The 72,089-nt window shown below is 39.0% G+C and overlaps 2 protein-coding genes across 2 annotated transcripts in view; one reads left to right on the top strand and one right to left on the bottom strand.

Annotated features, from left to right (window-relative positions):
* Positions 1-591, top strand: part of LOC311304458 (B2 bradykinin receptor) — a 2,337-nt gene extending 1,746 nt beyond the window's left edge. Inside the window, exon 2 of the mRNA XM_084431454.1 lies at positions 1-591. This exon is cut by the window's left edge and continues 1,072 nt beyond it. The gene's annotated coding sequence lies outside the window, so the exon portion shown is untranslated.
* Positions 592-31,324: 30,733 nt separating this feature from the next.
* kcnk10a (potassium channel, subfamily K, member 10a) lies at positions 31,325-56,165 on the bottom strand. The gene is made up of 7 exons (XM_084433354.1): positions 55,589-56,165; positions 53,141-53,523; positions 41,284-41,401; positions 39,791-39,951; positions 37,627-37,819; positions 35,512-35,654; positions 31,325-34,420 (listed from the first exon to the last, which is right to left on the bottom strand). Exons 1-7 carry the CDS (start codon positions 55,641-55,643, stop codon positions 33,764-33,766), a joined length of 1,710 nt encoding a protein of 569 aa, XP_084289480.1. The 5' UTR covers positions 55,644-56,165; the 3' UTR covers positions 31,325-33,763.
* Positions 56,166-72,089: the final 15,924 nt, after the last annotated feature.

The following is a 72,089-nucleotide window of genomic DNA, read 5'->3' as shown; positions in this document are numbered from 1 at the left end:
GTTGGTCACTATGAAGATACAAAGAAGCTCAAATAGAGGAGTGGGCAAGAAACATCATGCTCAAGGTTCGGATCCCAGGAGAAACATATTTACCTCTGATTTGTTTGATTGTGCAATCTCATTTACCTTTCCTCACATCCATTCTTTCCGACTTAGCTGAGGTGTGGAAAGAATGAGATGCGAGGATGGAGGAATTGGTGGAATATTCAAGTGTCACGTCAACAATGATTTTGCACTAAAATACTTTGAAAAAACTTTTGTAAAGGTATAACTGAACATCCGTGGACTAACGTATGTTTGGTTTTAATACTATTAGTAAACTGAAAGAGCGTATTTTATTGTTAATATTTTCCTGTTGCTTACTGTAACGTTTAATTTTCACTAAAGAAAATTTAATAACCACAAATGTTTATTTATTGTTTTTTAAAAGAAAACCAAGGAGTATATTCAAAGCCAAAGCTGCCTTTGAATATATAATGCATATATTTAATTATTATTTGTAATATCACTGTATTTGTGTTATAATAATACAAAAAAAAAATATTAAAATACTGAATTTAAATACTGTAATAAAACATTGTACTGCTTTAATATTTTGCTGTGCTGTTATGTTGATGTAGCTGGTTAAACAAGACATTTTGAATAAAGGAAGATGTACTGCTGATATGTGAAATTTATGGTTGATTAAAAATAAAAACTCAAATTAGAACGTTTATGTTCAGTAATCCAGAAGTGTAAAGAATGATTGGACACATAAAAAAAGACTCCAGGGAAGGATACACTTATGTTTCCTACTGTAGTTCTCTAGTCTCCTCTGGAAGCTTCCTCGCCTTATAGTGGGTTTAGTAAATTGATATATCCTTCATGATGGTGCTCGATCGATATCCGGCGGATATCATGGAGGACAGAGCAGTGAGGAACCAGGGAGTATTTAGAAGCACATCACTTTGGAAAAAGTGCCTGCCATATACCCTTTTCAGACATTTCTCTGATAAGAACATTCATTTCTTTTTCGGAATGCTGTACTTTGTATGGTTATGGTTATAAATTAATTGTATGTTTCACTTAGTACAGATACAGTATCAGATCAGAGACTTCTCTGTGTGGAGATCAAATCATTTTAGGCTGCATGACAGGCCTTCTTTCTTAAAATAAATAAATACACTACTACACTATACTATTTCCCATTTGTGGTACTGTGTTGGCTCACTTTTTAATAAATATTAACAAAATCAGTTGAGAATCACTGGTGGTCTTTACAGAAGTGAGTCAATTGTTTTAGTGAATCACATGAACTGAAGCACAAGGTTTCCTATCTCCTCATTTGTCTGACTAAGCTGACTCAACATTTAAATCTCTCATATCTATCTAGAGTCTAGACATATTAGACAGTTATCATGAATGTTGCAGTTACTCGCTTGTGACAAAGTAGTAGACTTTAGCATACTTTTAAAAGAATTCTCACAGAATTTTTATTTTATTTTAAAATAATATACTTAAGTGCAAATTAAATATGTTTTCAGACCTTAATTATGATTTATTTATAAATATAAGTATTTATTATAATAAACTTGTTATTTGCAATTAAAGGAAAATGTATTATATAGTTTACATTTATATTGAATGAAATTGAACTTCCGATGTTTTTTACATACTTAAGTATCTGTGTAATGTCATAATTACTCATACTGCCGGGTGTACTGACAAAGCATTTATGGTAAACTAAAATATAATTTAATGTCATTTCTATTGAAGCTTGTGTCATGTATTTAAATATGTTTGTAATTACACATTTGTAAAAGATGATGATTTACTGCAATATTGAATAACAGTTAAAATTCAAATCAAATGCTTTACATGTGCTTTAGTATATTAGTCAACACAAAATAAGTGTACTTTAAAGCATGTCCCAAAAAAAAAAAAAAAAAAAAAACCTTTTAATTTGACATTATTACAGAGTGTACTTTGTGCACTTTAGTGTGTTAAGAACTCACTTTGTGTGTTAACTCTTTAAGTACACTTAAGTGGCTTTTTTATTTAATTTATAGGGCTATATATTACGTGCAAGGACAGTTTTTTTTATATATATATATACTTTTAACAAGATTTGATATATACTTCAAGTGCACATTCAATACAATTAGGCACACATCTTTTTCTCAAGAGCAGCTCTGAGATCAGTCTTGTGTGATGCGGTCACAGCCACTGGGGAGTCTGTAGCCTTTTTCAGTTGAGTTTGTGCTGTGAGTTGTGTACACTGATTACAGTAGTCAATGTGATGAAAGATATCTAGCCTCCAGTATGGAAAGGTCACTGAGTAATTATAGAGGTCCTTTCTCCTCTGAATTCTAAGCTGAAAGGGCAACACTGTCCTTCTGCTTTCACCACAGAGAGAGTGCAGTGCTTTATTCACAGTAAAACAACAGTGCCCACTACATACTTATTAACAGTATTCAGGAAAATAATCACTGTTAAATTATCGGCATGCTTGTGTACTCCTTTGTGTTAGCTGTTACTTTTAAAAGTTTTAGAGATGACACAAGACAAAAGTTTGGATGATAAATAAATGTTTGGCTATAAGCTTAATGCAAAAAATCCATCTGTACAGTATCAACTATCAACAGGCCAAAAGGTCAGCAAACAAACCTGCAGATAGAGACTTTCTTTCTTCTGTATGATATGAATACATATGACACACATGAAGATGAGTATTCTAAACTGTGTTATATGACTTCCAGACTTCCTCATTAGCCGTTAGCATGTTAGACCTGCTGTTTTTCCCCCTGTCTGAAATCTCTTAGGACACTGAAGATACTTGATCAGTTGGCTAGATAATGTCTTTTCAACTGTGTTACACTATGTTTGGAGGGGTAAATGACATCTGGATGCTTCAGTAATCAAGTTGAAACCTCACTCTGTTGTTTGTCATTTACTGCATGCTAATTACATTGCATTAATGGGTTACATTTAAAAGACAAACTTCCCACAGATGCATACTCTAGAGTCTAGTATACCGATATGAGTATGATGTCATATTCACATTGTTGATTTTAAATGGCTTTAAACTGGAAAAAGAGGTGTGTGATGTTGACCACTAGAGGTCAGTGCAAGACAACACATTCTGTGTGACTTCTTCCTCTAGCAGGCCTATACATCTAAAACCACAAAAAAATCTAGAATTAAAATGTAAATGCAGATGAATAAATAATTAAGCAAATCTATAACTTTTCACTCAAATTGTTATTCTGATAATGTAATTTGTAATGAAATCAATGTATTTGGAAAATAGCAGTTTCAGACTTTTGAACTTGACTGTATAATTCAAAAGGACATACTGTACAGTGATAAAAAAAAAGTTGCAGTTATGATACAAACATTTTAAGGAAAAAAATGTACACAATGGCATTTACATAATCATTGATGCTTCTGTAGTTTGCAAAGTGACACATAAAAAAACAAACAAAAAAAAAAAAAATCTCTCTCTCCTCTGAGACTATTTAGAACAAAATACTAACAGAGTGACGTCTTTCAAAACCATTACAAAATCTTATATGAGATCTAGAATACAAAGAAAGATCACCACAGACAATAACAAACCTCATAGACACTACACTCTCAGCTTTTACTTATAAGAACAGGAGTCTGAAATACATCATAAAGCTAAATACATGAAATAGTTTTCAAAAGACCTCTAATGGGCAAGTTACCATTGTACATGTAAACAGGTAAGACAGTCTGACTTCAAAACATCTGTAATGGCAGCTCCAAGTACCCAAATACATTCAATTATATCCTGGTAAGGGAGGACAGAGCTCAAGCACAGGGCTTATTACTTGAATTTACGCAACAGCACTTTTATCATCCAGTCACTGGTGAAAATGAGTCATTCATTAATGTGTGTGTCCACTGTATTTGTTAGAGGAAATACACCACATAGAAATGTATCATGAACAATCAATCGTAATCCAATTTGTAAGTGAGTAAAAGAACAGCAGTTGGCCCAGAGAAAGCGGCAGGCCACATCTATCGTCATGAATCAGCCAAACGGTGTCAGATAATCTGTCCGACTCCAGTAGAGCTACTGACGTCATCCCATTTTCCTAGCATTCCTTTCCTTTCCCCTGTATCTTCGTAATCAAACACAGTCTGAGATTACAGCCTGATATATCGCCACCTATAGTGCTCATAAGGACTTTTTGCGCTATTGCATCACATTTAAATGGTCAAATTATACATGTTTTCTTGAATAATTTTAGCACTACTGCATTTATCAGTTAGTTATTGTGGCAATAAGAAACACAACAAATAATAATTAGATAATCAAATACAGTACGCACTTTCAATGTACTTACAGTTACCACAAAAGTAAGTAAGTTGTAAGGTAACTAAATGGGTTAAGTTAAGGTTTAGGAGTAGATTCAGGGTTAGTACCTGGTTAGTGTCATTACTACAATAAGTACATAGTATGTTCATGCGAAAAAAGACTGTAAGATAAGTGCTATTGGTAGTTAATTGCATTTTATAATTAGGCCTATTGCAAATTTAACTACTAGAAATGAACATTTTACATTTATGCAAGTTTAATAGACAACTAGATTAGGAAGAAAAGACATTAAAGCAGACATTTTGTTTTGCAAATGCAGACATTTTTTAAGAATTTCTTAATCTGTCTTGACGGTTTACTGATTTATACTGAGTAATAACACTGTAATAACACAATTGTGGCCAATGCATCATAGATGGTGGCCTAGATATTAAACTGAAAGACATTTTTGTTAAACCCAGAGAAGAAAATGTCTGTTCACCAAAAGTATCACACTGCAAAACCTCACATCTGTAGCAAGTGTTTTTTTTTTTTTTAAATCACAGCCAATATAGGCCAAGAAAAGGTGTACATTTAATAAACTTTCATTAACCAGGCAGTATCACAATGAAAGCATCCAACTTGCTAAATCCAGTAAGCCCAGCAGAAACTCCAGCACAAGCATATTTTTAAATGGTGATGACAAACCTGCACATGACAACGGTTGGCAGCCGCTTTCCGTTTTCCACTCCTCATTTACATAAAGTTGAGCATTTCTCAACTTTTGGACACACTCCAAAGCCAATGCATTCTCCAGTCCACTGTCAATCCCACAAGCCTCTGGGCGAGCGTGTTGCTCAGATCCCATAGGAATGAACCGAAAATGCCAGCTCTGCTCTGCATTTATATGCTGAAAATAATATATAAATGCACCTTTATATGACCACATCTTAAAAAACTAAAATTTGCCACCTCAAACAGAGTTACAAAAAAAAAAGTTATATATATAGGGCCCTATTTTAACGATCTGAAACGCAAGTGTCAAACCGCAAAGCGCAAGTAACTTTGTGGGCGGATCTTGGCGCTGTTGCTATTTTCCCGGCGGGATAAATGACTCTTGCGCCTGGCGCAAATCTAAAAGGGGTTGGTCTGAAGTAGCTTCATTATTCATAGGTGTGGTTTGGGTGTAACATGAAATAAACCAATCAGAGCGACATCTCACATTCCCTTTAAGAGCAGGCGCGCTTGTTCTAAAGCGGATTCCTATTATAACGGCGGATTTGCCAGGCGCATGCGAGGAGCGGTTCAAGGCCGAGGAGACCGACGTTCTCGTCAGGGACGTTGGGGATGGAGAAACACACCCAAATTAACTTCGGTTAAACAGGCGTATGATAATTTGGGTAAATGTGTAAGCTAGATGTATGCTTTTATAATAAAATGTCTATCTATCTATCTATCTATCTATCTATCTATCTATCTATCTATCTATCTATCTATCTATTGTAATAATGTATGATTTGCAAAAATAACTGCTGCGTCTGTGTGTAGATGAGAGAATCAAAGTGTATGTGCGTTGTGCACACGCTACAGCATGCACCCTTAAAATAGCATATGAATAACATGCGCAACGCGCCACTGACTTTAAACTGTTTTTTTTTCGGTCAGTGGCGCAATTGTTTTCTAAACCTGTAAAATAGCATGAGGGAACGTTTGCGCCGGAACACGCCTCCTCTTTGCGCTGAACCGCCCCGGGGAGCGCAAGTGTATTTCTTAGTTAACCGACGTGCATCTGTGGAGGGAAAAGTCGGCTTTGCGCGGGTGCAAAATAGGAATGATACATGCGTCCGTGTACAAAGTCAATTGCGCTGGGTGCAAGATAGGGCCCATATACTGTATATATATATGTATGCACACACTTAACAATAATGATGGTTATTATACTGCAGTTTGCAGAACACAAGTTTACTTTGAAGTTTATTTGATTCATTTGTGAATCATCCACTTTTGTTTGTTTGATTCATCCACATTTCACTTTTAGCATAACTGCCAAGGCTCATAACTGATCTAGACTCCAGCACGTTACCACGGTAACTACTGCCCAGACATTTATTGAATCAATGATGATAAACTGTATAATGTATTCCTCCATCTCTGAACATTTTGTCCAATTATTTATTTATTTTTCTCAAAAACTCAATCACAGATAAACAGCGTAAAACAATGTTCTTGATTTATATTTCTTTTCTCTTCACTTCCATTCTTTACTCTCCACTTGACTGAGATGTTGTAGATGTTCCCTGAACTCTTATTCTTCCCCCAGGTACTGCAGATCCATGCAAGGTTAATAATACTCATCCAATCAGCTCTCATTTCTGGCTTTTGTTTGTGTCACTGTCACTGTCGCTGTCGCTGAGCGTGAGTCACATTCGGGAACTCGTGGAGCCCCCAAGCGACAGAGGCAGCTGGGAACATAAGCCTCTGGATGGAGCAAGATTAAGCAGAAAGAGAGAACAACTCATAACCTCACAGCACTCACAGGGTAAATGGCTCTTAATCTTCCAGTAATAGGAATCATGCATCACAAACAGGGTGACAACAACAGCGCTAATGCAACATCCTGTTTTCCAAAAGCCTAATCAACACTGTGGATGTTCCTCTACAGAGGCAGCAGGGAATGTACAAGCTTGTTGATGTAACACATTGAATGTGTGTTTAAGACAACAGCAACACCTTGTATCTGAAGGGAGGGTTTAAATGAAACCTGAACAATGTATTCACATGACCGCTTGCTCTTACAAAACGTTTATGTCAAACAGTCCATCGCATCTGAAATCGCAAACTTTACATTTGCTTTGAGACTTGAGTAGCTTTTCATTTCTCAAACAACCATGTAGAGAAGACACATCATGGCCATATTCCAGGATGACAATGTCAAGATTCATCAGGCTCAAATTGTGAAATAGTGGTTGGGAGGGAGCATGAAGAATCATTTTCACATTTTCATCATTGGCACAGAGCTTAAATTCATTGAAAGTCTTTGGGATGTGCTGGAGGAGACAGAGTTCTGGACTCTTGCATTGCCAATATAGGATCTTGAACAAAATGTGATGCATCTGGCTACTTTTCGCTTATTGTTTTGGATATAGGCCTATTCGGATATCTATCCTACCTACTAGTTGGCATACTGTTTTTCACATACTATATAGTAGGGAGGTATTCGATTTCGGATGCTGTGCATGGGATTCACAAATGCGATAAATTAAAGGAATTGTTCACCCAAAAATCTAATTTCTGTCATAATTTACTTGTAAGGGATGTTCTGTGTTTGTGTCTATTTTATCTATTGTATTTTCATCTGATTATGTTGGATGTTCTGTTCCAGGGTTCTATGCATTATATGCTTTTTTTGTTTTTAAATAAATACGAACTGCTTCATTTAAATCCAGCCTTTTTATTTGACCTTGCTTCAACCACACGCTGACATTACTCTGCCTCTTTCAAATGAGTATGAATTTTCGACACACTCTCATGACAACGTTTTTGGAGAATTGGCGACAACTTCATATGAGTTTGTACAATCTCATTCATAAGTTTTTATACAATCTGCTTACACCCCAGTGTAGTTGTGTAGTGTAGTTGAACCTTTTTTTTTAACAATAATAAATAGTAGCCTACCTCAAGGCACTGTTCCATTATTCCTGAAACATGCAGTAGTGAAACTTCAGATCCTTATATTTTGGATAACTCAGCCAATTTCAAAATTACCGAAAGTAATGAAAAAGGCTGTCTACTTTCTCTAAAAACTCCTTTTTATGGTGCTTTTTATGTTGTTTTTTGGGGTTGGCAGTCCTAGAGCTGTCTGGACATTCTGATAAATCTCTCCTTTTGTGTTCCACGGATGTGATAAAACGACTTGAGGATGATCAAATGACAATTTTTAAGTAAGTATTTTTAAGTTCATCCATTAATTCTGTCCCAAATCTTTGAACTTCAATTCTAATTGTATATGAAAATTATTACCCCAAACATAACTCTCCAACATGCATATATGATGTTTAAAATCCATCTGCAAACCTATGACAATCATATCAAGTTTCACAGAAAATACGGAATAATTCAACAGTTTTTCTTTAGTTGAGAAATGGATATGGACATTTTCCAAAATAATGATTTTAGGTTAAAATTTACATCTTTCTCTGTTTTTAGAAACTATGACTGGCCACATTTATTTTTGATTTTCCACCATTTCCAATGGAACTCTTTGTGACAATTTTTTATTTTTATTTTTTTTAAGTATAATATACTTCCTTATAGGACTGTATGCACAATAATTAGCCTATGATACAATGTGAAAATATTTATGCATTTGGCAAATGCTTTCATTCATTCATTCATGTTCATTCATGTACTGCCCACTAGCATGTTTCTATGATTTTCCACATTTGGCTCTGTCACTTTCATACAATCTACATCAAACTTGTGGCCAGAGAAGTTCTCCACATCTCTCCAGCAATAACTTGTTCACATAGACTATTCATACTCTAGAACCAATTGTACTCTCTGCTGGCTCTTCATCCCTCCTTCCCTCTTTCCTCCGTCATACACCCCATTGCGTTCGGGCACTTGGCTCATTAGCAAAGTCCTCAACCTCCGTCTGTTCATCCTGCTGATGACGGCACTCTCCCCTTTGAAGATTTTTTTCTCGTCTATCTTTTTTTTTTTTACTAGATTATCTCTTTAAAACACACTCACTTTCCCTTATTATTAAACCTACTGTATTTAGATCTTTTTTTAAATGCTGTTTATTTGTCTGATTAAAGCCAAAGAAAAATGAAATAAAACATCCACACGTTCACAGAATTGTTATAATGCAAATGAAAATTGTGGATATACTGTAACTTGTAAATAGATAACATTGACATTGGTGAGGATGTTTGATTGCTCTGGACTTCATTAATTGGTGCAAATCATGTAGGTGTGTATGATTCTAATATACAACAACACTTTATTAAATAAACAAAGAAATGGCCACATGAGGCTGTTCTGGAATCAGCTACACTAATGATGGAAGCCTTGAGTGTGATATAAGGAAAGAAGCAACTCTCTGATAAACATCTTTATCTTTCTGTTTGGTCCGTACAAGCTTAATTGGCTGGAGAACGAGCCAAGAAGTCTCATGACAAACTAGCAGACAGCTCTGCATGTGCTCGTAAATGTTTGCTAGATGACTAAATCACTTCTAGTGTGCTGTTCCATATTTAGACTCTTTTTAGAGTTGAATGCAACCCAAGCTGACCTGCGAGAACCAGTGAGGTCTGTTCTAGCTCGTCACATACACACATTCAAGCTTCTGTGTTTACCATATTTGATGTGCCCTTTTGTAAGGAAACACTCAAAAGTCATTTATTTACTATTTATTTTTTACTTCCTTGTAGGGGTGTAAATCGGACAGTTCATCACGATACGATACGATATCGATTCTCTCAGCCAGCGATACGATATTTGCCTTGTTCTTGTTCATTTTCATAAATCATGTTTTTTATTATTATTGTGCATTCCAAGTAATATCAATCAAACTGCAGCTGGGTTGTTTTGATTAATAATAATAATAACTTAAAAAATAATGTAAATTACAAAATTAAAGTTAATTGAAAGTATGCTTTAATATGTAAAAAAAAAAAAAAAAAAAAATTTAATTTTTTTTAGCAGAGCAGAGCAGAGCAGATGCATTCACATTTCATCTTTCTGAGTCAAACAAAACCAAGTAATTGCTATGATATACAATACAACACTCGGTTAATCTTTGTAACATTAATCTCCTCAGCTGACATAGACGCCTGACAAACTTTGTTGTTGTGATTAATGTACACGCAATACAGTGAGCTTTTCCCTCACCACTAAACGAGCTGCTTTAGTAAGGTTCTGTGAAAATGTTTCAGCTTTTATTTTCCTTTTATGCCCCAAATAAGATATCACGGGTTCATCAAGTTCATTGAAATTATCCATCCTCGATCACTTTTAGTAAGCTTTGACAAAACTCCTCTTAGCCAGCACGTCTTTTCAAAGTGACATCTGACCTGAATATTGCACGCTGAGTCCGTTTTAGCGACTAAACGGACTTATCGTGTTGTGTTCACCAACACGGGTGCGACTGCTTGTCTGTTTCTGCTGTAAAACATAAACTCGCGATGCCTTGGACAATACCGGCTTTTGTGAAAAAACTTGTTTAGGGTTTAGTCAGTCTTGTCAGGCGTCTATTTCAGATGAGGAGATTAACGTTATAAAGACACACCAGCAGACAGTATAGTTGGTGAGTAAACGAAAATGTGCGCTTTGGCGGAAGGATGTTACGTGAGAATGTGGAGAGTGTCAAATTAAAGGTGTTAATTTTATCTATATTTTACGTGTGGAATCGATGCATCGTATCGTTAGACGTTATATCGATGCATCGATCCATATCGATGTATCGTTACACCCCTACTTCCTTGCCATAACGCACTGCTGTGGGTTGCATCTTGATTCAGACTTGACTGACAGACTGGCATTCTGACACCGCAAGAGTCAAGCTTTCAAACCTTAAAGGGGATTGTGCTCATTTTTCCAAGATGTAAAACAAGTTTCTGATGTCCCTCAGAGTGTGCATGTGAAGTTTTAGCTCAAAATACCCCACAGATCATTTTTATAGCATGTTAAAATTGCTTTTTGTGTGTGTCCCTTTAAATGCAAATAAGCTAGTGCTCCCGGCCCCCTTTCAAGAAGAGGGTGGACCTTCAAGAGCTAAAGCTTTGGCATATCGGCAACAACAAAACAGGACAATCTCACACACTGAAAATGTCAGAAATTGTCAGTAGCAGTATTCAGTCTTATATGTTCATACATCTGTCATATGTGTAATGATAACCAGAAGATTCAATTGCAAATACAAATTCTCTTTATTGAGAGTAGATCAGATGCTGGGATCGTGGTGGTGTGTAAAGTCCAGTTAAGCCCTTGGCAGCACAGGGACGCTGAGGACAACCCGATCTCTCCGGAGAAGAGATGATGATGATGATGATGATGATGATGATGATGATGAAGGTTCAGGAGTGGAGATCCGTAAGACGGCGACGTGACGAACCAGGAGTGCAGAATGCGGAGATCACAAAGGACACAGGAGACAGGCAGGGAAACACAAGCGGGAACATCCACAACGATCTGACAAAGACAAGGCAACAACAGAGAGACTAAATAGGGTACGCTGATCAGTTGCAGCTGACGCGCTGATCAGAATCAGCTGGCGTGCGGATCAGCGGCCGCAAACAGCGACCACGCCCACATGAACACACACACATAAACACGAGACAAGAAAAGAGACATCGAATCTATAAACCGTGACAGTACCCCTCCCCCTAGGAGCACCTCCTGGCGCTCCCAGAGGAACTTACCTGTTGATTGTAATGATCGATAAGGGAGTGATCCAGAATGTCCCTAGCAGGAACCCAACTTCTCTCCTCCAGACCGTAATCTTCCCAGTCCACCAGGTACTGAAATCCGCGTCCCCTCCGCCTCGAGTCCAGAATACGATTGACCGAATACGTAGGTTCCCCGTCTACGAGTCGCGGCGGTGGGGGAACCGGGGCCGGCGGAGTAAGGTGAGAACGAAAAACAGGTTTCAATTTGGAGACATGAAAGGCGGGGTGAATTATCCTGTACACCGGAGGAAGTTTGAGGCGGACTGTCACCGGACTAATGATCTTGGTGATAGTGAATGGGCCGATGAATTTTATTAGACACGGAGCGGAGTGGAATGTTCTTGGTTGAAAGTCACACTTTTTGACCGACGACGTATAGGGGAGGCCTTGACCGGTGGCGATCGGCCTTGGCCTTGGTGCATGCCCCCACCTGGAGCAGAGTCTCGTGGGCTCTGGTCCACATGCGGTGGCACCTCTGGACAAAGGCGTGAGCAGAGGGGACCGCGACTTCGGATTCCAGACTCGAAAAAATTTGTGGCTGGTACCCTAGACTACACCCAAACGGAGAGAGGCCCGTGGATGACACTGGTAATGAGTTATGTGCGTACTCAACCATAGAAAGTTGTTGGCTCCAGGATGAAGGATTCTTGGACACCAAACATCGATTGGCTCGCTCGGTTTGACCATTGCTCTGGGGATGATAACCCGAAGACATACTGACTGTAGCTCCTAGCAATTTACACAAATTGGGGCCCCCTGTCGGAAACTACGGCCGTCGGGAGGCCATGTAAACGAAAGACATGATCCACGACAGTCACCGCTGTATCCTTGGCTGAGGGTAATTTGGGCAAGGGAATAAAATGTGCCAACTTCGAGAACCGGTCCACTATGGTTAAAACAACCGTCATGCCATTAGAGGGCGGGAGGGCGGTGACAAAATCTAGCGCAATGTGGGACCAGGGTCTCGAAGGGACAGACAGCGATTGGAGTAACCCATCAGGAGGTCGGTTAGACGTCTTACCAATGGCGCAAACCGAGCAAGCCAAAACAAAACTGTGAATGTCGCGAGCCATTAATGGCCACCAGAATCGTTGCTTTACTAAACAGCTGGTGTGGTTTACTCCTGGATGACAGGCCACGTTGGAGCAATGACCCCATCGTATAACTTCAGACCGTAACTCCTCCGGTACAAACAATCGACTCGGTGGGCAACCGGGCGGAGGCGTTACCCCTTCTAAGGACGTCTTGACCTTCGATTCGACCTACCATGTGAGTGTGGAGATAACTACTTTCTTGGGTAAAATGCACTCGGGAGTAACCGGGCGTTCGGATGGATCAAAAATGCGAGATAAAGTATCGGGTTTGATGTTCTTGGAACCTGGGTGGTACGAGAGAGAAAAGTCAAAACGTCCAAAAAAAAGTGCCCATCGAGCCTGCCTGGAGTTGAGTCTTTTAGCAGATCTAATATATTCAGGGTTCTTGTGATCAGTCCAAATGATAAAAGGTACCCCCGACCCTTCTAACCAATGACGCCACTCCTCCAATGCCAACTTGACTGCCAACAACTCTATGTTACCAATGTCATAGTTACGTTCGGCAGGTGATAAACAATGGGAGAAAAACACGCAAGGATGCATCTTGTCGTCTGAGGAAGCGCGTTGGGAAATAACTGCATCTACCCCCACCTCTGACGCGTCGACCTCCACCACGAACTGACGTGTGGGATCAGGGGCGACTAAGATGGGAGCCGAAACGAAGCGGCTCTTTAGGTTGGTGAATACAGCCTCGGCTGTATCGGACCACCTGAACTTCGTTCTGGGGGAGGTCAAGGCGGTCAGAGGTGCGGCTAGTTGGCTGAAGTTGCGAATGAAACGGCGATAGAAATTGGCGAACCCCAGAAACCGCTGTAGAGCCTTGCGGGAATCCAGACTCGGCCAATCTATCACAGCTTAACCTTGTCAGGATCCATACACACTCCCTCAGAAGAGACGATGTAACCTAGGAAAGGAACAGACTATGCATGAAAAGCACATTTCTCCGCCTTGACAAAAAGCCCATTCTCTAGCAACCTCTGAAGCACTCGTCTGACGTGTTGAACGTGTTCCTGGAGAGAAGAAGAAAAAATCATGTCTCACAACACGTCATTGACGAGTGCCTGGAAAACCGCTGGGGAGTTGGACAGCCCGAAGGGCATAACCAAATATTCAAAATGGCCCCTGGAATTGGCCCCAGTCTTACCGGAAGGAGAGTAGAGGATGAGGTCTTGCCCATGGAGATCCCACCCGACAGTAGCCTCCCGTTTACTTCCGAGCTCTTTCTTTTACCGGGCAGGTGTTCAAGAGGTGTCCCGCTCCGCCGCAGTACAGGCAAAGACCTCTTGATCTACGACGCTCTCTCTCCTCCCAGGAAAGCCGAGCTCTACCCACCTGCATGGGCTCGTGATCGAAAATAGGGCTGACCACATCACAGCCGCTGGCCTGAGGGGTCTCGATGCTACCAGGAAGCAGAGTTGTTCTGGTCCGCTGTTCCAATCGATGTAAGCGAGTATCCACTCTCAGCGCCAAATCAATGAGTCCGTCGAGTCGTTTAGGCAGGTCCAGGGTGAAGATCTCTTTCTGGATGCGGTCAGCCAACCCATGCAGAAACACCTCGTTCCAGTGGCACTCGGCAGCCAGGGTACGGAAGTCAATCGAGTAATCCGATACTGATCGATTACCTTGACGAAGGTCAGCGAGTTGACATGCTGCCTCCCTTCCTGCAACTGCTCGGTCGAACACTCGTCTCATTTCGTCGGAAAGTGCCTGGAACGAGGAACAGCATTGATGTTGGTTCTCCCACACCGCCGTTCCCCACAAAGCCGCCCGTCCTGAAAGTAAGGTCAGCACGAAGGCCACCTTAGATTCCTCCGTGCAGAAAGTCTGTGGTTGAAGGGAGAAAAACATTGAACATTTCGTCAAAAATGCCCTACAATAGTTTGGCTCACCGGAATATAATTCAGGAGTCGGTAAGCGTTGTTCAGGTGTGAAATCAGAAATTTCATAATTCCCACTTCTGAAGTTGTGATTACGAGCTCGTCGCATTCAAGTGGGCGACTTCAAAGGGGGTTCATGTGCAATTTTTATCTAAGAAACTCGTTATCACGATAAATTTGATAGCACGTGAGGGCAGCATCAGGCAGCTTTAGCAACATTAGCCATACAGAGTGCCAACAAGCTCTTTCAGAAAGTCAATTTGGAAGGACTCAACACAATGACGTGTGATACTTTGTCTGGATCTGAAGTCTGCACACAAAGCGATGGTATTGACCCATCTATCAGAATCAACCTTTTTGAAAATTCAGCGATGAAAAGACCCTCGTTTGTTAAGCAGTCCGGCGCAAAATGATTGACGCAAACGTATAAGACTTTAGCGATTTTCTTCGGGACATTTCCTTGGAAAATGGAATTTAACCATGTCCTCAGTGACTCAGATGGAGGGAGTCTATGGAGTCTCGTATGTGCATTATTACATCCCAAAACAGAACACTTAAATGTAATGTATCTTTGGCACAGACACTGTACAACTCCAGCTGCTACAGTGAGGATAGAGAAATGACTATTGCAGTTGATGTAAGTGGCAATGTAGTACAAAATTAAATCTTAAAAAAACATATTTGTATTAAATGCAATTGTAAATGAAAAATCCAATCAGAAAGCTGAAAAAGGGCACAGCCATACTACAGTATGCTACGTTACCTAGCACCTTTTGTATTGCCCAGTTTCACTCTAGGAAACATGCATTACATGCTTAGAAGTGTATAAAATGAGAAGCAATCCAAAAGGCCCCCTGAAATCAAAATTTTAGTTTTTAGCTCTTAGGATGAATATGTTAGCCTTAAGGTTATAAATAAGCTGGTGTGTTCCAAAACAACGACAAAACTTGCATTTAGGAGATATAAGCATTCAAAACTTACAGGCTCTCACTTCCGCTAAAATGGAGTTCGATTTGGTGAACTGGTTCGACCGGTTCACAAAAAAAGAACCGGCTAAAAAGAACGATTCGTTCACGAACCGGACATCACTACCGTTGTCACGTTACAGAGCAATATGGGTTGGAGATGTGTGTTCCATTGCTCAAACACTCAAGTTTTATTCCGTTTTCTGAATGAAATGGCGAGAATTTATTCACACCTCTAACGTTACTATTGAATCCAGCGTATCAGCGCTCGGATTCATTTCCATGGTGCTGTCAAGTACAACTCGCAGTCTGTGCGGTAAACTAAACGCTATTGGCTATTTGAAGAGGCAGAGGAGCCATTCAATATGTCCCGCCTTAGCTTCTTGTTTCAGTGGAAATTATGTCAACGCATTATACAAAGCTGCACGTTTCAAGGCACTTCAGTGGGCCTTTAAAGGCACAATATGTAACTTTTTTGCTTTAAAAATAGCAAAAATCACTATATCTATGATTTTTTTTGTTGTGTACTTACATTATCCCAACTGTTTCCAACAACTTTCAAACCAGGAGAAATTTGTAATTTAATTCGAAGACACGTCCCGTTTCTTTATTTCTGTTTTGTCGCCGCCAGTGGCGTCATATCCGCGTTGTCCCTGGTTTCCGCTCGTACTGCCATAGTAACCAGAGCCCTCTGATAGTAACCAAGGCGACTGACGTGGACAACTGTGTAGTTCGCAATGTCTATTTGCACGCTGTTGTTGTTTCGTTCAAACATTATGGACCATGGCAAGCAGACTTTGGATAAAAAAGGAGAACTAAAACGAGAATCAATATCAGCGCGGTGTTTTCGAGATGCCTAGAGCTCCCATAGACAATATATAAACGAGCTAGAGCTCCACGTCCGAGACTTCGACCGCTCCTACATGTACTTTATTAAACAGGTGAGCACATTTACATAAAACTAATCAATGTTATATAGTTCAACAATGATAAAATGTTAGAATATGATCTGTATGTTATTCTAATGTTGATCTAGCTTACTGCTAGTCTCATACAGACAAACTAACACATACATTTCAACACATTCAAATGCAGTTTAGTGTGCTGGTGTAATGTTAGACCAAGTGAAACAGCGCTGCGTTACCTCACAAGTTTAATTTGTCTAATAAACTGACCTGTGAGTTGTAATTCTGCACTTGCGTGTAGTTCGGTAGAATGAAATGTCCTTATTCCTTTTATATCCGCGGGACTCGCGTCGCGTGTGGAGCTGATAGCTGTCTCTTAGCAATCCCGACATGCTTCATATCACACACACTGTTAGACTTTTCTGTAATTTCTACAGTTATTTACTTTAAATCCCCCAGTATTATACTGCTATTTCTCTTTACAGTAAATAACAGTGATTCCCATTGCATCATGGGAATTTTCTGTGACGTCTAACACCACATACAGAGACTTACTGTATTTTTTAAATTTGCTGTATACTACTGTATTTGTCTAACACCACATACAGAGACTTACTGTATTTTTTTAATTTGCTGTATACTACTGTATTTGACGTAACAGCTTCTCTGGCTGGCACCATTCCATCGTGCTTTTTATTTCCTAATTTTTGCCTTACACCGCGTGTCTACAACGCTATAACAGTCAGAGGCTGTCTATATTGGACACATTGAAGCGACCGGGCCAGACCATTAATGCAAAATGTAAACCTGTTTGTCCCTTGCCAGAAATAGCGCGAGCGCTTGGACTCGGAGTAACGTTACCGTCCGTACGTCAGAAATATAACGGCGCATCACTATACACTGTCTGGGATTTGTCGTGTCTCGCCGGAGCATCCAGTGTAATATCACTGGGACTGTCTTTTGCTGGACCGCGCCGTTCGTGTCTGGCCCAGTGAAGAGACGGAATTCACTTCACTGAGAGAGAGACCAGCAAGCAAGGTAAAAAAAAAACATTCTGTGTGTGTTGACAGGAATATGCCCAGTTTAACCTGTTATACTCGTCAACATGGCGGTAACGAACTTTACCACAGTAAACTGCGCTAACGTTTCATTTTACAGACTTTGTTGTCGAGTTAAAATACGCCAACAAGCAACGCTTAGTTTACATTAACAATAAATTAACTATGTGAAATTCTGTTTTGGTTGCAGATAATGTTGGCCTACTGATGAGAAAAAAAACATTGTACGTTAGCTAACGTTAAGTTTTATTTGGCTAGCTGCCACCTTTCTAGTTTTAGCATTAGTTTGCAAACTATAACATATTATAGTTTTTTTTTAATGGAATTTAATATTTACTTCCATTTTTATATGTGTTTAAAGGCAACTGCAACAAAGCGCCAATTCGTGCCAGTGACTTCTAGCAAGATTCCGGAGATAAGTTAACGTTAGGCCATTTGTGATATATTTTGACATAAGTTTGCTGAAATGATTAGCAATATGTGATAAGTGATTTGGAGCCACTGGTGCAGACTAGGTAGCATACAATATCTTATAAAATCTCTATAAAATTGGCTAACTTTATATCAAATAAGTGACCTTTGCATCATGTCTAACTTTATATTTATTACACAGCAAATGAACCAATCAGAAGATGGACCATTTTCTATGTTCAGTCTCACCAGATTAAATGTATTCAGGTAAGCACTGCACTAAACTCTCACTAATGCATTCATACCAAATCTAGCATCGTAAACAACTTAAGTTTATATTTTTGCATTATTTTGATATTTTATTAGGCAGAAGACTCTCTACCATTGCAGTCCCACCTGAACAGGAAGGTCCTAATGTCAGCGCACAGGTGGGTTAACTACTGTAGGAAGGAGAACGGTCATCACTCAGTGATTTCTTGCATGTGTCTTACTGTGTATTTGTCTCAGACAGGAACCCCTTCACTGCAGATGAGCTGAAATGGGCTAAATCATCGATGTCAGTCTTTCTCTCTATGGATCTCAGCATTTTTGGACAGAATTTAGGATTTGTAAGTATTAAAATTTAATCTGGAATCATTTAATTTAGTTCAGTTGATTATGCATGTTTGAATATGCTATTGCCAAAGCTGTTTACAAATATATATTCTTAAGTTATTGTAAACATAATAATAAAAATGTAAAAAAAGGAGGTTAAAAATATTTTGACACTAATAATTATGTATTTCTCTCTCTCTCTCTCTCTCTTACAGTATATAGTGTTGGAACCGGGCGCTCCTCTGAAGGACTGAGTACATTTGTGTTTGTGGACACGCATACAGACCAGGGAACATTCTGATGTTGTCAGTCAAGTTCTGAACAGGAACCAATCTTTGGAGAAGTTAATTTATTCGCAAAGGTGGACAAAAACATTGTGTTGAATTTTTAAAGATTATTTTGATGATGATTTTTACTCGTAGAAGTAGAAGTAGACTGAGGGGTAGACAGTCAGACATTGATAATAATAAGAAATGTTTCTTGACAATCAAATAGACTAGACTTCAAAAACATTAAGACACTTAAATACTTCTTTTGGCCACCAGTGTACATGAATCCAACACATTTTTGTAAATAAGTGAAATTATTTTGAAGGTGGGGTTATGTGTCATGTATTGTGAAAAGAACTGTGTTATGTCCTGTGTTGGACATTTCCTTTTTGACTGCTTAAAAATGTATTTATATTCTGCAGTTTTATGAATGTAATGGTTGATATTTCATTATAATACTTGTATAAGCTAAACAACCAATGACTCTACATTCATTTTGTCAAATGCTCAACGTTTTGTTTATGATTTTATGTATGATTTTAACAATGTGTGCAGTGAAGGACATCACATAATGTGTTATTTAACACGTTTACACATCTTTGTGCTAACCTTTCTGACATATTTACTTTGTTAAAATCATTAACACAATGAATGAGTTAAAATTAACACAAAAAATGTTGTCCCTAAACTCACCCATTAATGTGTAAAAATTTCACACATCATTTCCAGCATTGGCAGACTGTATATTTTGTGATGTATATGAAATGTTTTAAATAAAAATATGGTATTTTGTAATAACTTTGTCTAATTGGTTTGTATGTTAGTAGTATTTATGTAGGATAAAAATAAAATTAATTATATATCAAAATTATGAAATCTAATTTAGTACAAATAAAAATAATTACAGTAGTGTACTGATTAGCTTCGGTTTTACAGTAATGCACTGTATTCAGTAATGCACTGTATTACACAATTACAGTACCATACTGTAAAACTGAAAACGGTAATGTACTGTAAATCTTAATTACAGTAACTTACTGTAAAAACCCTTGAAAAATCTAACAGTGCAGTCATGATAAAAACATCGATGTATTCACTCATCCATAAACATTATTAGATCGGTCGGCTTGACGTTGATGACAAGATCCATAATTCTTAGCAAATGTTGCGTCATCAAACTACGCCTTTGTTATTGTAAGAGGTTAGCGACCCCTAGCGGCAATAATTTCCATACTGTACGTTTAAAGAGAAAACGTAAAGTGATATTGACCTGAAAAAAATCTTTCTTTTTTTTTTTTTAAATCCAGTGGATGTATGTAAATAAAGATTTAAGCGAATGTGTGTGATCTTTGAAGTAAGATTATGCTCCATTAAACCGTGTTTAAATATATTCATAGCTCATTATGATACATTAACACATTAGCATTCAAGGTGCAGCTGCATAACTTAAGAGACATAAAAATAAACATCGTGTGTGAAGAGCATTTCAGGTGGTGTTTATCGGCACTGTGTGGCGTCTCGCACAAAGTCTCCCTCAGTCTCTCTCTCTTTCTCTCAGTTGGCTGAAATTTACATGATTTTCAAAGAGATAACAGTTACTATGACAACCCAACTCCATCACATCACACCTCTTTATTCTTCAGCAACTGATGTGCTCTGTGTTTGTTTTTGTGTGCCGCATTTTACTGGTTTACACAGGAGTTAAAGGGATAGCTCCCCCCCCCCCCCCCCCAAAAAAAAATGAAAATCCATCATCATTTTCTCAAGTCAAGTCACCTTTATTTATATAGCGCTTTTTACAATACAGATTGTATCAAAGCAGCTTCACAGTGATAAACATAAAAATAATACAACAAAGTTTGTTTCTAGAAGAAAATTGCGTCATCGTCCACCTGAAGTAAGGCAGATCAATAATATTGTTGAATATTAAATGTCCCCAACTAAGCAAGCCAAAAGCCAAGGCAACAGTGGCAATGAACCAAAACTCCATCAGGTGACAGAATGGAGAAAAAACTTTGGGAGAAACCAGGCTCAGTCGGGGCCCAGGTCTCCTCAGGCCAACGAATGAACAGTGTATGATTGTGATTCAGGCAGCATTACAGGTCCAGTTCCATCTTGTTGAAGGTTGGAGTCATCATGCCGGTTTGGAGACGAGTTTGTTGAGGTGTCCATAAGGCCTTCACATTGCTGATGAGGCTGGTACTTCAGGGATGCGTTGTGGTCGTGTCCAGGCGCAGGTCTACCATCTGATCTGGATACGGCCCGGATACGGAGACTTCAGTCTCACCCTCATGTCGTTTAAAACCTGCATGGCTTTCCTTCTTTTGTTGAACACATACAGCTGCTCTGGAATATGAGTCAAATGTGAACTTGACTGCAAGCTAAAAAAATTATTAAATACAGACCTAAATTTTCTTCTTGAGAAAAAGTCTTCATTTTATTGAATGCGCACTTGTAGTGTATTTCAAATCTTAAGTACATAAAAAATATATATACTTTCAGATAATATATTAATGAAATAAAAGATTTTCCTCTTTGTCTGCAATTGCAGTTATTTGCCGAATTATCAGCTTTACGTGGGTTGTGCCTCGGCACGGCACAGCACGGATGAATCCAATGTTTTGAGGAGAATGTGCGGCTGTCAGTCACCACGCCGGTGTGGATACTGTCATTCGGAATCACAGATTCTACTTTTTGGAAGTATGACCAACATAAGAATTTTCACCAGAAAATGTAATCTGAACAAATAAGGAAAAAAAAAAACATTGCAGTAAATCGCGCTGATTAAATCTAACGATTGCTGATATTATGTCAAACCATGCAAATTATACTTTGTTCTCAAATTGTTCATGTTAACAACATCAGCATTGTGTGACTACATTTAATGTGTATTAGGGCTACCTGTAGTTCAGTTTCCATTTCTGTGCAGTCTAATTTCTAATTGTAAATCCACTAGTACCACTGGAATTAAAAACAAAATTACAAGCTTACCGGTTTGAATCGAGCTAATGCAAGCATATAGTTTTGAACACTGGCTGGTTATGTACTTGCTCAAATTTATTTTGTATAATTTTTAACCCCAAAAAGTTACGGACTGCAGCTTTAACATACTCAAGTACCCGTTTAAACGTATTAATTTAAAGTACATTTTAAATCATTATGCTTTTTTCATATTTTGTCTTTCTCTAAGAACTACACTCATTTTGATGTATTGATTAACATACTGCATGTAAAGTTCTAGACTATAGTTCATATAATCATAGTTCATATTAAATTAAATTAAATTTAAGTCCATATAATCATGCACAATTCTTCTTAATTTTATGTCATAGCTCTTCTAACATGCTTACATAAAAAAAAATAAAAAAAAAATCTGTTTATTCAGGACCCTGTACTGTAGATTATAAAGTAGCATCATAGCACATTTAAAATCTGATACTAAAGTACTGTGGAATGGGCTAGTGATTCTTGGTGAAATCCAGGTGGGCTTGCCTTGTAGTGTTTGCTTTCAGATCTGCTGCAGTCATAAACTGTGACTATGAACAACATCCCCCAGGACTGATACAAAAGATGAAGGAAAATCAGTGCATTCAGTGCATAAAAGCAACAAGAACAAACAAACCGACATGAACCTCAGCTGACCACCAGCCTCGCTCAAGCAGAACTTTTCTTTCCTGCCTCTCTGACCCCAATCCGTCCAAAAAGCATCTGCACTGTCAGTTCAATTATTTATTTGTTGGAAGAATTGATGTTTTAGACAGGAAAATGCACTGTAAAAATGGGATGTCTGAGGGAAAAGCTTTCCTGAGATGAATCATCTACAGTATGTTCTTGACTCAGTTTAAAATGTTACACTTAAAGTCTTGCAACAACAGATTTTGCCATGTAACAATGACCTAATGTAGATTATAGCAAATTGTTATTTTCATTTTCATTTACATGTCTTTAAACTGCTCAATATTATGTTCTTCATTTCATATTTCTTTTAAACCAGTCTTTTTGAGGTACAACAATGAAATACACCATCATCCCAAACAAGGACCTTTGGTGAATGAAATGCAACAGTGGTAACAATCAACTATTTAGTTATTTTAGAGGAACAAGTGCATCCTGACATAGCAATAAGACAGCAAAATCAACAACAACAGTGTAACTGAAATACAGTCAAATAATGCACAGATATGAATTACTCATTGCATGGTGAAAAAAGCATAAATTGGAATGAACCATTAACCCCTTATCTGTTTAGGCCTTTTTGAACAAAAAAAGTTCTTACTGCTTAATATATTAAAGTAAAAATAATAATAAAATTATTGCAATAATAAAGTAATTATTTATTTATTAATTTATTGTGATCTAAGAATCATTAAAGAGTAGTTTTAGCTTACAATCATCAGTCTCATACATTTTTCGACTTGCAGTCTGGAGAGGAAAGTTCCTGCTGTGACCCAGCTGATTTCGAGCCAGATTCAGGGTTTGACACCAGAGTTGTTGCCCTTGCCAAGAGCTCATCTGTTCTTCAGGCCACATCCGTACCATACTGTGACAGGTGTGATTCCAGCTCTAATGTGAGAGCTCACCTTTACATGCCACTGAGACGAGTGTCTTGCACCTGTCTGTGAGAGAAGCTTTTATATAATCCTAGATAAATCAAATTATGTCTGCAAATTTTTAAATGCACCCAATTAGACTTCTCAGGATACGTATATTACCATGGTTTCCTGAAAGGGGAACGAGATGCTGTGTTGCAGAAGACGCTTTGAGGAACTCCTTCAGCGTGACGTGTGCAACTAGTCCACACTTGATTGGTGCTGTGTCACCTCATGGTGTGTGCAGGCGTAAGGCAGAAGCTATAAAGGGAAGCCGGCAACACAACAGCATTAGCTTTTGATTGGCTGAAGCAAGCAAGTCCCAGGCATGCAGGAAGTATGGCATGAGGACGCAGCGTCTTGTTCACCTTTCAGGCTATGCTTAACCTGAGATGTTCCCTTTCCAGGAAACTTGTGCTGTGCCCCAGATGATGCTTTGGGGAATGAAATACCCACTACGCCATGCTGATTAATTCCTGTCCTGGTGTGAAGCTGTCCCGGCACCACTCAGGACAAAATAACTTGAGACCCTGGAGTAACTGGAAGGTCCAGGTTGTAAAACCTTATAAATGTGTGCGGAGAGGACCACCCTGCTGCATCACAAACTTCCTGGAGGGATGCCCCCGACAATAACTCTCTGAAGAAAGCAATACTCTGGGTAGAATGTGCCCTGACTTGAAGAGGTGAAGAGAGACAAGTGCACCCCATAAGCCATAGAAATAGCCTCCACAATCAACCTGCTGATTATTTTTTTAGTGGCAACTCCAACCCTGGAGACAACCCGGCCCAAAGCATACCAGCAGTTGGTCAGATTTCCTCCAACGAGAGGTCTTACGAATGTAGACCTTGAGAGCTCTGACAGGGCAAGGTAAATTTAGCTTCTGCTGCTCTGCCAACACATGATGAGGAGGATGAAAGGCCTGAAGGACTGTTGACCCGGCCGCACCCTCGGGTGGAGAATAACTTTGATCCTACCCGGGGCAAACTTTAAGCAGGAGGAGGCAACTGACAGGGCCTGCAGATATCCTAATCTCTTGAGTGATGTAATTGCTAATAGAAACAACATCTTTAAAGCGATGCATTTATCAAATGCCATGTCCAAGGGCTCGAAGTGTGCCAAGGACAACCCTTCCAATGTCATGTCTAGATACCAAGTCGGGACTCTAACTTGAGCCACGGGCCTCATCCTCAGAGTACCATAAAGGAAAAGTGTTACCAAGTGGTGGTTCCCCAGAGATCCACCACTTAATGGTGCGTGGAAAGCCGCAATGGTTGTGGATCAAAAATGTGGATGGGGAAAGACTGGCAGAAAAACGACGGTCTTGAAGAAACTCCAGCACTGAAGCCACTGGGCAGTTAATTGGGTCCAACTCGCGTTCACTGCACCATAAAGTGAATACTCTCCACTTTAAGGTGTACAGTTTCCTCATGGAGGGATCACTAGAATTGAGAATGGTCTCTACCACCTTAGTGGAGAGACCTATATTTAGGAACTGATCCCCCTAGGGGGACAGACCCAAGGTTTCCACATCTCTGGCCTGGGGTGATATACAGTACAATGCTCCTGGCCTGTGATAAAAGGTCAATCCTGGCTGGAAACTCCCACAGGAGACCGTCTATGAGGGCTGATGGTCTGAAAACCATACTCGGGTCGGCCAAATCGGTGTTACATGAAGAAGACGAACACCATCCTAGTGAACACTTTGTACTCGAGCTGCAAAACTCTCTTTTTGTTGTTGTCTATACAAGGAGCCAGGCACAGATGTCACCCTTGAATGAGCCTTTACCCCACATGGGCCAAAAAGTCAGGACATGCCACTAGTCATATAAGCACTCAACTCGCTGCAGTCATGTGTGGATTTACTGCAGTACAGAATAATTTGGTACGTTTTGAACACTTTTTAATTACATTGTGGTGTAGAGATGTTCTTGCGAGTGTGTGAAACTGTTGCTTGTGAGAAAATAGAAAGGATGTTAAGAGGTGTAAAGCTGCAGAAATCTGTGTTGTACAAAATGCAATCTTAACAGGAAGGTTAATAAAATAGGTTTAATGCTTAAATTAAGTGGGACAAGTGTACCGGAAGATTTAAGCTTAAGCTTAATAATGATCTTATTTTTTATTTACACACAAATAATCTAAAGTTGTCTAAATCATCCATTTGAGGAGCAACAACTTGCATTAATTTATGGTTATGGTTTACATGGTCATAATGTAAATTGAGAAATTGGGTATAACAGAAAAGGTTGGATAGTGATCACACTACACACTAGTCTTGCCAACACTATCTTTTTTAAGTGAAAAAGTACGGTGGCCCAGTAGTGCACAACACAACGAAATTTAAAAAGCAAACATAAGTTCACAACACAACAAAATTAGTCCACAACACAACGGAAATAAGCCACAACACAACGGAAAATGTACAACACAATGAAATAAAGCCGCAACACAACGGAAATGCTCCCGACCACTAGAGGGCTCTCGGAGCGCGATAAAGTTAGTTTTCCATGCCACAATGCCACTGAGTCTAAAAAATATTAACACCACCACTATTAGTTTTAACAGTATGTAGCTAACCATTGTATATCCACATTTATTAATCAAAAATCACCTACATGCATTATAGTTGCATATTTATACTCGATGCATATATATAGAATGCTTTGATGTGCTACCAGCGCATGATCCCTTAGGGAATGTCCGCCAATTCTTTCAAGTTGTTAAAACGTATAATTTGTATTAATTAAAATTACTTTTAACATTCAAAAACAGACATGTTCCAAATCCAAAGCTTGATTGTATTGGTAGTAGACTGACTTTTCCAATACCTCCCTTCATTACAGTAAACAATCATTTTTTTAGGAAATTTCTGTAATATTATAAAAAAAAATTTGTTTCATAGGTTGTAGTTCCTATTTACCAGACTGAGAGATTCCCCCTTCCATGTAAAGCGCTTTGAGTACCTAGAAAAGCGCTATATAAATGTAACAAATTATTAATTATTATAATTATTATAAAAACATTAGGCCTACTGTAATTTACCTAAAGGTTTTTTTTTTTTTTTTTTTTATGTCCCATGTCCCTTGTGGTAGGTTCCTAGTGACCAGACTGACTTATTACAGGTGAAATTGTGCCAATACCTTCCTGTAATTCTGCAATTCACCAAATGGTTTGTGGGGGGTTGTGCTTACACATTCATACCGAAAGCACCCTCGAATGCAGGGCAGGGGTTTGTAGGTTATAAAACCTGATAAAAGTGGATGGCGAGGCCCAGCCGGCCGCCGCACAGATATCCTGTATGGGTATTCCACTCGACCAAGCCCAAGACGAGGCCATGCCTCTAGTGGAATGAGCTCTGATGCCTAAGGGGCAGTGAAGGCCCTTAGACTCATAAGCCAGCGCTATAGCATCAACTATCCAGCGCAATAATCTCTGCTTTGAGACAGCGAGACCCTTGGTGTGGCTGCCAAAGCACACAAAAAGCTGTTCTGCTTTATGTTCTACTGTCTGAATAAGGCAGAACGCTCCAGATATACTCTGAGAGCCCTGACGGGACAGAGTAAATTTGCGTCTCTTTCATCCTCTGGTGGGGAGAGAGCTGTCAAGGAAATAGCCTGTGCTCTGACGGGGGTAGAGAGCACTTTAGGAATATACCCATGTCTCGGCCTAAGGACAGCTCTGCAGTCGTTAGGTCCGAACTCGAGACAGGACGCGCTCGAAGACAGCGCGTGCAGATCGCCCACTCTCTTAACTGAAGCGAGCGCCAGTAAAAGAGCGGTTTTGAGCAAGAGGTGCTTCAGGTCGGCAGACTGAAGTGGCTCAAACGGGGTGCCCTTCAGTGCTTCCAGGACCGTGGAGAGGTCCCAGATAGGCACGGAGGGGGGACGCGGAGGGTTTAGCCTCCTTGTCCCTTTAAGGAAGCGGACGACCAGGTCGTTTTTCCCTAGTGATTGTCCGGCCACGGGAGCGTGAAATGCCGCTATGGCCGCCACATATACTTTAAGTGTGGAGGGGGTGTGACTGCTTTTACAAGCAACTCTTGTAAAAAGGCGAGTACACTAGGTATCTCGCACGAGTGTGGGCTCAGGTTTCTAGCGGCGCACCAGCTAAAGAACACTCTCCATTTCTGCGCATAGAGGCGTCTGGTTGACGGCGCTCTAGCCTCAGCAATGGTTTTTGCCACTTTATCTGGGAGGTCCCCGGGTACCCGTTGAGTGGCCAGATTTCTCCGTTCGCCTGCGTGAGGAGATCTTTCCTCAGCGGGATCGGCCACGGGGCTGATTTCAGCAGTTGTGCCAGCTCTGAGAACCATAGCCGGTTTCTCCAGAGGAGGGCTATAAGAAGCACCGCACATTTGCTCTCCCTGATCCATTTGATGACCTGAGGTAGCATCGCGACCGGGGGGAAAGCGTACAACGGGCGGTTCGACCATATGTGGGTGAGCGCGTCCGTGCTCTTGAATAAAATAATCAGCAGTGAGCGTTGTCTGCGGAGGCGAAGAGGTCGACCTCTGCCTCGCCGAAGGTGCTCCATATTAGCTGAACCGTCTGAGGGTGAAGAGACCATTCCCCCGGGGAAACTTTGTCTCTTGATAGCATATCTGCACCCTGGTTCAGAATGCCTGGCATGTGCGCCGCTCTCAGGGAGCGCAGGTTGTGCTAAGCCCACAGAATTAGACTCCTGGCCATGGTGTGCAAGGTGTTTGACCTGAGGCCGCCCTGGCGATTTATGTAAGCTACCACTGTCATATTGTCCGTTCGGACTAGGACATGATCGCCTTTCAGGTACGGGAGCAAGGCTTTGAGTGCTAGAGCGACCGCTCTCATCTCCAGACAGTTTATGTGTAGGCGCTTCTCTGGGCTCGACCAAAGGCCAGAGACGGGCCTGCACTCGTAGAGGGCTCCCCAACCTAGGTTGGAGGCGTCTGTCGTGACCACCTTTCTCCTCGAAATCACACCTAAACTCACGCCCGACTGGTACCAGTCGACAGCTTTCCAGGGAGTCAGGGCTTTGATGCAGCCGCGACTCGCCTTGATCAGTAAGTGGCCGGAGCGCCACGCGTGAGCTGGTACACAGCTGTTTAGCCAGCGTTGGAGTAATCCGAGCTGGAGTACTGCTGATGCTGAAGCCATAAGACCCAACATTCTTTGGAATCTTTTGAGGGGGGAAAAGATGCTCTCCCGCTCTGAAAGATGCTGCGAGGCGCCGAACAGTGAGCGTGTGCTCCGCAGAGAGGTGCACTTTCATGTGTATAGAGTCTATTACTATACCCAGAAAGGAAATGTTCTGTCTGGGGAATAGTGTACTCTTGGAAAAAATTTATCGTCAGACCCAGGCATTCTAGATGGCTGATGATCCAAGATCTGTGCGTTATTAGCTGTGCCTCTGATTGTGCTATAACCAGCCAATCATCGAGGTAGTTTAGTATTCGCACTCCCCGCTGTCTCAGGGGGGAAAGTGCTGCATCCATACATTTCGTGAATGTACGGGGGGCCAACGATAGACCGAACGATAGAACCGTGTATTGGTATGCCTGTCCCTCGAAAGCGAATCTCAGAAACTGCCTGTGATGAGGAGATATCTGGATATGAAAATAGGCGTCTTTCAGATCCACTGAGAAAAAACAATCTCCCGGGCGAATTTGCGCGAGGATATGTTTGGTCGTCAGCATTCTGAACGGTTGTCAGTGCTTTGTTCAAGCGTCTGAGATCTAGGATGGGTCGGAGACCACCAGCCATGGTGTGAAGCAGCTTGGCCGGCGGCGTACGCGCGACCGGCGAGAGCTGACGTAATGCGGCAGGGCTTTGACGGATGAGAAGCATTGGACTTCCATCCAGCAGCAGAGGGCGGGCAGAGGTGGGCGGCCACCGCTTCTTCCAGGGGAGGCATCGCCTCATATCCTTTATCCTTCGTGCCGTCCACAGAGGAGAGCATCGGAGGAAAGGAGTGCTTCAAGCGAGCTGAGTGTGGAGCTTTCCACGACTTAGAGAGCTCGTCATGAACTTCAGGGAAGAACGGGGCGGGTCTCTGTTGAGGGGCCTGTCGGCGCCCCTGCAGGAACCACTCGTCGAGCCTGCTGCGTGTAGGCTCCTCAGGGGAAGACCACTCGATGTCGAGGTCTTCGACGACTCTGGAGAGAACGTGGATCATTTCGGCGTCCAAACTCGCTCTAGCGCCGGCTTGGGTCGACGGTGGGCGACCAGAAATAGAGCCCGTCCAGTCGTCGCAGTCAGATGCAGCGAGAGAAAAGCTGTCATCTTTGTCCTCCTCGTCGCCCGAAGCCCCAAAGGAGACGAGACCTGCCGCTCGCACAGAGGGGCGCTGGTCCGCCTGGGAGAACTGGACTGGTGAGGGGGAATCATCCAGAGAAAGCGAAGCACGCGGGGACTGACCCGGCGTGACATCGCTCGTGTCCGTCCGCTCAGGCATCCTTTGCGAGCGGCGCTTTTTCTTGCGCGGCTCAAGCAAAGGTGGAGAGCGGGAGAGCGGGAGGGGCGGGGTCGTCCTCGGCAAAGGCATTTGGAACAACGCCTCGCAGAAATTTCTCTTTTAGAAAGTGTGTGTGACACTTGAGGTAAGAAAGGATACGGCACGCCGGAATGGCTCAGCAGAACAGCGTGAAGGCGGCGAAGGGAGCCGGCGTCCTCAATCTGCGAAGCAGTCGCTAATCCCGCTGGTGGTGCCTGTCAAACGGCGAAGGCTTCAACTTCCAGAGTTCAGCGAAGTGGAGGTTTAGATCTGGCCTATGACAGCTCGGGGGGCTTATAGCCTCAGACCACGCCCATTCTGGCGGGCTATGACGCGTCAGGATGCGAATTGCCCTGATTGGACCGAGCGTCTGAGCCGCCCTGTCATAGGTTCATGCAGTTGCTGCAGCACAGCCAATGACCACGCTCGCCGCTCATCTGTGTATGCTGTGCAGCTACACTGCGTTTTAAAAAATGTTGGCTTCATATTCTCGAGAAAAGGAGTTTTGCCATAGCGTGAGCTACTTACGCAATAGGAGAGACCTCTCGAAAGGGAACTAACTTTACCGCGCTCCGAGAGCCCTCTATAGTGGTCGGGAGCATTTCCGTTGCGACTTTATTTTGTTGTGTTGTACCGTAAATGGTGTTGTACATTTTCCGTTGTGTTGTGGCTCATTTCCGTTGTGTTGTGGATTCATTTCGTTGTGTTGTGAACTTATGTTTGCTTTTTAAATTTCGTTGTGTTGTGCACTAGCCTACTGGGCCACCTTAAAAAAGGCTATAAATTTGATGAACTAGTTATATGTATACATATTCTGGTGGTGTACAGTTTCCCTACAGACTCTCTCTTACAAGTGTATTCTTGTAACCATATAGGCTACGTTTTGTTCTTTTTTTCAAACCAAGGGATGTCAATAAATGTGTTATCATCTTAAAATGATTATTTCAATTTACCTCTCCATCTTCCAGATAATGACAAGGATAATTCAGATTATTCAGAAGTACAGTAATTATGTGAAATTAAAAATTGTATTCATCAATTTCCACATAATTATCTTGATTGATTGATTGATTGATCGATGAAATAGAACAAATAAAGAAAAATGTTCTCAAATGTATATGCAATTTATAGTTTAAGTGTTGCTTTATGGACTACTATTAACTGAAATGGGATAACATTTGAACCTCAGCCCTGATAAGATGCACATTAATGGAGCCAAACACACACACACACACACACACACACACACACACACACACACACACACACCATGTGCACGCACACACATAAAACCTTCAAGATGTTCCCAAAAGAGAATACTTCTACATTTACCTCCATTTACAGCTTCTTCACTATTATTGACTCAGATGTCAAGGTCGGTAATGTTGAGAAGAGCTACTTCCCATTGCTCAATAATGTAACCGGCGATCTGCAATCAAATTGAAATTTCTCTTGCAGTGACGGCACTAAAGGGCAGTGCGAACAATTTAGGCAATCAATTTTTTTTTTTTTTTTTTTTTTTTTTTTTACCTGTTATTGAGCATTTAGATCAATGTCTGTTGTAGTCTGGCTAATTTTCATTCAAGACCTATTATAAGAGGCATCTCTTCCCCATCTAGGTTGCACAATATTTGCTATTGTATTGCAGAATGATTTTACACCTGGAAACACATTTGAAAGTGAATGTCACCTCAAGATTTTTAGCACATTGAGTGTTCTTTCATTTGTTGATGTTTTTGTTTGAATTCTTATGTTTCAAGTTGACCTTTGAGTGAGGAAACTATAGATATTTGATAATGACTGCCTCAGGACATTCAGAAAACAGCAAACAAACCATTGATTTGTGTTCATCTGTGTTTATTTCCAAAAGGCACTCACTACATTGAATGTAATGGTTGCACAAGATACTGCAGATACTGCGAACAGCAATTCACTAGCATGTGCAGCCCGAAGTAGAGCTCAAACTTGGACATTTCAAAGTCTCAAGAAGCATGTTTGTGGTACAATCAATACCATAGCATGATAACATATTAGCACAATAGCATGCTTTAGGGATCAATGTCTCTAAATTGTATTGAATGCTTTAAAATATTGTACATTTTCATAGCTTTTTTCTTATCACAAATATTCAGTCCGTCGCTGCATTCGCTCTAGACTATTGCAAACATGAAAAGAGTAATTAACATTTTCTTAACAACAAGCATTTTGCTGCAGCTGTAGATGTTTGTATGTGTGCGTTTGGTGGGGAATGAGGTACTGATACGTGTCTCTGCCGAAGGGAGTTTTCATTAATACAGTCAGCAAGACAACAATCACATCAGACAAAGCGGTATTTGGTTTAAACGCATACACACACGCAAATATGTCGGACGCTCCCAGGCAATTAGCACAAAATTATTTAGTGGTGCATTAAAAGTCTAGTCCAGAAATATTCTGGAAAAGAAGAGACGATAATTGTAAACCAGTGAAAGAAATTTGTAAAAAGTGCAAAATTGGAAAACCTTGTGAAACATGTACAGTTACTATTTTCAACAAAGGGTTTCTTGCAAAAATAAATTAAGATAAATAGTAATATTAATGATATTGTCCTGTCAATGGAACGGCGTCCCAAACTTTTATGAAGCTAAAACAGAATTATGCCATATGTCTTTCATCCACATATTGACAGTCTAGTCGAATTCAATTCAAACAAGTTATTTCAAATTATATTATTTAACATTGTTGATGTGTTAATGTTGTGGAATCGCCACTGTCAGACAACTAAGAAAGTGTCAAGACAACGGCTTGAAGGGATAGTTCACCCAAAAATATACATTTTTATCAACATCCAATGTTGTTTTGGATCCCATTGACTCTCGTGTGGACAAAAAACGTTTGAAACATTGAAAAAATCTTCATTTGGGTTCTGCAAAACAAAGTCATGCAGGTTTGGAGCAATTTTTTTGGTAAAATATTGAATTAAATAAAATGGATATTGAATGGATAAACAATTCAGTGGTTCGTGATTAAACTCTACTAGACATTCTTTTTTTTTACATAATGTTTTCATGTCTACCTTATGGCTTCTCTTACGTCCCATTGTCCTAAACTTTCAATATATTAAAACAGTACTGTGCAGCAACAGCATTACAAGGAAATTGTATGTCAGACATACCGTACAATTGAACAACTACAGTAGGACTACAAGCCCTGAGATTTTATAGGTTAACTTCATAAATCTGGATCACATATTGGTGCACTTGTATTACAGGACAGTAGAACTCCGTGCATATACAACATGTCAACAATTTAACATGGTTTTTTAATCTTCGAAGAGATGTATCATCTTTGATCTTGGGGGATTCAAGAGTCAAGATTAGTTTCTCCATTTAGAATGGGTGGGAAATCTTGACAAACATAGTTTTTGTTGAAGCAATTATGTTTCTGGATAAATGACCTTGAATTACAGTCTGGCAGAGAGAACATTGAAAGTGCAGCACTTTTAGTTACACTTCAAAGAACTGCCATTGTAGCTTGCTACAGATTTTTCATTCGTTGTCCAGGACTTTTGGAGAGATTCTTTCCAACTTATACAAGCATTACTCAGCGGTCTGAAGAAGAGGACTAAGTGTCTTCCAGTGCTACACTCGCCATATTTCCATTATCAAGTTATCAGGACACAGTGAACAGTTAAATGAACAGCAGAAATTGAGATTCTCACATCTCAGATCAGGGTAAGGGCTAAACAAGGCACTTTAGGCATGTGTTATTTATTTAAATTTCTTAAATAAAGCGGTTCCTTCTAGGGCTCCATCTGCAAATGGAACTCTTTGTCTTCAAGTTTTGTCTCGTTTTCTTCCTCTTTGGTCTGTGGCGGTAGAGGCATGAATCCGTTTTGTTTATTGGGGCTCTCCACAAAGAGAGGTGAGTTGGTCAGACTGGTGTTGACCTCTTTCTCAAGCTCCTCGTCCTCTGCCTCTTTCTTCTCCTCATCCATTGTGGGAGTATTACAACTGAAGGAATCTAAGGCTTTCCGACCGTCGTCTGGGATGTTCTTCCTCAACTCTTTGTTCTTGCTCCTCTTGGCTAGTTTTGAGACTGAACCAAGGCGGTTGAAAATGTTATCTTCAGAGTATGCCTGGCTTGGGTCGCTCAGCCGATGCTCATTCTGCTCAATTCGTAGACGTAGGTTGTTGAGTTTTGTGTCGATGCTCTCCTGGGAGGATGTCTTGAAATTGGTGGCATCCAGGCTATTGAAGGCAGCTCGACGTTCAGGGGACAGCATGTCTAGGGAATGGGCCCGCTGGTCGAAACCCAGCTGCCTGCGCTCCATGCTGCGAATGGTGGCGGCCCTCTGCAGTTTGTCGTGAACTTCCACACTGAGTCGACGTCTGGTCTCACGGAGCTCTGCTCGAACGTTGGCCTTCCACTCTGCGGCGTGAGCTTTAATTTCACCCACCTTGAACAAGATAACAATGGTAAATGAACCTGTGAGCCTTTAGTTGTCCATGCAAATAATTGATTTAATAGGTCAATTTACAGGTCAATGACATATACTAGTGTCCGTGATAAAGAAACAGAAAAAAAAAACCGCATGCCAAATTCTTAGAAATGTACTCTTAGTTATTCATGTTGGTTTCATATAGTTTTGAAAAAATTTGGAGAATTCAAGAAAAACTCAGGTGTAACCAATTAAGGTAAAAGTAATATTTTCCTGAAACACACGTGAATGTACACATCTTAATAATTATTTTCAAAAATGTATTTAAAAAAAAAGAAAAAAAATACATTTACAAATATCATGATTTTTTTTTATTAATATACATCAGCATATTTGATGGGTTGCAGCCACATGGCATTTTGTCAGCCAGTCTTGTGATTTAAAAACATAAGATTATTGGATATTAAGAGACTTATTGACCTTGACCTTAAGGTCCTCTCTATTAAATAATTTATGATATCATTATGTTTTTTTTTTTTTTTTTTTTTTTTTTTTTTTGCTTCACAAGACTTTGGTTTTCTCTAAAATCATTATATATATATATATATGAAGAGTTCAGATGCAAAAGCCTCTAAGTGCCATCTGAAATGTTCTTATAGAATGATCATTTTTATCAAGCTTGTATATTTAAGTTCAGTAATTTCACTTAAATGACAAGTAATAGGTACTTTTCATTGCCATTTAAGTGAAATTACTGAACTTAAATATATGAGATTAATAAAAAAGATCATTCTAGAAGAAAGTTTCAGACGGCACTTATTATGGATTATATTATGGATTAGTTTTATTTAATTATGATATCAGGAAAGTTGTATCACCCTGATATGTTTGCCTTTATGCTCCTAATACCTAAATTAATTATAATACAGAACTTAAAAAACATTACATAAGAGCCGTATTCAAGTTATTGTATGTATAAATTGCATTTTCATTGTTTTTTAGTATAAATTAAGCTATAAGCATCACAACATTAACCATTACATCTTACATGGAAGTAGAAAAGCTTATTTGGAATAATTAAGGTAATGCAATGCTACTATAAGTCTCACCTCCATTTTTGTCTTTTTAGAAAGCACCCTCAGCCAGTCTCCAATCATGCTTAGAACTGCAGCAAAGTACGCCAGTCCAACTAAGATCCAGAACCACACCAGCGGCCTGTACCATTTACGGTACTCTATTCTTCTATTGCCTCCTGGAAGAGATGCATAAATGACATTGTCATTTCAGAGATGCAAGTATTTGATTGTCTTTTAAACTTACAAGGATGTTTTTGAGACATGCATCAAAACCTCCTGCCAAATTCATGTAAGCTATTTTCCTGACAACAGCAATCAGGCAAGCTCAGTTTTTTCTTGACAATTCATCGTGTCTGGAAGTACAAATACTTTCAAAAAGAAAAGAAAATGCTTTTATATGGTGTGTGCTTTATTCGGGTAGTAATTGAAACAGTCTATAATGGAATCGACTTCATAAGTAAAGTTATTTTTGCCAACCAAAGCAAACCAAAAGCCATTGCAACTGTCCCATGACAGAGATCTACAGTAAATGAGAATAAATGTGATTTAAATATTTATTTAAAATAAGATCAAAATCATATTTAAGTTTTTATTTCACTTCTGCTCATTTTTGTCCCATTTGTTGTTGATTTTTCTTACAATTTATAAAAATAAAATAAAAATACTATTATCATTTTGAAAATTAGTTTATTTAGACTAACCAAATCAAGGTCACTTTTTAATCATGCTTTCCTCATTTGTTAATTCCCAAATGGCCAGTAAAGATTTGTTTTAGGATTTTGGGCTGTCCCGGACAACAAGATGACCAATTGTGGTGATTTCTGTGGTCGCGGCTCCAAAATTATGCTCCTACGTCGTACGGTGAGAGGTTACAAAATAGCCATCTTGCGACCAAAGATAACCTGAGATAATTTTCTGATAGTATTAGAAATGTATCATCTCACTGTGTGTTTGCTGCTACTATAATGATTTAGTCCACTGGAGGCAAGTTGAAGTGAGAACCCAAATGCAATTTATTAACAAAACAAAACAAAACAAAACAAAACAAAACAAAACAAAACAAAACAAAACAAACTGGAAACTCAAAACAGGAACATCAACAAGAAACATTCAATACTCGACAAAGACGCAGGGCAAACATGAGGGCTTAAATACACAGACTAATTACAAGACAAGGAACACCTGTGAAAAATGATCAGATGATTAACCAATGACCAAGACACATAGGATCACATGACAAACAGGAATCACATGACAAGACACAGAAACATGACAATGACAAGAACAAGAAACAAAACCCAAAACGTGACAGCAACGACCTACGTCTACTGACTAGCCAATAAAAATGCAACATGAAATGACGTATTGATCAATGCGACATGGCGCTAAAACTTAAACCTACTTACTTTAAGGGCCATTTGCAAAATTGGCATGCCAAGTTTGCCCTATTTTCCCTAGCCAGGACCGCATCCATATTCTCCTCTTTCACTTGCTCCTCTTTTTTTCAGCGCACATAAAAACCACAATTGCCAAAGTGCGATTCATCTTGCTCTATTTGTTTACCACTAGTGCATGCTGAAGACATTTTATTCTTCTATACTAACTTTCATTAAATTTTTTTATATTTAACTTGAATATTTATTGTGTGATTTCTATTCATTTTTTTTTTTAACTTAGAACTGTCTGTCAGTTGTGTTATGATTTCCACTACAGATTTTGTTGAAATGTAAAGGGCATGAGATGAAATCTGAGACATTGAATGTGAAGAAATACTGAGAAATCAAGGTATATTTACTTTGCTTATATATCATTCATGAACAAAATATTATTATGCGTCATTTCCAATCAAATACACTTAAAAATTTAAGACACTTAGAAATTAGCCTTAGCAAGACAAAGTAATCTGTCATTTTATTATTTAAATTTAAATATATATTTTTTTTCTTCGAAATATGTCGTTAAGAATAATAGGCTACATCATAGTAGTAATATTTAGTACGTAAATAAAACTGTGGTGGGAAGTTTCAAGACTTTCAGGAACAAAAATGACAGAAATCTACATATGTTAGTTATTATTGGTGGACAAATTAAATAAACAAGTGTGAGAAGTGTTTTTTCACATTCATTTAAAGTAAATTTTGCTTGTACCGGCAACGTAATCTCCGATCCCAACAGTCGTCAGGGTGATGACCACAAAATAGATCGCATCCAGCCCGGTCCATCCTTCAATGTGCTTGAAGATGACGGCTGGTATGGTGACGAAGAGGATGCAGCCAGCCAGGATGAAGAGCAACGTAGAGGCCACTCGGATCTTGGTCTGGCTTATTTGATTGTGTTTGCGCTGGGAGGGGTGAAATAGACAAAAAGCAATATCAACATGAAGCAACACAGTACAAGAGCCATTCTTAGTCACGCAAACAGCACGACTTCATTGCCAGCAGCGGCCACATGTGGCATGAGAAGACATTTCGTGACTTTGTGAAGGTGGCATGTGTTCATTAGCTCTCTGAAGGGTCTAATGATGATCTGAAGGAGATTGATTAGCTGTAATGAGGTGTGATCTCAACCCGTACTGCAGATGCTGGAGCCTGCTGGCATCAGGAGCCACAGTTCTCTGTTTATTTACTAGGCCTTTACCTCTGCTGTGCAGACACTGACTAACCTAACACAAACATAGTCCTGACTAATGCCTCCCAGGAACTGATGAAAAAGAGTGACCTTGCATACTCTAATATGATAAACATAACACTTGACGTGCTAATTGTCAGGGTAAATATATTTATATTAGAACATTTAACATACAAATACATTGTTAGTTCAATTTGCTTGAAATCATCACAGTAGTGTTTTTCAGGTATGCAAAGAATCGTTCAAAAGTTTGGTGTTGCTTTTGAAAGAAGTCTTATACTTACCAAGACTGCATTTATTTCATTAAAAAATACAGTAAATATAATTACAGTTGAAGAAAAACTGTTTACTATTTTAATATATTTAAAAGTGTAATTTATTTTACAATTTTCCAGCATCATTGCTCCAGTCTTCAGTGCCACATGATCCTTCAGAAATCATTCTTATATGATGATTTGATGCTCAAGAAACATTTTTTATTATTATCAATGTTGAAAACAGTTGAGCTGCATACATTGTTTTGTGGACACAGTGATATAGAAATTAAAAGATGAATGTATATTTTGTATCTGTGAATCTTTGATCAATTTAATGTGTCCTTGCTAAATAAAAGTATAACTTGATTAAAAGTATTAATTAATGAATAAAGCTCGTATATTTAAGTTCAGTAATTTCACTTAAATGGGAATGAAAATTATCTATTAATTGTTATTTAAGTGAAATTACTGAACTTAAATATATGAGCTTGATAAAAATGATCATTTTAGAAGAAAATTTCAGATGGCACTTAGAGCCTTTTGCATCTGAACTCTTCATATATATATATATATATATATATATATATATATATATATATATATATATATATATATATATATATATATATATATATATATTATATCTATATATAATATTTAATTATAATCTATTTAATAATCTATATAATCTATAATATATATTATATATATATAATCTAATTATAATCTATGTAATTTCTATATAATTTCTTTGATATAGAAATGAAAAGATGACTGTATCTTTTGAATATGTGAATCTTAGATCAATTTAATGTGCCCTTGCTAAATAAAAGTATACATTTCTTAAAAGTAATATTTAATTCATTTCTATATAGCCCCGAGACATATTTGTAAATGCAATCCTGAGAATAAAAGTCAGAATTGCGAGATGTAAACGGAAAAAGCCAGATTTATGGGATAAAAATTCGCGATTAACTTTTTATTTTTTTTATTACATGGCAGAAACGAGATTCCATAGTTTTCTACCTTGTGGTGACAAATAAAAATAAAAGTCATTTAGCTATGCAAAATGGCTCAAAATATCAAATATTATACATATACTGTATAGCATGTTTGATGTCCTCCTACTGGATGGAATCATATCTGAAGCTAAAAAAATCTGTGCTCATCATTCATTTTCTGTTAAGCTCCTACTGCCCAAAACTTTCTGACTTTTGGTAAGTTGCGATGACTCGTCTTGATTGCAAATCGGAAAAAAATCTGGGCACAATTTGTGTATTGTTTTCCAGCCTTCAGACATGTGCCTTACCACAAAGTCCATTGAACAGACTGTACGTCTATCCATTTAACTTAACTTAACTTAACTTAACCTTGTTTTCGATAACCTAGGAAAGAAACACTAGTTTTGTGCACAACAATTCACTTACCCTGAACATTTTCTCCACTTTAGCGATGCTCTTCACAAAAATAGTCCCTAGCTGATCACCAACACCAGCTAGCAGAAAGCCAAAGAGTGGGATGCCAAATATTGCATAAAGGATGCAGAAAATCTTCCCACCCTCTGTGCTTGGAGCGATGTTGCCATAACCTTAAAAAGACAAGAGAGTAATGGTGTAAATTAAGCTGAAGAGAACAGTAGCATTCGGATGTTAGGTTAAATATATTCAATATGACATATGAAGGATATAGTGCAATAAAAAATGTCATATAATGGTAGGGGGCTTACAGAAAGAGGAATTTATTGACTAATTAGATGGATATTTAGTTCAAAGCCTCTGCAAACTACATAAAAATCCAATAAATGAGTCATAAACGTCTTCTTATAATGGCAGATTATGGCACTCCAAATCAGTCTGTTAATTTAATACTTTTTAGGTTTAATGTGCATTATAGGAAATTGCCTCCTATGGTCCCCATGGATCAAAATGTGTCTACTGAGAGCATGTTTGAAGGTTTAGCAACTGAAGTGTAAAAACTAATCTTGTTTATGTCTTTGTCCATTGCCCACTGGATGGCTGAGCCAATGAGAAATGACATTGAGAGTCATGTCAGCATTTAAATACTCACCTGCATTGCACAACAGCTTCTTTAAGTAATCAATCACAGGCTCTGGCAGGTAACACAGCGAGCAGCTTATGGACTTCAAGTGTATTACTTTAGACCTCCAATGGAGTGCAAATGGTGAAACACTGCCTCCCTTTGCATTCCTGTCTATCTATTTTTGAAAATGCACATGCGTTGTGGTGTTTCATATATGTATTATTTACAAATTTTCCACCAATTTATTTTATCTCATTGGACTATAATATGTAGCTAAAATCAATGAATTGCTCCCAAAGTATGAATAGTTTCAATTGGTTTGGTTTGCAGTTTAACACATGGCATATAAGTGGGGTTGGCGGAGAAAAAATAAAATAATATTTGATCGGTGGTTATAGGGTCTGGCATAATGACTGAAAGTGAAAACTATAAATGTATGACATGAGCAAATGCCTTGTATTTGTCGAGCTTTGCATATTAATGTGGTTTGTAGAAGTCTTGTTCCTTATCGTAGGCGTTTGGGTTTCGCTTTATTTTGATGGTCCCTTTAACACATTCTGTTCACTATAAGTAATGTTGTATCTATGTCTACTAACTCTCATTAAAGTGTTAGTAGAGTATTAGTAGACTGTTAGGGTTAGAATAAGTTGACATGTACTTGCAAAGTTACTTATAGTCAGTAGAATGTCTGTTGGGGAGAATCACAATAAAGAGTTAACAGATATTAAGCAGACAGTGTTCTAACACTCTAATGAGAGTTAGTTGACATGTAGTTGCAAAGTTACTTTTAGTCAACAGAATGTTCAAAAGGGACCATCAAAATAAAGTGTTATCGCAGTTTGAAATGTATTTATAATATACAGGTATGTCTAGGTGTTACCTATTGTTGTTATCACAGTTCCAGCAAAGAAAAAGGAACTCCCCAAGTCCCAGTGACTGGAGTTGTATGAGGTGTCTCCGATAGGACTGACTCCAGCGTTCACTGCATCTACAGAGTGCTGGGAAGAGATAAGACTGGAATTAAAGTCAATGCATAAGCAGCACGTCTTTCAAATGATTAATAGTCCATTCCAGTGACAGATAATTTAATGTTGTAATGAAATTCAAAATTGGTATTAGGCTAGAGTAAACAAATCATTTCAACATCTAAATGGACTGAAACTCTAAAATCCATACTGATATTGAATGCATTTTTAAGGAATTATGAAGAATTTACTTGAAAATGGCAAAACACTGTAAGGCTTTTAAGCTCTTATGTGCAATTTATAAACCAATATCTCAAAAATAATAACCCATACATTTACAGAGACAGCTCTCTCACAGTCGTCAAAAAGACTTAAGGTCCTTGCACACAGTCCAAAATTTTCGTATTTGTCATTCAGTGGCTCTGAATGCTTGCTACGGATGCGAAAAACACAGAAAATCTAACCCGATCTGATTTTTTTTTTTATGACAGTTGAAAGTTTTGGAGGAAGTGTGTAAACATGATTGACACAACATGAGGTTGTAAATGATCCGCCCAGCGCATCACTGGGACTCCACTACCTGCCATCGAGCACATCCAGAGGAAACGCTGTCTGCATCGAGCTCGCAGCATCCTTAAGGACTCCTCTCACCCAGCCCACAGACTGTTTTCTCTCCTGCCCTCCGGCAGGCGTTTCAGGTGCCTCCGGACCAGGACCAGCAGACTAAAGAACAGTTTTTTCCCCAGAGCTGTCTCTTTATTAAACTCTAACCCTCATTGATCCCACTCCCCTCATATACTGATTGACTCTCCTCTCCCTCCTCACACCTGCCTCCATTTTGTTATTTGCAATACTATAATGTTCATTTGCACTGCTGACTGTTATTACAGTAACAACTGTTTACATATGCATCTTGCACTACTACCTTGACTGGAATATGCTCAATTTGCACTGCCGACTGTTTATTTACAGTACCGACTGTTTATATATACATTGCAATATCGTACCTTAACTGTAATATGCAATTACTTTCCACTGCACTTTCACTCGGATAGCTTCTGTCCAAACTTTATTTGCACTACTTTAAATCCATTGTTATACTGCTCATTAGCCTAACTTATACATATATCTATTTGTTAAATTCTGTTTATAGTAATAGCCATCTGTATATTATGCTCACATTCTGTTTATAGTAACAGCCATCTGTATATATATTCATAGTACATATCTATCTGTAAAATTCTGTTTATAGTAACAGCCATCTGTATATTATATTCAGTACATATCTATCTGTAAACATTCTGTTTATAGTAATAGCCATCTGTATATTATTATATTCAGTACATATCTAGCTGTAAACTCTGTTCACAGTAATAGTTATCTGTATATTATATTCATAGGACAATCTATCTGTAAATTTTTGTTTATAATAGTATTCAACTCTATATTTATTCAGTACATATCCATGTTCTGCACTTATGGAACCACTGTATATCCTGCACTTGCTGCTATTGCACTTCTGGTTAGACCTAAACTGCATTTCGTTGCCTTGTACCTGTACTTGTGTAATGACAATAAAGTTGAATCTAATCTAATCTAATCTAAAAAAAAATGTTTTTAATGTGCAAAAATTTCAGTGCAAGGACCTTTAGATTAAAATAAGTTAAAATGATTTATCTAATAGCAACCCAGGCTCTTTGGAAAAACTTGCAGTGGCAATATATCTGCACAATATCACATTGCTTCTTGCACACTTCATGATACTTTCAAAGCAAAATGTCCAGTGAGTGACACTAAAAGCTCCACATCCCAAATGCAATGCTTTTATCAGGTGAGCTACCGAGCAAGTTTACTATGGTACAAACAGAAAGTCAAACATATGGAGCTGTTTATGTGATGCAAACATAAAAAATGTATTAGTTTACAAATCATGCACCATGGTAAAAGTGTTTTGAGGTCATAACATTGTATGTTGCATGGAATTGTGTGGAAATACATTTTTGAATTCAATTGTTGCCTCAGACATTCTAGTGATTCTCTGGAAGAATTTCACAACAAACAATAAATAAATCCTCCTCTGTCACGCAAACTGCAGTTTTCCGTAGTTTGTCATGGTCAAGGCATCCTACTGAGGAGATGATTCAAATGAGCCGTCTAGCATTAATGAGCCTATGATGATCAGATGTATCATTAACAGCGAGGAACTGAGAGGGCGGATCAGAAAACGGTCACTCGGCTCAACAGGAAACCTGGAGAGCAGATGGAAGAACTATACTGAGATCAACAGGAAGCGGCTCAGGTGTGAGAAACGAGCCTGTGAGCAGATGAAGGGCAGGTACACAAGGGCAGATTCAGAATCTCTCGGTCTAGACTGGATGCGTAATACCAAGTTTGAGCCAAAAGCAGAGCCTTAATGCAAGAGAAAATAATGGAAATTTAGCAGATATGCTGATCAAAATTATTTTACAGAACTAAGTTATGCTCTTTATGAATAATAAAGAATAGCAATCAATCAGCTTGAGATTTATTCTCAGTCCAAAAATGGAAACTGCTGTCCCTTGGATGGATGCTCTTCGAAGAGATCAATTTTCTCTTATAATGGGATGTTCTCGACCGTTTACCACAAATGGGTTTTACCTCAACACAGACTGCTAAACACACATTTGAATTCCATCTGTCTGTGCGACACCAACTCTTCTTCAAATTCACCACTGAACTGATCTGAATATAATTTTATTCCATCTGCTTGCAAGGGTGACTTGTATATTTGGTCTGTGTGCCCTACATGGAGATGTTATACCACTTTTATGGTGGTAAGAACATGATTTCAAAGAAACATAAATGCTTCTTTTTTTTTTTACAGCAGACAGCAGGTGCTCAGATGATAGTGTCTGGAAGCTTTCAATCTCACCATGAGTCATTGTGACAGAAGTAAACCATATAAGCTGTAAATACTGACCTGAGTATCATGAGCTATCTATTTTTTCTAGCTATAAGATTCTGCTTTAAACCCAGCCAAATTAATCAGGCAACCACATCTTCACTAATCACTGTGGCACTGTGGCCTGATTCCAAATTAAATGTATACCGAAAGCATGTAAAAAAAAAAAAAAAAAAAAAAGTCAGATCTTGTTTGATGTATGCAGATTTGGCATATTCTGTACTGTTTCCAAAATGACAAAATTACTCACTCTCAAGCCTCATGGAAACCGGTTACAGTCACACAATGGCACAAGACCCTCTTTCTTTAATTTTAGCTACAGTAGCCTTCTAAGTTGCCATATACATGGTCTTTTGCAATTGATTGAAAATATATATATATATATATTTTTTTTTTAGTTTTATCTGTTATACCCTTTGGTGATTACATTAGCAAATCAGCTGAAACATACAATGTCAACAGAGTTTATACGGGTCCCAGATGTAATACGGATACCATAGTTACAAAAAAAGCCTAATTTAGCCAGTGTTTTTAAATATCTCTTTCAAATATATGAATATTTTGTTCTTCAGATTTTTGTTGTAAAACATGACTTGGACATCATGAGGTTCACTAAGGATATTATTTATCCATAAGCTATTTTACCCCAAACATGAAAAAAAAAAGAAAATAGATTTCAGTTCTCATAACTCTAAACAAAATATAAAGTCTCATTCTCATGTATTTATATATTATGGTAGTGTTATATGCATCATCATTACAAATTATGTATTTATTTATTTATGTAGCTATTTATTTATTTTATTTGTTTGTTATTATTTTTAGTCTTTTGGTTTTAGGGGGATTACAGTACATTTCTTAAAAGGTTCCGTGAGTATTTCCCTTCCAAATCATTCCTATATATCATTTATATGTTTATATTGTTTGTTTGATTCTAGTAGTGAACAATTTCAAGCCATTTGGATAAAAGATGTAATCCTGTTTTTTTGTGTGTTTTTTTTTTGTCAGTATCAGAGGTGTAGTAAGTAGGGGAAATAACAGTATAAAGGCAAATATAATTGAATATTTTATTTAATTTCCTCTGCAAGTAGAGTTATGTAACTGGAAGTGAAGAATCTTAGCAAATGCCAAAGCAATTCCTAGAGCTGCAGACCAGACAGAGAACATAATAGTCCACCAATGCTTGAACACCTCCAGGCCATTTTAGCTGAAAACACCTTTTCAGTGTTCATGCTCTGTCTGATGCACAGCTCGAATAAGTGCTTTGGCATTTCTTCAAATTCTTCACCTCCAGTTACATCACTGCCAGATTGCAGTACATATGCACAGCTCGCAGCCCGAGCAGAGCGAAAGCAACAGCTTACATTCAGCTAATCCAAACGCCGCTAGCCTGAATCATCGACGCTTTGCAGCATTCATAATCAGCAAAACCACAAGTTACATCTCTTGCTGCATATCTGTTTACCATTTTCTTTGTCTTCCAGCGTTCCAACAACATTCAACAGCAGAAGCCGCTGTCATATACGCCTCTCTCATTCTCTTCTGGAGTCAGTGAGGCTATTTTGAAATGGTGCTTTGTTACAAAGCTTTCAAATGCTGCTGGTTCTAGATTCAATTAGGGTTTCAGGTTATTGATTCAATTATGGTTTTTAACCTCCCCGCCTCAGTCATTCCAGTGAGCATTGCGATGGGCGGGCTTCACGTTTTCCCCTGCCCATACTCCTGATGGAGCCCCATTAGCGCAAAAAGAATCAAGATTCCCCAACAGATGCTTTTAAGACTTGATTGTTCTTTATCTGCGGAGCTGGATGATTATCATCACTCATCTATCAAATAAGCCTCTAGTCCTTTAATTTGGCTTCTAATCTCAAGGACATCTAGAGAGAAAAAAAAAAAAAAATCCTTAGCATTTTAGAGCCAAAATCAGACCAGACCAGAACTGCACAACAACATTGACTACTCAAGACAATCAGAATTCCTGAATTTAGAATGTGTACTTAAACAAATGGTCTTCCAGTGGGAGCACTTTATTTTACAGTCAGTGTTGGTATCGTAACCCGTGGAGTGAATAATAAAAAGGCAGAATAGTTAGACATTGACAGAGTATTGCAGCTGCTTGTAACGTGAATATTGTTTCAGATGCTGATCTGAATTGTATGCAAATATCGGAAAATAACATTTAAAATAACACTTTAGTTTAGAGTCCAATTCTCACTAGTAACTAGTTAGTTATTAGCATGCATATTACTAGCCTTTTGGTTGTTTATTAGTTCTTATAAAGCACATAATTCCTGAATCATACAATTCCTACCCAATACCTAAACTCAACAACTACCTTACTAACTATTAATAAGCAGTTATTAGGAGTTTATTGAGGCAAAAGTCATAGTTTATAGTTAGTTAATAGTGAGAATTGGACCCTAATCTAAAGTGTGACCAAAATATCTTAGGACTTAATGGATTCCAGTAAATCAGATAATGTATTTAAGATTTTTTTGTGTTTGGGGTTGTACAATTAAAATGCTAACTTGATGAGCTAGTTTTTAAATATGTGTACGTAGACTACAAGACAATCTTAAATCAGTTTTGTATTGGGCCATTGGAAAAACGTCTACCATTTTTCAAAACTCCAAAAACGTACATTAAATTCATTGCAGTTTCCAGCTGAAATGAACACAGTGGCAGTAAAACACCAGCAACTTGTTTCCCTTCGACACAAATTGGGGTTACAGGGGCAGATTGTCAATTAATAAAGACGTATTTCCCGGCAGTTATTTGCACCTTATTTGCAAGTTATGACCTCAAAACACTTTTATAGTGCATGATTAAGAAACTAATACAATTTGACATTTGTCTCACATAAACAGCTCCATATGTATGGCGTTTCTGATAAAATAAACTTGTTTGGTACAACTCATTGTTTGCATTGTAAACCCGGATTTCATATCTAATCAAACATTTAAAGTATAATGTACTTAGATGACTCAAATCGATTAAGTTTTGATTGCATTACTAGAAAATGTAAGTATGTTTAACTAATTTGTAGACCTAGTTGAGTCTGTGAATAACTTTAAGTGAAATAGCTTAAAATTCCCAAGTTTTAGTCATGCAATGCACGATGGGAACGTGAAAGCCGTCACTTTGCCGCCGTGCTTTTTGCTGAGAAGACGTCACTTTCCTGCCGCGCACCGGACAGTCCAGTTGCTGCTAAAACTCGCCAGAGACGGTAAGTAGCTTTGGTCTCGCCCTCCCGCTGTCAATTTAATGTGTTTGTGTGTGGATATAAGGGGATGTTGGTGAGTAGTGGGACGCTATAACTTTAACTAACGTTAGGTCGGCAGCCATTTTCACCTGCTATCTAACGTTACAATTTGAAAGTTTTTTTTCACTTGGTGCGCTGTTTGTGAGAAGTCCAAGTGAAGCAGTTTCACGTCGATGGACATTATCATTGTCACGCTTTCTCGCTTGAACGCGCTGTTTGTGAACTTGGAAAACTGTCGTTTTAACCAGTTCAACGGGACATTTTTCACCTGTAGCGTCTTGGCGGACGCCACCCCGCTTTGAACCGCCTCCCGGCGCTGCGGACGAAAACCACGCGCATTCATGGCGGGGAAGGGAGCGCAACCACATTGTAACATATGGGGCTTTTGTGAGCAGTGTAAAACCGTTGTTGCAAAACGTTTTTCACCTGTAACTTTAGCGTCTTGGTGACACCGCCCGATCCACGCTGAACGAGGGACACGCACTCGGTGGGAAGAGGAATGTTAGCGACCACATTTGATTGTTTTTTTCATAGTATTAAATGTGAATGACAACTTTCACCATTCATTTTATTATTGTCTTATGCATGACATAGGCTCCGCTTTAGTGATTATTTTACCTTCAAGCACTTAAGAAAAAGTGAATTGCAACCGGGTTATGCAAACTGAGTATATTAGCAATACACCACTAATAATGTCATTATGGCTTTAATGTTAGCTTATTTGGAAATAGTCCTACAGGTATATTGTTGCAATAGACTACTGTAGCTTGTATAAGTTCCCTTGTCTCTTATTTTCTTTGTTTTATTGTGTTGCAGGTCATGGGAAGAGATTCTTTTGAACCCAATATCCTGAAATTAGCAACAAACTGAATACCAATCTCTGAAAAATATGCTTTAGAAGTGTAAGTATTGCCCTATTAAGCTCTACAATAAAATACAATTTTACCCATATTAAATAGTTAAAAAATCTGAATCAATCCGTGGCGGTCAGCGTTGATATTGTGGCGGGCCACCACAAATTAATGAATGTATGGGAAACCCTGATGTGAGTATCCTTAGCAAGATATGTTTTAATACTTGTGTCCACTATTTTGCAGACCACTGAGCCAACAGACATCAGGTGCCTATGTTTTCGGGGACTGCCAGTCATCTTGGCGGATGATTCTTCTGCCTTCAAGACATGCTCTGTAAGTTAATTTGTTTTTGTAAATGTTGCATGTGCATGCTCCTTTTGTCTCATTTTTAGCTGTTAATGAACACTGCCATTCATTTTCAGAATAATTTGATCAGCATCAGTGTCTCCATGAAGTCTCTATTTTATGGCCAAACAAAGATAGTTTACTCACTTTCAGTCCCAGTCCTATTGAAAAAGTAGAAAATTGCTCCCAATAACTAAGGTTGTATGAATCCTTTTACAATTGCCCAATTAGTTTTTTTACTTTACTGTCACCAGTTGGAACTTGTGAAATTGTTTTTGGGTCTAAAACTCAAATGGGGATTTCTGATTGCACTTGTTAGATTCTGGTTGCTCCAGTCATCAAATATCTTATTGTGTATGTTACTTTCAACTGGTAAAGTAAAAAAAAAAAAAAAAAATTAAGGTGAAAGGTACTGAGAGTCCTAAAAAAAAAATTTCAGCATGACTGTGACTGAAAGTGGGTAAACTCCATAATTTGGGCAAAGTGTTGCAACCTGTACAGATCTGAATATGGCATTTGATAAAAATTCAAGACTGGTATCGTCCTTTTAATATAAATTACTTTCAGTGTGGTTTATATTGTACAATGCTTTTCATTATAAACAGTCACAGGTTATTTTTGGTGGACAAAACACCATTGTCTAACTGGCATGTTTATGTTATCTCCTTGTCAAAACGTTTCTTTCACTGTTAGGATGTAACTGACAAGGACTCGTACATTGAAACTCCAGTGGGAATTCTCTGCCTTGGTCAAGAAAATACCCAGCTCAACCCATCCAGAGTAGGGATCATCTTGGAAGGGTCTGTGGTAATGGATGAACTGGCCAACCTGCCTCAGGCCTTCTGTGTCCTTTTCGGACTGATCTATGCCCTGCACCTGCCCTGCATTTGTTGTGATGATGTACACATGCTTGAGCACAATCAGTGTTTTTGTTGGCATGATGGTGCTTTGTTTTATGCAATGTTCAGGGCATGAATGACACATTTTGCCACTGTTGCAGGCTTATGATTCAAGGTTGTTAAAGCAGGGGACAACAACCTGTAAGTTAATGCTGTTTTCAAATAAAACGTTAAAAAATTACTTTTGTATTGCGTATTTGTCTTAATTTAAATGTTCTAGTTTAGCACATTCAATTAATAGAAAGGTTTAGTTACTTTAACTTAAAATAGTAAGTGGAGTTCAGGTGACAATACAATTAATATTACAAGAGATTGTAAGTGAAATCAACTTGGCATTCAGTGTTTTGAACTTAAAATAATAAGTCCACCCTTTCATGCATTTAAGTTAAATGCACTCAAGTTTTCATAACCCATTACTTAAAATTTTTAAGGCAACCGGTTTCCTCAAATTTTTTAAGTGAATTCAACTTATCCGGGCTTACAGTGTGTCACCTCAAGCTAAAATGCCATGGTTGCTTCAGCAAGTGTGTTTTTATCTCACGTTTGCTTTTGTTAACACTATCGGTTAGTTTTTAGAATAGGGTTTAGTGAAGATGGTACATTATGTTCAAACGCGATAGAGCATTAATCTTTTAACGCAACTCACCGGACATTTAATTATTAATTAATTGATATATGTGACCTTGGATCACAAAACCAGTCACAAGTCGCACGGGTATATTTGCCAATAGCCGACAATACATTGTATGGGTCAGAATTATTGATTTTTTCTTTTATGCCAAAAATCATTAGGATATTAAGTAAAGATCATGTTCCATGAAGATATTTTGTAAATTTCCTACCGTAAATGTATAAAACATTTATTTTTGTGAGTGAATGCAGCAACAATCGCGAACATAAATGGACAATAGTTGTATCTCGGCCAAATAGTGTCATATCCTTACAAACCATACAATGGAAAGCTTATTTATTCCACTTTCAGATGATGTATAAATCTCAATTTTAAAAAAATGACCCATGTGACTGGTTTTGTGGTCCATGGTCACATATATCAAATGCTTTAGCATTTGCCAGGAAGAACATATCCTTTAGAACAGCCTTTCCTTTGTGAGGGTGCCTATGATGCCTTACAATGCTGTCTATATAGGCAGCTCACTTGGTATTGGAACAGAACCAGAGTCAATATCTGGAAGGTCTCTGCACTTGGGAGCCACTTTCCCTGTTTTATGAGGAGCAGTGTGAGCACTGGCCCCTGAAAACCTCAGGACTAGCAAAAGGTGACGCATTGCAAGACAAATAAACTGCTTCTGTCAAGCAGCAAAACCTGATCCTTGTAAACCAGGCTATAAACAGATTACATGGACAAGTATTCCCCCACCTTTACTATAATAAAATATTAAATAGGCATGTGTAAGTAGGGAGTGTAAGAAATTTATACAAATAAATCAGAAATTTACAGTGAAACATGACTAGTGCGCTAAATTGCAAGGTTTTCCAACCTGATCTAATGACAAATGTAAATATTTTATGAGTTTGCAATTACTTATGAATGAGTACTAAAACCTTAAAAAAATAAACTAAGCATGAAGGTCCAACCCTAATCTTATCCCTAAACCTAACATTCATTCAACGTACAAATGAGATTGTATGAATTCGCCAAAACGTAAAAATATTTAACAACTGCCATGAGAGTGTGTTGGGTCTTCAGAAGGCATACAATAGCTTTGCTTAAATCAATTTTGGTTTCATTTTCATTGTGTTCTGTTCCTGTTTTGCCTGCCTCCTGAATATTCTTGTTGGATTTTGGTCATATGCGAGTTGTGTGCTTCACTGCAGCAACGTGTGACAATAGTTTACCCAAAATGAAAATTCTGTCTTCATTTATTCAGCCTCATTTAATTCTGAAACTGTGTGGCTTTGTTTGCTTTGCTTGACCTTTTGTCCTGAGCCCATGGCTTGGGGAGACCAGGTGGGGTGATCATGATTTCACTGCAGATCCGGAATGTAATTTCAACGTGATCGCGCGGAGTCTGTGATGAACGTTTTGCACCGGGCCCAACAATTGCTTACTGAGGCACAACATGAGAGTGAGTAAACGATTACAGAATTTTTTGGGTGAACTGTCCCTTGATCTTCCCTACTGACACAGCAATTCAATTTTATTTGCATATTCAAACTTGCCAGTTTTGACGTCAATGACAACATATTTGTTTTTGTGTGTCTCTTAACTTAAGCAACAACGGTCACAATCATATGTCACTAGAAGACTTGAAATAAGGCACAGAACTTGTAAAGTCCCCCTGTAGTCAATAATTGCATCCCTTACAACTCATCTTTGATCACCAAAATGACATATTTAAATGTTTTTTTTTTCCTTGAAAAAAGTTTTTATGCCTTAAGATAGCTTGAATGTAACTGTACACCCTTGCCTCATTTAGTATATGTGGTTCTATGAATATGCAAATTAGCCCCGCCTCCACTCGCTCACACCAGCTCAAAGATCCACACATTGACGTGATTGGTTACATGGTAGTTTGTGACGTCAGAAACACCAGTGATTTCAAACCGTGTTTTTGAGACTGTCTTTGGTTCACTGCAGTTTTAAGGAAAAAATACTCAGCACTGGTGTTGACTTATAAATTTGTACATGGTTTGACTTAAAGCATATTAAAAACAGCACATAGACATAAACAACATTAAAAGCTTGATTTTCACCACAGGGGGACCAAAAAAAGAATCAGACTTATAAATATTAATATATATTAAGATTAAGTAAATATTAATAAAGATTTGCAATTTAAATACTACTTGAAAACATTTTTTTGGTCACAATACTTGGACTAAGGAGAAAGATGCTCTTTGCAGCCAAGGGGATGTAGTTACATCATCTACCAGCAGGGGCAAATGGGTTCATGCTAATCAGCAAAACCTTGAACCCTTGATTTGAGAGGGGGAAAGTCAATCATAAATCAACTTTGCAGGAATGAAAAATCTTTTTTGTTACACCATTAGACATCACATCATAGACCTGATAAAAATATATTACTCAGGATTCAGAGAATGAAAGGTTGCAGGGTTTGCAATGTTTCCCCCATAAATCTCTGCTGTTTTATTGCTGAGCACATTCCTGAAAAGTCGTGTAGGTTCGGTAAGTGGGAACCATTAAAGACCAGAATGGACTTTGCACATTGCTTCAATACTGCAAAACAGATTGATTACTGCCATCATGGGCACTATTCCTCAAACACTTCAACGCCTTACTGTCATAAATATGCTATGAAAGTCTGCTCTGATATCTTTACATTTATTTTCGTCAGTTGCTCCATTTAGCATTGTCCAACCGCTGTGCCCCGGTCTATTGCATGAGTGAAGCTCACATGTCAGACAGATCGATGAAGCTATATTGTTACACTAGATCTGAGATCCCACTAGGGATGCCTGAGCTCTACTACAGACAAGCAACAGTTTTACCTTGATGAGCTCTTCCAGCTCAATGGGGGTCACGCAGGGATGTTTCTGCAGGAAGGCGGACTTCTTCAAAGTGATGGTGTCTTTTTGGTTGCTCTCGAAAGGCTGCTCCAGGGCTCTGAACACCAAACCGCCAGCGACCAGGTACGCTACCACCACCACAAACACGGCTAGGACAGTCTTCCACTTCATGACTGTGAGGAGGGCTGAGCCGTCCGCCACCGCTTCCATGCTGGCCACCATACTAGCAGGTCGGGAGACAGAAAGGCGGGGTAATGAGCACCCCATGGGGTTCTGCATGGTGGCCACACTGGCCTGCACCAAACTGGACTGCAACATCCCTGGTTGGACATTCTTTGGCGGCACCAAGTTGGTCTGCACTGGCACTGTTGGAAAGAAAGACAATATTCTGTTATGTAATTTACAGCAATGATTCTCTACTGGTTTTGCTTTAGGACTCAGATTTTACGGCATCGTGATTTTCCCAAGTAACATTTCTGTCCGAAAATTTTCTCCTCATCCTATCCCTACCCCTGAACCTAACCCTACCCATAAGTTGTCCCTAAAATCAGAGGGAAATGATAGGTGAACAACACTGATGTAGAAGCACCTAACCCTGGTAGTAAGCCTAAACTTGACCAACTGCAAAATTGTCCCTTACATCTGATTGGTTGATGGAATGTTGTTCCAGGATCAACATAGACGGCGATCCAGGAACATGCTGTACTTGGTGAAATGACGTTCACACAGATTTGACATTGAACACCAAGTACACAGTGAACAAAAATGTTTGTACAAACTTAGATTTTCAGACAGAAATGTTATTCCAGGATCAACAAAATATGTTGATCTATTTTTAAAAGCTGATAAACCTATGATATTTGCTATCCCAAAAGCACTGCTATATGATGATTTATTTTTGTATTTTATTTTATTTTCCCTGCTGTCCATCACCCTATCCGAACAGACCGGCGATTTACAAGACCAATAATTTACATTGTCATTTATCCACTGGGAAAACTAGCCTATATTCAAGAACCAAAAATTAGAATCAAATATAATTTACTTTTTGAGTTTAGGGTTTGCTTTCCTCTTGTGTTCATTATCAGTGCTGCATACCCACACATACACACACATGCCTGCACACACACTTCTGTTCGTTTTCTGAAAACCCATTACAGTAGAAAGCAGAGGCAGCACCAGGGTGGAGCAACAAAGCTATACTGTTTCTGACCGACTACATTCACTAACACATTAAACAGGTAAAAACATAAGAATACTGCGAATATGCATATTCTAAAAAAAAATTAAAAACATTAAAAAAATGTAATCTTCTTGTGGAGGTGGTACTGTAAATAAACTAAATTGAATCAATAAACCAAAAAATGCATTAATCACACGAAGCACATATGAAGAGTAAGCCTCAAATAATTTCTCAACTTTCTTGTAGTCAGGCAATGCTTTCGGCTGCAATATGATGTAGTATTGCACAGCTGTTTATGTGGACAATCCCTGCAGGATGACCGCAATAATTCACTGTGACAATCCGATCGGTTGTTTACAAGCTACTTTGACCCTATACCTTTTGATTTTTCTCCCCTAAACATTCAGGGCAAATTATTACGTGAAAATTAACACTTTTAATAATCTTACTAATTCGAATTTAGATTAAAATATAGGGGGGGGGGGGGGGGGGGGGGGGGGGGGGGGGGGGGGTAATCAAACGTATAAAACTAATAAACATTTTTCAGAAAGGTCATAACTATGTTTATAACTTAGTATGACATTTATCTGAAACGTGGTTAATTATATAAACGCCGTTTCGTAAATATGTGAGATTTATTTTTTATTTTTTTGGTATAGTAAGATTAGGTAATGTGCGTGTCCCCCGCGTTTCATTATGCATAGCTCGTATCTCTGCATAGTACTCGCAGACTTAGACACGTAATGACGAGCCTCTGTTTAAGATCGCAGGTTAATTTCTTATATAGACGTCTCTATGATTTCTTCCTCTTCCATCCTGCTAAACTCGCAGCAAACATCAACCATACAGGTCTCTCGGTCACGTCGTGATTGTGATTTAGCTTGTGGGGAAGACCTAGAGCATGAAGCAATGTTGTGATTGACACGCGTGGATGTGAATATTAATGAAGGTGTCCACTGGTAAACTGAGATGGGCAGAATGAAATCCGTTATTAGAGACGTTAAACCTTTGACAATGCAAGACAAACTGATCACAGTCAATACCTCACCCATTGGTACTCCATCATCATTTTGCGCATCCTGGTTAAAGTGCTTTTGATTGAATCAGTTGGGTTCTTAAATCACTCTACATGACAACTGGCTGCCAGAGCGCGTGGATGCTTCATTGTGCTTATTATAACTTCTGTCTAAAATGCGGCATGAACAATGCAAAAGCAAATGCATTTTGGAAACGAAATGTATACCTACCTGGTGGAGGGTTCCAGTTCCCTGGTTTCCTTGGGTTTTCCGTTGGAAATTTCATTTTGGGTTGCAGTTTAATTCATGAAATGATCTCGTTTGATGAAGAAAGGCGATGATTCAGGAGATACTGCGTAATTGTGGAATCATGCAGCGAATTTCCTTGAAGACATTGTTTTTAAACGAGACAGGGAGGTAAAGGGGCGCAAGCATGAGATCATCTTCATCTTCAGGCGTGTAGAGGGATGTGCTGCTTGACTGGGATGAATCTGCCTCTGTCTCTTCATGGCACTTAAGAGTTCCAGATCACTCCGCCTTTTGCCAATTGCACCATTTCCCGCGCGTCAGAGACTCTTTGTGTGTGAGGTGGACGGTGAAGGTGCAGCAGAAGTCCACGCGCGGTTGGGGGCATCCTGTGAGCGCTTCGCAAATGGACTATACATCGAGAAGGCTTTTCTCTATAGCCGCAGTATGTGGCAAGCCGGTTTAACATTTATAGACTGGCTTGTTTCAGTTTTATGTTATTAGTGTTTATTTTTAATTAATAAAACGTAATCCTACTTTTACCCTTTTACCTAATTGGTTTAATCGGAACACCATTTCACATTGGCAGCTGGAAAATCCTCTGTTTCCCATAACATATACTGTAAAAGTAAATATTTTCAATTAATTACTTTTTTTTTTACAGTATTGCTGTATTTTATGCAATTAATTGTGGGAGCATGATAAATAATTGCTGTACATTTTACAGTAAAGTAATATATTACATATTACAATAAGATATGTTTTTGTTATTTAAATTACTGTTGTTGTATTTTGCTTTTAGTAAAAAAAAAAAAAAAAAAAAAAAGCAGTCTTCCTATGAATCGAAGTATGTGGCACCTCAAGCGAATAACACCAACACAATGGTGAATTTAACTATGGGCTTTTTAACCAATCATTTAAAAATGTTGGCTTCAAAGCCACGGGTCCACATCGGCTTTATGCAGTGCATTTTTATTTAGCTGATTTATTTAAGTTTGATTTATTAATTATTTATATGCCAAGTTTACAGTTGGTTTGATTTTGATTTGAATTTCTGACTTATTGTTTCATGAGTATATGCTGCTTTTTTAACATTGGACGTTGTGTGTTTATTTTCAGAGGAATTTTGGGCATTAATCCAGGAACTGATCTAAAATAAAAACAGCGCAAGGAATAAACCCATATGTATGCACTCTGTTTTGAAAGCCGATAAGGATTTATTTTTAGTAATATATATAAAAAAAAAAAAAAAAGTTCTAGTAACAAAAATAAATACTGGTTAGTTTAAAAGAATAAATGCTAAAACAGCTTGCCATAGCAGTATGGAGTCACAACACATAAGACTACAGCCTGATGCCTCTCTTACCGATATACTGCACTGTTGCGCCATTTGGTCGTGTGTAGCCAGAGAATATTCATGCTGTATGCTATGAAGTTCAGCCAAGAGTAGTGTCATTTTTACAGCCTGGTAGATTGTGAACAGTCAAGCTTCTTTTCCATGCAGGCAGAAATGCAACTGCTTCCATGACAACATAAGATTATCCTGGAAACAAGAGAGGAAAACTTCTGCGGTAAAGCACTGACTCCATCTGTTCATTCGGCATTACAGCACTGAACACAAATATGAAGTCATCATCTTACATAATAAATACTCAGTGCTCAATACATGGCCAATATGGGAATGGATCTTGAAATATAACAGTATTTTGAAATATGATTAAAATGTTTAAATAGTTATTCATTTGATATATATTTATATTTTTTTATATATTTATTTTAAGTACTGAGTAATATTAATTAACTACATGTACTTAGCGTTACAGTTAGGGTTTGGTTTAGGGTTGGTTAGTTAGTTAGTTAGTTAGCTAGTTAGTAGTTAGTTTGCTACTTGCAATTATGTATAATTTACTGTTATTACTATCCAAAAACAGATAATAGAATAATGAAAAATGAAGATCCACACACATCAAAATATAGGCCAAAAAGCTCACATACATTTATTATAGATATATATTTGTCACAACATCTTAAAGTAAAATATCCTTATTTAAATAAATTATAATTGTAATGATTAAAATTAATTAATAATTTTAATTAATAATAATAAATTATTAATTATAAAATATAAATTATTATAATTAATATTAATATTATATTAAATAAAAGATTAATAATCATTAAATGTTTTACAGAAAAACAGTGTCATTTCACATGTACTTCCTGGATTATTATGATCAAACGCATTCACTGTAAAAAAAAAGAAAAAAAAAAAGAGAGAGAGATAAAAAAAATTGTAAAACAAACAAACAAAAAAAGGTCAAATGACTGGCAGCCGCCAAACAAAAAGCATTAAATTAAAGTAAAATATCCTAATTTAGAATATTTTAAATAAAGTACAAAAACTTAGATTGAGTTCTGAGTACAAAAAAAGAAAAAAAATATTCAAAACCAGTACACTTAATGAATAAAAAGATGATCAAGTTGACCATCCCTTTAAAAGGTGTAACATGCATTAACATGAATAAATTCTGTGGAAAACAATTATAAATCTTAATCATATATACTTCTATCAGATCAAAACTTGAGATAAGACAGATGAATATGTGGGACCTCTATATGTGGGATTTCTAACACGTTAATGGCTTCTTTGCCATGATAAATTTAAGTTTTTGTTGTTGTTGTTGTTGCTGTTTATTTTAAATCTTGTTTCATTTGTGGTGTTTATCTTCATACTGCAGCTCTAAGAAAAGTTAGAGGGATATGAATGATGGGATATAGTGAGATATGTTCAAGTGTGGGACTGTCATATACTGTACATGACCACACACTAGACTAGTGATTGAGGAATGTTACTGCTAAGTGGTTTGCTAGCTCTTATGGTTTTATACAGGATCTCTGGAAATCTCGGTTCCTCTGTAGTAATACCATGTTTGCTGCCATCCCATGGAGAAACAGATGGCTTCTAGTAATTCCTCAAAATGGCTGAGGTGCTTGTAGTAACCTGAAACATGGAAAAGGACAACTACAAATGAAACTTAATCTAGATGTAATTGCATGTGTCATATCTTCTGATGAAATTAAAAGTTAAAAATTAAAAATGGTTATAAAAAATAAGGACTGTTAAAGCTGCACTCAGTAGTAGTAACATTTTACACATTAATGAATAACTTGTATTTTATTTAAGTGCCCCTATTATGCTATTTTAAAGTTTCTTAATGTTGTTTTGGAGTCTCTTACAAAAGGTTTACATGCATCAAAGGTAAAAAAAAAACTGTTTAATTTCCTCATAATATACATTTGCACATCACCACATTTTCAATGATTCTCAAACAACTCGTCAAATGAATCAATCTCTCTAAATCCTGCCTCTCCGTGAGCTACTCTGCTCTGACTGGCCAGACAGCTCAGTCTGTTGTGATTGGTTTACCCAGTACAGCGCACGCGTCGAAAACAAAAACGCCCATTGCCATAACAACGTCAGCTGTCCGGAGGTCTCCTACACTGTAAACTAAAAACAGTAACGAACAATGACATCGATTTTATCATATCAATCCTAGCATGAGTGCGATGATGAAACACTGGAAGAACTAGTTATTCAACCCGAACCTCCATCGCAAGGATGACTCGAGCAGGACATTTCTCAGTGATACACTACTCAGTTTGAGGTACATTATGAGATGTTGCAACTGTAATTCCTCACCATCAGCATTAACAAGTGCATGTCCATCAACAAACCGATTATTTTACTTGTACTAATTTATTTACAGAGTATTTTTGTAATATATTGCGATGAACAAGTACCCTGGTAATCCAGAGTTCTCGCGAGATCACAAGTTGAATTTGCTCAGCGAGTTACTCTGGTGTCGAGTAATGATGCTCATTAAATATGCCCCTCGATCTGAGCTGCACCAATCACATCGGGTTATCTGATAAAGGCGGGCCAGAGGCGAGCTAAACAGATGACGACAATGCTGTGACGTCGAAGTCATTAGTAAACATTGCAAGATGGCTATGGATGAATACCAGTTGTTTAAAACGGCTTTGGCTGCTACAATGAACGAGTTAGACTTGGCTTTTTATCTAAAACAGGAACAGAACACGCCGCTCGAATCGTTACTTTGCAAGAAGGACGTTTTTGCTGTTTTGCCGACCGGATACGGTAAGAGTATAATCTACCAGTTAGCTCCGCTGGTTGCTAAGCGTATGGGTTTATTGTTGTGATTGGTCATAGTGTTATCCAATTGCGTGCAGTGAGATTTTCAAATGCATGCTTGGTGCCGCCCCTCGAGCTGGGCGATTTTCATTAATCGAATTTCATTAGTTCATTAGTCCATTAATCTTTTAGATTTAGGTCTGGATTTCCAGTCTAGTGAACACATGGAAAACTATATCAATAACAGTGCATACGCAATGTATACATTAGCCAAGCTCTAGCATGAATGACTGATGTGAATGACTGATGTAACATAAACGTTGGTAAAACAAATCTTGCTCCATGATTAATCTTTCCTCTAAGTAGTGTGAATGACAGACATTAATAAACACAGTTTTAGGTAATAGTGGCCCACAAACTGATTAGCAGAAGTATTTAAGTAAGACATTGATAACGTGAGTTAGCCAGTTAGCAGGAGACCTACACAATATAAAACTCAAAACTAAGTATTTTGAACACAGTCTTTCAAGAGCAAGTGGTTTGCGAATCCTGCATTGAACTCAGAGATTTGAGAAGCAGTCGTCAGTGAAATAAAGGTAACACAGCAAAAGTTTAGGACAGTTTTGAGTCTTCACATGCTCGCCCTTGGGCAGTGAAAAAAAAAAAAAAAAAAAAAGGCTTTTACCTTCACATTGTAGAGCACAGCGTCTTCTCGACATGATGCTATTCAGTATCCACAAGAATCAGCTGCCAGTTTGAGGTTAAAGTTTTCCCTGTTGTCTGTGCGCGCAATAAGTGGGTGGGCAATATGCTTATGTTTCGTCTTGACGTCACAACGAAACGGCTTATGACTCATTTGAAAAACACTACATTTCATTGACTCAGAGTCGACTCTTACTTTTGAAAGACAATAACTTTATTTACGGTGCAGATTTAAAACTTTGCAAGATGTTTTCATTCACTAAGAGCTATGTTACACACTACATGAAAGTTAATTTTCAAAAATCCATAATAGGGGCCCTTTAAGAGTCATCTGAATTGTGTACACTCACATGAGATGAAGATTGTAACCCACTCATAATAGTTCCCTTTTGTATTCTGCCATGCTGAAATGGCGTGACATGCTGTGCTTCACTAAAGTCGGAAAGAATCCTCACACTCTATATTGGCTGTAGTAGTTACTGATGTAACCCTTGTTCCCTGAAGGGGGGAACAGAGATGTTACGTCGATAATGACGTATTAGGGTCTCACCTGGGAGCCCAATCACCTTCAAGTGGTAAATAAACAAGCCAATGGATATTGACCAGTGAGATTTGCATGTCGAGCCACTCCTACCCAGACATACGGGTATATAAGGCTGACTCGCACTCACCCATTCATGTTTTGCTGAGGAGCCGAGACAGTTCAGCAGTGGTTCAGGGTTGTGACAGGAGAGACGTAATGTCTCCATTCCCTCCTTCAGAGAACAAGGGTTACATCAGTAACCGAAAACATATGGAAGATCTCTGCAGTAGGTCCTGCATAGCCAGGAATGGAACTACTACCGATGCAGAAACAGGGAAGAGCAAAAACAGCCCAGGGAAAGACACAGGCTTATCAACAGAGAAACCTTACTGTGGAAAGTATTCATATGGGATTACCTAGGGGGAATCACAGCACATGAGCATCTAGCCCAGTACTGGCAGTGAGAGCATGAGCCATCCAAGAACGCTTTCTCAACATGCTCTCAGCCCAGATTTGTGAGTTAGCGATTGTGGCCATCAGATGAATCCAGGAAACGATCACATCCAGAAACACAAGGACAGAAAAACATCTTTAAAAAGATGCTTGCTGCCTGTGCTTGCTCTTTTAGGAAATCTGCTCTTACATGCCGAATCGCTGATGGGTGAAACACTGTACTTCTCCGTGCACTGCTCTCTCAGGAAGCAAATCACCGCTGGATAAGCCCTCACACTGGCAAGAGAGATCTCCTTAGGATAAGAGTAATAAAATTGCTGTTTCTCTGCGCAGGGATCCACTTCAGTTGAAGGAAGTCTAGAATGAGCGATCGCTGTCACAACCGCTTGGCTCTGAAACAGGCTATGAATGAGTGAGTGGGAGCCGGCCTTATATACCCAAATGTCCGGGTAGGAGTGGCTCGGCATGCAGATCTCACTGGCCAATATCCATTGGCTTGTTTAGTTACTACTTGAAGGTGATTGGGCTCCCAGGCGAGACCCCGATATGTCAGTATCGACATAAGTTGAATGTGACCAAAGTCCCTTTAAGACAAGTCATTTCACTCAGCGGCCATCTTTGAAACGCATTTCGGCATGCAAGTGCAGCTCCTATCTCTTTGGATGGGGAAACATCAAATTCTCCAAAACTGTTCGCCAAGCTTATGATTCAATTTCATATTTGAAATCACCAATGAAATCTGACAACAACTGTCTTATAAATTGCTTCAAGCTTGTCATGCTGCTTGAAAATGTGTTTGTTTCAGCAGTTCAGTGTGGTTTGTTTATCTTGTAACCATAGTAACTTAGTATTATTACGATTCGTCTAGGGTTAATCGTAACAAAAGAATAAAATAAATAAATATGTCTCCCACGCCCAGTCGTCAGACCCAAAGGACTCAAATGACTTCAAAAATCAAGAAAAACGATAAACGTTTTATTAAGACAAGAAAATTTTAACAATTTGAAAATTGGATGTATTCAAATAAAGTAACAAAAAAAAACAGTAGGTGTTATAGTCTTCAGGAAGACCCAAGGCCCAAAATAACAAACAAAACAGATAATAAATAAAATAAGCAACTAACTTCCCTCAAAATATCCAAAATCAAAATTACAACAAATTACCCTCCATACTCTAACAAAACAGAACGAACAGGATTTCAAAAGAAAAGGGCAGGTCAACCCTACAAAGAACACCACTGAAAACAAAGACAAAAAGAAAGTATCTAACATATAAGCTGCTACAACAATAGTCTGACGGCTGGAGAGGAGCCAGGAGAAGTGCGACCGGCCCGGAATCGCAACAACTCGTCCTCTAGAAACGGAAGCACGGTCTTAAACCCACGTAAAGGGGTGGAGCCAGCTCACAGCTAATCATCGTAATCCTAAAACAAACAGCAAAATAAGCACACACACAAAAGATAACAATAACAAAATAAATACAAATACAAACAATATACAAACTCAAAACATTTACATAATTTAACTTACATAATTCCGTAACACCCCCTCCACTAAGAGTTAACATCATTCCTATACAGAGCGTGACAATGCATCTGCTAACACATTCTCTTTTCCTTTCTTATAACAGATGTCGATATTAAACTCTTGTACAATCAATGCCCACCGCATAATGCGCTGATTAGAGTTCTGCATTTTTGCAAGAAAAGTTAGTGGATTATGATCGGTAAAAACTTTAACTGGCAATGAACTCGAACCCACATATACTTCAAAGTGCTGAAGAGACAATAATAGCGCTAAAGCTTCTTTTTCGATAGTGCTATAATGCAGTTGATGTTTTAAAAACTTCTTCGAGAAGTAACACACAGGATGATCCATGCCGTGATCGTCTTCTTGCAGAAGCACAGCACCAGCTCCATTTGCGCTAGCATCCACCTCAATTTTGAAAGGAACTGAAAAGTTCGGAGCTTTTAACACAGGGGTGCTACATAAAAGACTTTTAACCAAATCAAAAGCTGTTTGACAAAGATCAGACCAAACAAAATCTCGAGATTGACTAAGCAAATTCGTAAGAGGCAGAACAATATCAGAAAAATTTCTGCAGAAGCCACGATAATAACCAACCATGCCTAAGAACCGCCTCAATTCTTTCTTAGTTCTTGGCATAGGGAATTCTAGGATAGCTTGCACTTTAGCAGAAACTGGGCAAACTTGTCCCTGACCCACCTGCTTTCCTAGGTAGGTTACCGTAGCTTTACCAAACTCGCATTTTGCGAGATTAACGGTAAGCGAAGCCTCTTGAAAGCGATTAAAGACATCGTGAAGGGTTTTCAAATGATCATCCCAAGTGGAGGAATAAATCACAACATCATCTAAATATGCTTCACAATTAGAAACACCAGCTAATACAGAATTCATAAGGCGCTGAAATGTTGCCGGAGCATTTCGAAGACCGAAAGCCATAACGGTGTATTGTAGTAGATTGTCAGGAGTGACGAACGCAGATATTTCGGCAGCACGGGGCGTCAAGGGTACCTGCCAATATCCTTTAAGCAGATCTAATTTTGTAACGAACATAGCAGAACCAACTTTATCCACGCAGTCCTCCATACGAGGAAGGGGAAACGAATCTGCTTTCGTAACTGCATTAACCCTTCGATAGTCGGTGCAGAAACGAACTGAACCGTCACTCTTGGGAACCAGGAGACATGGTGAACTCCAAGGACTGTAGCTAGGAACAGCAAGACCATTGTCCAGAAGATACTTTATCTCAGATTGCATTAACTCACGTTTGGTGGGATTTAAACGATAAGCATGCTGCTTAATTGGAGTATGATCTCCTACCTCAATGTCATGAAACGCAGCAGTAGTACGGGAAGGCACATCCGAGAACAGAGCATGGTGAGACTGTATTAACTCACTTACATCACTTCGAGACGAATCAGGCAGGTATGACAGAAATGATTCTAAATCTGCAAAAATTTGTGAATTCTGCAATCGCACGCCAGTCACAGGGATATTTCGCAGAGTCAGTCCATCTTCATCGGGACAATATGTCATAGACACAGAAACAGAAGCAATCGGGACAAAAGGGTTATTTGACTCTTTGTCATCGTCTCGCGTCACATATGGCTTTAACATATTAATATGACATACGCGAGTCTTCCTTTTTCTGTCCGGAGTACATATCACATAATCAGTTTCACTGAGCTTAGACTCGACAACATACGGCCCATGAAAACGTGCTTGCAAAGCACACCCCAAAATTGGTAGTAAAACTAAGACTTTGTCGCCTTTGTCAAAACTGCGAAAAACGGCCTTTTGATCAAAATGGCTTTTCATCTTCGCCTGGGTAGACGATAATGAGATACGAGCCAGATCACATACTTTATGCAACCGCTCACGAAAGGAGCTCACATAATCCAACACATTGGTCGAAGTGGATTCCCTAGACATCCACTTTTCTTTCAAAAGCTTAAGTGGACCTCGGACAGTATGCCCAAAAACCAAGTCTGCCGGACTAAAACCCAAAGATTCTTGTGTAGTTTCACGTATAGCAAATAACAGTAATGGTAAGCCTTCATCCCACTCTTTGGCAGAATCAGCGCAATAGGTACGTAACATAGACTTTAAAGTCTGGTGAAATCTTTCCAAAGCGCCTTGCGACTCTGGATGATAGGCACTAGCCACATGATGTTTTATGTTCAGTTGAGTCAAAACTTGTTTAAAAACCCTGGACATAAAATTAGATCCTTGATCGGTCTGTACTATCTTTGGCAAACCAAAAGTAGAAAAAAATTTAATCAAAGATCGCAACACGACCTTAGTACTCAGAGAACGTAATGGTATAGCCTCTGGGAAACGAGTAGCCGTACACATCAGAGTGAGTAAATATTTATGCCCAGTTTTCGTTTTGGGCAACGGACCAACGCAATCTAATATGAGGTGTTCAAACGGCTCTCCCACAACGGGTATAGGACACAAAGGAGCAGGAGGAATCGTCTGGTTTGGCTTTCCAACCAGCTGACACACATGACAGGATCGACAGTGTTTCACTACATCTGATTTCAAACCAGGCCAGAAAAAATGTCTTAAAATGCGTTTATAAGTCTTCGTAATACCCAGATGGCCCGAAAAATTATGGTCATGAGCCAAAGTCAAAACGTGAGAACGCGAGTTCGTAGGTACCACGATCTGATAGACTGAATTGCATTCAACTTCACAAGCAACTGATGACCACTTGCGCATTAATAATCCATCATCCCAGAAATATGCAATAGGTCTCTTATCTAGATCATCTTTCTCCACTGCTAACATTCGGCAACGAGAAAGAGAAACATCCTGCCGTTGTTCAGTGATTAATGACGCTCTGTCAATGAACAATGACAGGTCAACTTCAGCACTCAAGTGCGTGGACAGCGAGTTAGTACGCTTTAACCCATGAACATCAGAAGTAGTAAGAGATTCATCAACAAGTTCAGTCAGATTCAAGAAACTATCAGAAAGACCTGCTACATTTCCAAACTTACGAGCTTGCGCTCGCGTAACTGCGCACGCAGGAAACACAGAAGGAAATTCAGAAGCCAAATCTTTTGAATTTTGAAGTTCATAAATCGGATCATTGATAACTTCAGGTAACGGCAAAACTTTTTCTCCGGCAAGATCATTACCGAGGATCAACTCAATTCCTCTAATAGGCAACTGCGGACGCACAGCAATTTTAACAGGACCAGAAACTAGGTCAGACTTAATATTCACATAATGCAAAGGTACTTCAAGTATTCCCAGTTCAATGCCTTGAACTAAGACAGTTGAATTACATGACGAATCCTTCGAGAATGGTAACACACTATCAAGTATGAACGATTGAGCTGCTCCGGTATCACGGAGAATCCGAATTGATTTCGTTTCGTTTTTATCAACGAAAGATACTACACCATCACAAATAAACGGATCATATCCTGAATCAACATTTCGTTCATCGAGGTTAAATTTCGATTGCACACGAACGAAACCAACACTTTTAGGATTATCCCTTCTTGGTGACTGATTTTTCCTTTTAAGTACTGGACACACCGCAATCAAATGGCCAAATTCGTGACAGTAGAAGCATTCGCGATTTTCTCCTTGATTTGGAACTACAGTTTTCGTATATTTCACATTTTTACCCACACTATTTTGAGAATTTTCACGACGATTAGGTGGCAAAAAATTATTTTTGTGCGTTAGAACAAATTCATCTGCACAAACAGCGGCCTCCGAAAGTGTGGTCACCTTCTGATCATTTAGATGCACCACGATTCTATCAGATAACGAATTCTTGAAATCTTCAAGTAATACCAATTCACGAAGTTTACCAAAATCACTTACCTTGCTGGATTGACACCACTTATCAAAAAGAGCTCCCTTGTCACGGGCAAACTCCACAAACGTCTGATTGGCACCTTTTAAATGACAACGAAACTTCTGACGATAAGCTTCTGGGACTAACTCGTAGGCTCGGAGCACAGACGCCTTTAATGCATCGTAGTCAAGACTGTCTTCAATTGACATAGCAGCACATACCTCCTGCGCTTTCCCAACCAACTTGCACTGAAGTAAAAGCGGCCAGATTTCCCTAGGCCAACGCAAGGCAGCGGCTATACGTTCAAACGCATTAAAATAGGAGTCAACCTCAGTTTCTCTAAACGTAGGGACTAATCGAATTTGTCTACTGATGTCAAATTCATTTGAATTTATAGGTGACGCATGAGAATCAACATTAGCAGAAGGGGCAGGTGATAAAGGAACTTTAAATGCACTCACCGGCAAACGACGCGCACCTTGGCTTTCCAGATCGTACTGCTTCATCTTCAAAAGCTGTGTGCTATGCTCCTGCCGCTTAACTTCTAAATCAAGTTCTTTAAGCCTAACTGCCAGTTTAAGATCTTCTGTGTTTAAACCTACTAGTGGATTAGCCACAGCATTTCCATCCACAGATTCCCCACCAGTGGCTTCCGCATCCTGCTGCACACCTGCTTCGGCATTTCGCAACTCTGGACTGGATTCATCAAATTCAAAAACTCCGATCCTCACTAACCTATCACACAAAGTTTCCCGAATTACTTGCTTTGTCCCAGCTCTTGGAATAGGTATATCATAAAAATCAGCTATCAGAAACAAGTCAGATTTACGACACTTCTCTAATGCTTGCAAAGTAGGTGAAAGTCTAAACGCTTCAATGCTAAAGTCCATTATACAACTATTTCCAACTCCCCTGCACAAATAAAAGATGCCAATCAGAAACAACAATACATGCATTTAGCAAATAGTGTACTCACCAGCAAGATTTCCGAAAAACACTGTTCCCGAAGACAAGAAAAAAAACGAAAATAATCAAACAAGAGGACAAAAATTATGGCCTAACGAAAAAACGGACGAGCCCCCATTTATTACGATTCGTCTAGGGTTAATCGTAACAAAAGAATAAAATAAATAAATATGTCTCCCACGCCCAGTCGTCAGACCCAAAGGACTCAAATGACTTCAAAAATCAAGAAAAACGATAAACGTTTTATTAAGACAAGAAAATTTTAACAATTTGAAAATTGGATGTATTCAAATAAAGTAACAAAAAAAAACAGTAGGTGTTATAGTCTTCAGGAAGACCCAAGGCCCAAAATAACAAACAAAACAGATAATAAATAAAATAAGCAACTAACTTCCCTCAAAATATCCAAAATCAAAATTACAACAAATTACCCTCCATACTCTAACAAAACAGAACGAACAGGATTTCAAAAGAAAAGGGCAGGTCAACCCTACAAAGAACACCACTGAAAACAAAGACAAAAAGAAAGTATCTAACATATAAGCTGCTACAACAATAGTCTGACGGCTGGAGAGGAGCCAGGAGAAGTGCGACCGGCCCGGAATCGCAACAACTCGTCCTCTAGAAACGGAAGCACGGTCTTAAACCCACGTAAAGGGGTGGAGCCAGCTCACAGCTAATCATCGTAATCCTAAAACAAACAGCAAAATAAGCACACACACAAAAGATAACAATAACAAAATAAATACAAATACAAACAATATACAAACTCAAAACATTTACATAATTTAACTTACATAATTCCGTAACACTAGTGCATGTTGGGAAACAGGAAGTAAAATTGCCATGCGGTAATAAGCTACAGGAATGTGTGAGCTCTATCAGTCGTCAGTGTCTGAGTCGATCGCTTTTCCTTCTCCCTTTTTGCTAAGGCAACGTCTATAAGTATTTCTCATCGTGTAACATTAGGTTACTGTTTATTTTTAATTTTGTACGATTATTGAGACGGCTAAATTAGCTTTGTTTATTGCTGCTGGTTGTTTTTACTAGCTTGATTGTGTTTATCATTTAGGCCAGCGGTCCCCAACCTTTTTTGCGCCACGTACCAGTTTAATACCAGACAATATTTTCACGGACCGGCCTTTAAGGTGTGGCGGATAAATACAATAAAATAAAATAATATGACCAGCATAAAAACTGGGGTATTTTTTAAATATAATAATAAACGTGAATCCAATGTGTATAGGCCTACTCGCAACTTTATTAGCAGCGGCCTCATAACATCGCGCCTAAAGACAACTGAGAAAGCCTGAACACAAACAAAATGCCCCCCAAAAGAAAAAAAATCTCCATGTTTCAGTGCTGATGCGTTCATGTAACATGTAAGGGTGGCGCTGCCAATAAAGCAACTAAAAGCTGTCACAAAGAACTGGCAAAATGAATGATTATGAATATGTAAAATATAGCAGGAGACATTTTAATTGTTTACTAATAAACAAGTGTTTTCTGTGTCAGTGTCGGCTGCAAAGATAAAGTTGACGATGCTGACTCGAGATCTTCGCAGTAGTGAACGCACCAGAGAAAAATGCACATTTCATACGAATTAGGCTACATAAGCAGAGAACAGTCAGTTTCCTTTCGTTTTGAATTGTTCTGTTTAAAAGTAGACATTTCAAGCTTTCTATATATGTCTCAGGTCTGTGAGGCAAGTAGGCTACCTTATCACTGAGTTTCGGTTAATTTATGAGACGAGCTCCAGTTCACGCGCCGGTGCCTCTGTGTCGTGATTATCTATTTTCTAATATATTTACTTCTTATTTATTAAATCCAGGCAATTGGTTGATGAAACATTGATTAAAATTAAGATACAATTAATACAAAACGAAATTAAATTTAAGAACAGGCTTTGTGCTTTCTGTTTGAGGTCTCTTTGAAAGTTTTAAAGCAGTCTTTTAGTGCCGCTTTCAGAGCGCTCATGTCCGTAACGGAGAACTGTCCCGTTTGTAAAAAAATATATATTTTTTTGGTGAAATAAATTTCGAAATAAATTTGACTTATAGCCTAGTCCAGTGCGACTTAGGCTATATATGTTTTTTCTTCTTCATGACACATTTTTTGACTGATGCAACTTATACTCCAGAGCGACTTATAGTCCGAAAAAAATACGTTAAATTATTTATTCTTTCTGTGCGGCCCGGTACCAAATGTCCCACGGACCGTTACTGGTCCACGGCCCGGGGGTTGCGCACACGCAGAAGTTGCCCCGCCAGTGCAGCCTGGACAAGAGTGCTGGTACCTGCCCCTTTTCGGTCAAGCAGCTCAGCAGCCGCTCAGCAGTGTCTTGCTCACTGGCCCTGACCTTAATAATAGCCTGCTAGGTGTTCTTATGAGGTTCAGGAAGGAACAGGTGGCGATCACCGCCGACATCGAGCACATGTTCCAATGCTTTGTTGTTAAGGAGGACCACCGTGATTTTCTCCGCTTCCTGTGGTTTAGGAACAACGACCTTACCTCCGACATCGTGGACTACAGAATGCGAGTTCACCTTTTTGGGAACTGTCCCTCGCCTGCCGTTGCAGTGTATGGTCTGCGACGGGCAGCTAAGGAAGCAGAAGCCGACTATGGCAGTGATGCAAGAAGATTCATTGACCGTGAGTTCTACGATGACGATGCTTTAAAGTCCTTCGGCACAGAGGAAGAGGCCATCAGCGTCCTCGGGTGAGCACAGAAGATGCTTGCAGCTTCTAACCTCAGGCTGCACAAAATTGCTTCAAATCGACTGGCAGTCATCGAAACATTACCAACCGAAGATCGCACCAAGGACGTCAACAGCCTAGATCTCTTTGTTGATGATCGGCCCATTCAACGTAGCCTTGGATTGTTCTGGAATATGTGCACAGACACCTTCATGTTTCAAATCAAAGATGACCAGAAGCCATTCACTCGCAGAGAGGTACTCTCAACCGTGAACAGCCTCTACGATCCTCTAGGGTTCCTTGCACCCATCACGGTTCATGGAAGACTGATACTCAGGGAACTCACCACGCAATCAGAGGACTGGGACTCACCTCTTCCCAAAGACATGGAGATTGAGTGGACTAGATGGAAACAGTCACTCCAAGACCTAGATAGGCTCCAGATACCACGCCCAGATACCATACATTCTTCTCCACTGCAGGTGCGTTAAGAAGAGAACTCTGTGTCTTTGCAGACGCATCAGTCAAGGCAATAGCAGCCGTTGCCTACATCAAGGTGACAAGCCACCAAGAACAGACTGAAATTGGCTTCGTCTTCAGGAAGGCAAAGTTGGCCCCCCAGCCTGGCTTAACTATCCCTAGACTTGAGCTCTGTGCGGCTGTACTCGCCATCGAGATCACCGAGATGGTAGTCACAGAGATGGACACAACATTCGACAACATCACCTACTACACAGATAGCAAGGTTGTATTAGGGTACATCCAGAACCAGTCAAGGAGATTCTATGTCTACGTACACAACAGGATCCAACGAATCCATCAATCACCTTGTTCCGGCCAGTGGAAGTACGTCCCAACGCACCTCAACCCAGCAGACATTGGGTCAAGAACTGTGACACCAGCTTTGCTTAGCAGCACAACTTGGCTCAAAGGACCAGCCTTTCTCCATGATGCATCTTCGCATTCACCTGAGCTTCAAGAGACTTATAACCTTATTGACCCTGACACTGACTCTGAAGTGCGTCCTCAGGTTGTGACAAGTCTCACACATGTTACCAGAGATGTGGTGCACCCACAATGCTTTGAACGCTTCTCCAAGTTCAGCACTGTCCTCACAGCCATAGCGCACCTCATCCACGTGACTTGTTTCTTTGCCAACTCCACCCAGAATGAATGTCAGGGCTAGCACATCTGTCGCTCTACAGAGGAAGAGTTGCTGAGGGCCAAAGTGTGCATTGTGAAGAGTGTCCAGGATGAGTGCTATACAGAGGAACTTAAGTGACGTACTTTAAACGTACCTTAAAATTCAACTCAGGATCCAAGATCCCATCTTCCAGCAGCCTGTGGAAATTGCACCCCACCATGGACCAAGATCAACTTCTTAGAGTGGGAGGTCGGATTGGACAGTCACATCTGAGCACGGACGAGACTCACCCCATCATCATTCCTGGCCGACATCATCTCACAACCCTGCATGTCTCTACTATCATGAAGCAGTGAAACACCAAGGAAGACATCTGACCGAAGGTGCCATTCGAGCGGTGGGGTTCTGGCTGGTGGGAGCTAAACACTGCATCTGCAGTCTGCTTCACAGATGTATCACTTGTAGAAGGCTGAGGGGAAAGACCGAACATCAGCAGATGGCAGCTC

The sequence above is a fragment of the Rutilus rutilus genome (genome assembly GCF_951802725.1).
Source record: "Rutilus rutilus genome assembly, chromosome: 15".
NCBI classification, from domain to species: domain Eukaryota; kingdom Metazoa; phylum Chordata; class Actinopteri; order Cypriniformes; family Leuciscidae; genus Rutilus; species Rutilus rutilus.
Note: the sequence above shows the minus strand (reverse complement) of the source record. Positions and strands in the feature narration are given on the sequence as shown.

What these genes read in the sequence shown, in the direction of transcription:
- kcnk10a (XM_084433354.1), bottom strand. Translation starts at nt 55,643, where the DNA reads ATGAAATTTCCAACGGAAAACCCAAGGAAACCAGGGAACTGGAACCCT. An exon ending in AGCTGGAAGAGCTCATCAAG is followed by an intron (nt 41,402 to 53,140) that starts GTAAAACTGTTG and finishes ATCTCTTCCCAG; the next exon opens with CACTCTGTAGATGCAGTGAA. An exon ending in CTAAAAAGACAAAAATGGAG is followed by an intron (nt 34,421 to 35,511) that starts GTGAGACTTATA and finishes ATCTTGTTCAAG; the next exon opens with GTGGGTGAAATTAAAGCTCA.